Source organism: Aptenodytes patagonicus, chromosome 3 (genome assembly GCF_965638725.1).
Source record: "Aptenodytes patagonicus chromosome 3, bAptPat1.pri.cur, whole genome shotgun sequence".
NCBI lineage: Eukaryota > Metazoa > Chordata > Aves > Sphenisciformes > Spheniscidae > Aptenodytes > Aptenodytes patagonicus.
The window spans coordinates 32,430,834-32,502,922 of record NC_134951.1 but is presented as its reverse complement, the minus strand read 5'-3'; positions in this window follow the sequence as shown (position 1 = coordinate 32,502,922).

Below are 72,089 nucleotides of genomic sequence, written 5' to 3'. Positions count from 1 at the left end.
TTAGAAGAATATTGTGAAGATACATTGCTATATGCCTACTCTTTTTTTTTAATAATCATTCCTAGACATCTAATTCTGACCACTGCTAGAAATAGTACAGCATTTTTATATTCTTACAGTGATTAATAAAATGATTTGTTTTTCTGAAGGTTTTAAAAAGGTAGTCGTACATTAAAGTTTTTATTTTAACTGTATATCAAGCTTGTCTTATTGTTGTTAACTAAGTTATTTGCTGTCAGTACATTATCTTTTGGAATTTTTGGAACACTAAGGCATTTGTTATATAAATGTTTAAACAGTTGTTCATAATTCCTATATATTTAAGTATAAGCATTTTACTTTTTTAATAATGAAAAAGTATTCCATATAGACTGAGGTTAAAATTCTCAGACTCCATAATTAAAGAAAAGAACAGTTATTTTCTATGATGCACTGAAAATGCATTCACCAGTCACCAGAGTAGCTCTTCAGTTAGAATGGTCATAAATTAAAAGTTAATTTTTGGAGATTTGCCAAAACTCTAAGGGGTTTGGTTTTGTTTTAAAAAAAGAGATAATGCAGATTAGCCAGGAACATTTTATTAGAACAAAGAATAATGTCTGTAGTAACAAAGAAAGAAAATGTGCCTAGTATGACATGGAAACATTAAATACAAGCAGATTAATGTTGTATAGATCTTTATATTCACCAGTAGCATATTTCTGAACATTAATTTTCAAGGGACTTTTATATTACACAAAGGAAATAGGTATAATTATATTTATTTCCCATGTGTTTAACATTATGGTAAATATTTCTTTTGATAAATCTTTGACATTTTTGAGGCAATGAAATGTGACTTTTGGAGCAGGACTGGCCACTTTTAATACTGATTTCTGATAACTACATCTTTATCACAGCCTGTTGTTCTACCAATTTTGGAATTAGTATTCTTCATATTTTCTCATTCTCATTGAGATGATGTATGTTCATCAGACTATTATATGATGAATTGCTGGATTGTGTGAGGAGACAGCCTGTAGAGAGAATGTACAGACTGAAAAACCTACATCTTTAATATAAATAAAGTATTTGAAAAGCTGTTTTTGCTGCATAAAGTTATTATGACGCATACAGACTTTGGGACTTTCCCCTCAGCAAATGTCTCTTTTCCTTCAAGTCTGTATGTCTGCCTTCTAGGTGTATGCCTGTCCTTATTTCAGCTGGAATAGAGTTAATTTTCTTCCTAGCAGCTGGTGTAGTGCTGTGTTTTGGATTTAGGATGAGAATAATGTTGATAACACACCAATGTTTTAGTTGTTGCTGAGCAGTGCTTACCCTAGTCAAGGACTTTTCAGCCTCCTATACCCTGCCAGCAAGAAGCTGGGAGGGGGCACAGCCAGGACAACTGACCCAAACTGGCCCAAGGGATATTCCATACCATGTGACGTCATGCTCAGTATATAAACTGGGGGGAGTTGACCAAGGGTCGGTGATCACTTCTCAGGAACTGGCTGGGCATCGGTTGGCGAGCAATTGCATTGTGCATCACTTATTTTGTGTATTCTATTATTATTATTATTACTATTATTATTATTATTATCCCTTCTTTTTCTGTCCTATTAAACTGTCTTTATCTCAACCCACTAATTTTACTTTTTTTTTACCCAATTCTCTCTCCCATCCCACTGGAGTTGAAGGGGGGGGGAGTGAGTGAACAGCTGTGTGGTGTTTAGCTGCCTGCCGGGTTAAACCACAACAGCCACTTTCCAAATCCCAGGGACTATGGAAGCCTGTCTGTGTAAGGACCCTGACATCTGGTTTTGAAACAGTGCCTGTAGACTGAATGGTCATACCTAAGGGAAAAACTTTGTCCCAGGTATTGCTGATATTCTGACTTCAGCAGCAGAAGCTTGCTCTGACCATGATCCTCACTGAGCACTAAGCCTCACTAAGTCAGTGATGATGGTACCTACAGCTGATTTTTTTCTTCAGTGACAGAGAATTTAGCTCAAATCTGGGACTGTCATTATTTTTTAAAGGTAGAAATTTGCAAGAAAAAAACAAAGAACTACGGCCTCTTTCTATGAAGCCTGAGAAACTTGTCCTCCTGGAATATCTGAAATCATACTTCATTCCTACAAATTCTACAACTTTATGTGCTGTATCACTTAAAGACTTTTGCTTCAAAATTGCTTTCCTCTTTGTAGGAGTCTTATGTAATCTTAATTTTGGAACCATACTGGTTTACAGAAGTCCACAGGTACTGTATTAAAGTGATTGGTCATAAGTGAAATCTTCAGAGTCTTCTGGCTGTGTGTTCTGACTCCTTATGGCAGATGTAATTTCATGCATCCAGGCTTCAGACTTCTTCTATGAAAGTGTAAATGATGTTTTGCTCTTTAGAGATTCTTCTTTCATTGAACTATAAAATCACTGATTATCATGTCCATGCTATACATGATGTAAATGTTTAAGTAAATTAAGTACAACTAAATGTGTAGAAACCCTTAATTAATAATGCAAAGCTACTTCCCACTAAACTGAAGAATTTCAAGATGTGTTTTCAAAATGCACAATCTTTTTCTGCCCTCCTTCCCCCTTTTAGAGGTCTCTCTTAGCTATTAAGAGCACTGAGAGGAGCTGACAAGCAGAGAGACACACTACAACATCATAAGCACACAGTAGGGTACTAGCGTACTCTGCGGACATTCCTAATATCCTGATATCCTAATATCTGTAGCTTAGGTGCGTGCAAAGCATACTGTAGTATGATGTGTAAACAAACAAATCATTTCTAAAACCCACATAACTGACAAACATTCATTACTGTATGTTGATTGATAATTAATTATATTTTATTGTCCCAAACATTTGAGTATATAGAATTAGTTTTTGTCTTGACTAGATTACATCATTTTGGTAAGCAACTCTTTGATTTATAAATCAACAGTAAGGGAATATCCCCATCATATCAAAGCTTAATTAGATTAACTTAAAAAATATACACTGTATTACTCATGTTGCAATACGTAGACTTCCACTTGAAGTCTATTTTGTCCTGTATCCAATACCAAAAGCCTGTGACCTTTCTCCCTTTCTTCTAGTATCCCTGGATTCCTCAAAAATCTGTGTGTCTAGATCACTAACATTTATTTATTACTGACTTACAGTAAATAACTAATCTGAACTCTTACTTTGAAAAGAAACAAAAACATATTATCAAACACTGTTCAGTAGCTTAAGCTCATTTAATGATAAGCTTCGATTTTAGGTTTTTTCGTGGGCATTATTCTTAATCTTCCAATCTGGCCAATATTCTGCTCAGTGCCCCAGGCATACGGTTTTAGTAGAATTCCTTACACTGGACATACCCCAGCTTGCTGCAGCTGGAAGTCTACCCTTCACTGGGCCTTTCTGACTGAAGCATCTAGACCTTGCTTTTAATTTCAGCAATAGCAGCTGGCAGTTCTCTGTTAATCAGAGCTTGCAGATGCTTCGTCTAGCACCTCATTTTAAAAACTGGAGTATCTTCTTGTTGCTCTATATTCCTTATATTCTCTTTCCATCCAGTCTCATGCTTTAAACAAATTCTTTGTAACTCTAGTCACCGAGGGTTATGGTTTAAAATTGTCGGGATGAAGTGACAGGAGAAGCAAGCAGACACTAGAATCCTATGACTCAGATTCAGAAATGAATGGGTTTATATCTAGGGCTCCAACATGGATACAAGTAATTGAGTGCTGGTGGTTTAACAAGCTATTGCCCACCAGCTGAGTTTCTGCAAATGTACATATGCATTCTATTAGCGTGGCCCAATTAACTGAAACCCCTGCCACTGGAGTTAGTTTTGGTGAATAGTTAGTTCTGGGAAGTTTATAGGAAAGGTCTCATTATACTGTATTACTTGCAAAATGAATTTTTTGTTTATGGACTGGGCAGTGAATATAGAAAAATTATCATTAAATAAATAAAAACGTTAGGAGATTTATGTTGTTTTCTCCCTTTCTTCTGAAATTATCTCCAGTTACTCTGAGGTTATAATTGGGAGCTGACTTGCAAAATGGGTCCTAATCCTTATTACTGATGTTGTCAAGGTTGTGTAAAGAAAGCCCAAGTAACTTAGGGTGATATGTTACCTGAAGAACATAGAAGAAAGAAGGTTTTTCTTCTTAAACTCAGCCTCTACATTTCACTGTTCTTATTTCATTTTCATAACAATTTTTCCTTCCTAAACCAGAGAATATTTCCATACTGTTATGAGGACAAGGAAATAAAAATGGACAAAAAGTACTCATTGTCTTTTGAAATTTAATACTTGAATTTATCTTGTCTATAAAAGGACATATTTAGTATTTGACTTTAAATATATAATTAAACATGGCTTTAAATCTGTGTCTGGCTTTAAATAGAGTCATAGTTCTGTTGGACTACACTTCTTTAAGGCAAGTCATTGTTTAACGGTGTTATTGAACTGAAACCATCATGACTGGAAATAACTATCCATCTATTCTTTTAAATAGTACTACAATTTATTTTAATCATTTTTTCCACTAAACAAGCTTTGCTTGCCTTTTAGTAGCAGAACACAGAAAGGAGAAGGCACGTTCTCTCAAATCGGAGACACTGTCTTTTTTTTTGTTTCAAACTAACCATGAAGGAAAAATCACTGATGAGTGCAAACTGATAGTTTTAGAATCTAAGAGATTTATGTAGCCTCAGCAGCCATACAATAAACTTGTCTGGACTTCTTATATATACATTAGTATGCACATACCATACAATAAAAACACTGTCATAAGACTGCTAGGTCAATCACTGCAGGATTAGAAAATGACTGAATTCCAGTTCTTTAAAATCTTAATTCTGTTCCTTCATGTTCACCCTATCATATGTCCTTCAGTTGCACGATCACTTACTATTTTTCCACAGTGTAGACCTGGACATACTTATAGCACAGAATGTAACAAATCATTCTTTTGTTTTAATTTTGCTGTTGTGTGGACATGCAATTTATCACATGACAATCAAAATCCCACTCTACAGAAAAGGAGTAGTAATGGTATCATGTTGTTATGAGGAAGTAAAAAATAACTAATGGTTGTAGTGAACCAGTTTAATACAGATGACACAAAAATAGTACTGCATGATTTTGAAGACCTGAGTAAGGAAAATGGGATTAAAGGTAAAATTTTAGGCTATACTCTTCAGAACAGATCACATGAACTTTTGTTCTAAACTGAAAATTCATCATTAGAAACAACAAAAAATTATTAAGACCTGAGTCTGCTATCCAATTTAATGATGATTATTATGATTCACTAGTATGATATAACTTCACATAAAGTAAAATAACGTGATGATGTAGGAAATGAAGTGTTTCCTACTATTTGGAGGAAATTCAGATAAGGCCTTATATGATTTTATCATATCAGGAAGGGTAAATAAGGTTTCCTCCATTATCATATAATCTTTTATGTTTGAACTATGAACCTAAAAGAAAGATTCAACATTGTATATTTAGATGGTCAAGCACATAGCGACCACCATTTTATACAGCAGAGAAGACTGCATTTTGGGTTTGTTTGGTTTTTTTCCCTTGTAGTAATATAGCCATTGACTCTAATCATAACAAAGTAGGATACCTTCAAAAATCACTAGTAAAGTACATTAGAAAATAAGCTGGAAATATTCTAGGAAGAACAACAACAGTTCTTCAGTTTTTACTACTGTGTTAATTTGATAAATGTTTACTTATGGAAATGAGGATTTGATAAGCAAGAAAATCCAATTAGAGAAGAGAAACAATAAGTTCAGAAAATTTGGCCTCATATTATGCAACAATTGTCAGCATCACCTCACTTCTTCAGGAACAAGCTGGTTTACATGTATTTTCCTCTTGTAAGCTCTACCAATTAAAAACAGTTTTCAGGAAACACCTTGGTTTTTATTAAGAATTAGTAACAACTGAGGTATTTTATTCCGTTTTCTTTAAACTGGTGTTTTGCATGCCAGCAGGCATTTAATATTATCTTTTTATAGCTGGAATGTCAAGTGTTTTGGTTTTATCTACCTCTATGCTATTCAATACTGTTCTCATGAGGTACCTCATGTAGGAGCAAAAGTACAATTTCATAATGTTTAGAGGCACAGATCACGCTTCAGGAGGTTCAATTGTTCAATATCTATGTCATATTGCATGATGTTTTCAAAGGAAAGATAAACACTTTGATGTTTTAAATGATCTGTGAACAAAATGAGATAATAATTTAAAACCTCTTATATTCTAATTTGAAAAATGTACCATAAATTTAAAACAGTTTACTCTGCAACAGGAAGAAAATTATCTTAACATTTGCCAATGTATCCAAAATGAAAATGTCCAATGTATAACTATATGTAAAATACCTAAATTGGGAAATTATTTGTTCTTTCCATAATGTTTTAAAATAGTGCAAATCACAGTTTTGTTTTTATTGAAAATAAGTAGGTGAGCAGTCACTGTCATCCGTTATTATTCTCTGATACTGTTAACAGACAAGAAAAGAAACTGAATCTTTTTAAACACAATTAGTTAAACAAAACATTTTGAGCAGTTTATGTAGTACACAGCATGGCCAGAAGCTACATTCTGGAGTATAGAGGACCTCAAGTATCTGTGCAGAGTTCATGTTAGGTGGTCCAGTACACCTGTCTTTCACAAACAGCAGAATTCTGGTTGCCCCAGATTACAAGAATATATGAAGAGACCACTGTTGCCAACCAAAAGACACAAAAAATGAGACAGTTTTAATTAGCATAGCTTGCAGCATTCGTAATACAGCAGCTTGTCAAGTATTTTTAGATGACCCAGAAAAAATGGTTCTTCTTCGGAACAGGAAAGAAGATCACAATATAGAATATAATATATATTATCATTGCAGTTCCTTTTTTAAGGAATAAGTCAAGCTATTTTTCTCCAGAAACTTCCAGTTGTTAACCAACAGAAGTATCATTGTGGGTTACACTGTGCACCTGGATAAGTAACCTGTGAAAAGAATAAAACCACCAGATTAAGGATATATGATCTACCAAAGCTATGACAGGAGCTAATGATACCTTCCTTAATTCCTTGTCAAAGATAATGATACTTAATTATGTATAAATTCTTCCTAAGAAACATTCTTCTGGTGAGGTATTTATTCTACCAGAAATACAAGCTCAAACAATAATACAATTATTTATTATCAAAACATAAAAAATACTGATGGTTTGTTTTACAAAATAGATTCTTTTGCAATTACTGTAATATCCTAGTCTTATTTCTGTTGTTTTCCTGTGAAATATTGGGCAAAAGTGTGATGTGGGAAAAAAGAACTCAATTCCAAATATAAAAAGTTTTATAGCTTATTCTTTTGTATTTTAAAGGTAAAATAAACATACTTTCTAATAAGGTTTATAAATATTGCTATCATCCAAAATATGGTAGCTTGAAATGTTTCAGTCAGTCCATAAAAATAATGCATTTAAACATTTTCTTTATTCTCAAGGGGAGAATAAGGCAGAGAGATCTTCACATACAATATAAAGGAAAGTATGCATACATATTTAATAATAATTGTTACCCTTTTACTCATAAATTGCACTGTATTAAATAAGATACTCTAAGAAAGCTTTTGCTGAGATTTTCAAAGGAGGAAAGAATTTAGCATCCTATGTTTAGTTAATTCAGCAGTTATGACTTGTTCAGCATCTTCAAATATTTCAGCTTTTCTGTTCAGCTGGATATTATTTTCTTATTTTTCCTGGAGCTTTTTATTCATGCTTTGAAAGAATTTATAATTAAAAAAAACCCAAACAACCCAAACCCCACAAGAATTAACATGCACACTAGACTATCTTCAGTATTTTCATGTGCACTAGCTGTTTTCAGGGGTCTCTTGCTATGTATTAATTAATATTTACAGCCTTACTTTAACACCACAAATATCTGAGATCAGGAAATATTTACATTTCTGCTTTCATAGTACATTTCAAAATTCTTTATTACTCACCTGTATAGCCGGTAGGAATTCACCGGAAATTATAAAAGGATATTACTAATTTCTAAATAATTCTTTTTTTTGTGTAATTCTTTTTTCCAAAAGAAAATAGAACATAGGACTATGCATAGGAAAAAAAAAAAAAAAGAGCATATTTGTTTCAGAGCACAACCCTTTTCTCATCAAAATCTCATTTACTTCAATGTGACTAGAACTGCAACCATCTGCATATTATTTCATTGTTATTCATATATTTTATTCGCTTTTACATAATTGTAGCAAATTATTCCAGCTATATATAAATCAATAATAATTCCAGCACATTTCCATTATGAATCTGCTACTTGCTTTCTGCATCATCACTTCACAACTATATCACTTTACCTTTACCATGTCTTCCACCGTAAAGTATTGACACATATTTTTAGAATGTAAATCTTAACTTCAGCATAAATTGTGTAGACTACAAATGCTGGCCACCAGACAGCAAAGGCAGGTTTTTCAAACACGTTATTTTCCAGTACGTGAGACTGCATTGCAGCCTCTGACACGAAGAATAACTCCAGTTATTTACAGGTGCTACATTCATGTAACATGAATGAATGGCACAGAATTCCACCACCAAATGGGCACAAGGCAGGAATTACCTGCATGTGTCTCATGCTCAAAGCTTAATTAACACATGTACATAAATTGAAATGTGGGATAAATTTTTTGGGCCTCTCTCAATTCCTTGATGACTGTATCATGATTACAACTAATGTACTAGCTGAAATTTTTGTCCAAGCACACTTTCAGCTTACGTTGAATATTCATTGTTCATTCTTTGCATTCAGTACTGGAAACTGAAGAGTCTGTTGTTGGCTTTGATGTTTCGATGATCAGGATCCAAGTGACTGCATATTTTAAAGTAGGAGAAAATAAATTTATATTTTGGAATGGCCTATTCTATATTCCACTTATGTATTAAACTTCATAATTGCAAAATTGACAGCACTTTGTAATATTAAAGAAACAAAAATTTTGTAAAATCATTCATTTGCATTACCATAGTGTTCATTCTTTTTCCGTATTCCCAATGAATTAGAAAAGTGAGTAGGATTTTCTGGCTACTAAAAACCAAAAATTTACCCCAAATTGCCATGAAAACAAACTTTTTTGCATCACTTGCACCCCAGCAGTACAAATACCTGTGCTAAAGCCTCTTCCAAACTAGTTGGCAGCAAGGATGATGCATATTATATGTCCTTTAAAGTCACATGGAAACAAAAGATGTCTCAGGAAACTAGCCAAAAGATGGATTTCTTCTGTCTTGAAAAAATCTTATGTAATTATGGAAATACAAATTATAATTTTTACTTGAATTTTGATTTTGAGACTAACTTTTAAAATATAAGAAAAAAAATTGTGAGAAAAAACACAGCTGAAAAAAACATTTCTGAAATTGCTTTTTTTCCCCCCAACCCTGAATAATCCAGTCTTCCCAAGAAATTGGCATCATCATTTTCAAAACTAACTATAGTTGTGGACCTCTCAAAACTACCAGTTCAGTGAACGTTTGCCAGAACTTTCAAAACATTGCACATGCACCCACAAAGCCCTGAAAACCAATACTTCCTCTTGCAGTACACGACAAGAGTCCTGAAGACAGCGAAGCTTTTCCAGGTGTTTGGACTCAGCTCCACGGAAAAAAAAAAAGATGCCTTAGAAAATTACAGCTTTAATAGTTGGCTTTGGTGATTTAGTGTCATGTTCTGGGGTAAAGAAAATGGGACTTCTAAAATAGCAATGATATTTTAATTAATCAAACAAAAATATCTTTTTTTTAAAAAAAAGCATGAGAATATGCTATCACTAGGTGATACTTTAATGGGGGGAAAACACAAAAGAAGTGTATGACCATGGATTTTAGCAGCTTTGCCTACTAAAAGCCAAAGAAAAAAAAATGCACAAAACACCCCAAACAAACCCTTCAAAAATATATAGTTGGAATAACAGTAGTTTCTTGCAAAAGGGTTAACATATCAATGTCTAGAAACAGATTTTTAAAAAAAAACAAGATTGGGGTAGCCACAAACTTGCCTGGCTTAGTAAAGAACACAATATATTTTGCAATGGGAAGTCACTGATAAAATGAAAACAGCTGTTGCATTTAGACTTTTGTGCACAGCTGCCTGATAGATATCGGATGCAAAACCCATAAAGGATTTTGAGGAACAGAATGGAAAATGTCCTAGATCATTAATTATTAAGGTAGCAAGCAAAAGTCTGCTAATCCTTTAAGCAAGAAACTCTGCCTTGGCTAAATAATGGATTTAATCTCTGCCTAATAATGTTGCTGATATTTGCCCAAGAAAGACGTACTAAACACACAAATAACTAATAAAGCATCTCTAAATAAAGTAAGATATTAATTTTGGTAATGGTTTGGTTATAAATATTTAAAAATTACTTTGTATATTATCTCAGTTTTGGTCATGGTCAAGAAGGGCTGGAAGGAGGATCCAGGGAACTACATGCATGTCAGGCCGACCTCGGTGCTGGGGAAGATTATGGAGCGGTTCATCTTGAGGGTGCTCACAAGGCATGAGTGGGACAACCAGGGGATCAGGCCCAGCCAGCACGGGTTCATGAGAGGCAGGTCCTGCTTGACCAACCTGATCTCTCTCTATGACCAGGTGACCCACCTAGCAGACGAGGGAAAGGCTGTGGATGTGGTCTACCTGGACTTCAGCAAGGCCTTTGACACTGTCTCCCACAGCATTCTCCTAGAGAAGCTGGCGGCTCACGGCTTAGACAGGTGTACTCTGTGCTGGGTCAAAAACGGGCTGGACGGCCGGGCCCAGAGAGTTGTGGTGAATGGAGTTAAATCCAGTTGGCGGCCGGTCACGAGCGGTGTTCCCCAGGGCTCAGTACTGGGGCCAGTTCTGTTTAATATCTTGATCAATGATCTGGATGAGGGGATTGAGTGCACCCTCAGTAAGTTTGCAGATGACACCAAGTTGGGCGGGAGTGTTGATCTGCTCAAGGGTAGGAAGGCTCTGCAGAGGGACCTGGACAGGCTGGACCGATGGGCCCAGACCAATCGTATGAGGTTCAACAAGGCCAAGTGCCGGGTCCTGCACTTGGGCCACAACAACCCCATGCAGCGCTACAGGCTTGGGGAAGAGTGGCTGGAAAGCTGCCCAGCAGAGAAGGACCTGGGGGTGCTGGTCGACAGCCGGCTGAACATGAGCCGGCAGTGTTCCCAGGTGGCCAAGAAGGCCAATGGCCTCCTGGCCTGTATCAGAACTAGTGCGACCAGCAGGAGGAGGGAAGTGATCGTGCCCCTCTACTCGGCCCTGGTGAGGCCGCACCTGGAATACTGTGTTCAGTTTTGGGCCCCTCACTACAAGAAGGACGTTGAGGTGCTGGAGCATGTCCAGAGAAGGGCAACGAGGCTGGTGAGGGGTCTGGAGAACAAGTCTTCTGAGGAGCGGCTGAGGGAACTGGGGTTGTTTAGCCTGGAGAAAAGGAGGCTGAGGGGAGACCTCATCGCTCTCTACAACTACCTGAAAGGAGGTTGTAGCAAGGTGGGTGTCGGTCTCTTCTCCCAAGGAACTAGCGATAGGACGAGAGGAAATGGCCTCCAGTTGCGGCAGGGGAGGTTCAGATTGGATGTAAGGAAAAATGTCTTTACTGAAAGAGTGGTTAAACATTGGAAGAGGCTGCCCAGGGAAGTGGTTGAATCCCCATCCCTGGAAGTATTTAAAAGACGTGTAGATGAGGCGCTTAGGGACATGGTTTAGTGGGCATGGTGGGGTTGGGTTGACGGTTGGACTCGATGATCTTAGAGGTCTTTTCCAACCTTAATGATTCTATGATTCTATGATTCTATGGTAAGTAAAAATAAGTAATTCTAGTAAGAAAAGTTTGAATTTCACTGCCTCAAATGTACCCCTAACTACCAGTATATCAGCAGTCAGTAACTATACTTCTGCTGACACAGACTGAAACATTAAGGTCATAATTATTTTTGTTTTAAGAAACTACGTTTTATAACAGGCACACAAAATACTAATCAGTCATTATGTTCCATAGAATATAGTATCAGGGAAACCTGGTAAGTGTTGTCCTGAAGTAATTTTTTTTAATGGACTTTGATTACTTTGAGTTCAGTTTAAATTACAATATGAAAAAGAAAAAAACCAAAAACCTCGAAATTGTGGGAAAAGTTATTTCAGAAATGTTAGCTCACTCTTTCACCTAAAGGAGATCATCAGTGCAGTTGGTAAGTGACAGACTGAAATCCTAACAGGGTTGGATGCTCTGGGCTGCAGGTCCAAAAAGCACTTCAGCAAGTAAAACAGTCAATCTGTCTGGGCTACACTCTGTTGTGCCCCTTGAAGTATTACCTTCAAGTGACCAAAAAGTTATTAAATATAACATGTTTCCAACTTAATGTTTCAGAATCAAGCAATTAGCATTTTTAACAGCACACCGTTTTTCAGAAAATTTCTCATCAGCTCCATACATAGGCAGAGCTGGGTTCAAATATAATTTTTTACATATGTAACATGTGTGACTTTTACCATGGTTATGATAGCTTTTAAAGTACAAGACAATGAGTGCTCTTGAGTACTTGTAGTTTAGGTAATGCATAGGAAACATAAAACATCAGTTGTGCAGAATTAATTTGAAATGAGTGATTAAAAGGTTTTGTCTATATTTTATTCTTAATTTGAATTAATATTTCAGCTATTTGTTTAGATATCAACATAATAGATTTTTTCATTTCACAGATATTTTAGACCCATTTGTCTCTTGTGTGGTTTCTTCTATTCTATAGTCAAATTGTTTTTCATGTATTGAGAATCACATCATTCCAAAGTCCTTTTGTTCACTCTTGCATGCAAATAAGTGAGTTCCTATTTTACCTGTTCATATATTTAACTTAATCATTTTATCCTTTCATTGATTATTATAGTAAGAAACTGGTCAAGAAACCTGCAGATTTGGTCAACACTGAAATTACAGAAAGTAAATGGCTTATATTAATACATTTACACACTCTTTTGCTTTGAGATTTTTGAAGTTACATTTTAGGAATATTTAAATTATTCAGGTAATACTATTTTAATGTGGAGAATAAAATTAATCTAGTATGCTTGAAAGCTCTTCTGTTTTTCCAGTCATTTGGTAACATCTTCTAAAGGGTACTACCTCTTTCAACAAAGTTTGGCTTTCTTTAGTAATATTGTGTTGTTTTGCTGACAAATATAAATACAACAGCTAAACAAAATAGTGCTGATCAGGTAAAAAATGGCTATCCTAATGTTGTGTATTCCAGTGGATATGAGCTAAAGTTGCATGAGGAACTTTTGGTTTTTAACTTTCTAATAACCAATATTAGAGCATTGTCAGTTTCTAATATAGCTAGGTTTGGGTTTTGGGTTGGGGTTTGTTTTTTTTTTTTTCTTCCATCTAAAGCAAACTGAAACTGAAACCATAAAACCCACAACTTTTCTTAACTTCTGAGTCAAAGAGGATTGATATGAAACTAGTTAAATAAGATGAATCAGTTACAAGTTGTAATATGGGGACAATATTAGAGATGGTCAAAATGACCAGTGTTGTTTTTTTGTAAGACTTTGAATTTTGAGAAATTCAAATACAGAAAAAATAACTGATCCATGGACAACAGATGAAGCTCAATAGTCTTATTTCCTCTTGTGCAGCTATCTCATCTCTTTCTTCTGTAAAATGCTTATGCATAAGGATCACTTTCTTACTTGTGACTACAAGGTTAAAGTTATAGTTAAAAAATAATTTCTTAATAGGTACTTGGTATGAGTGACAATACTTGGTAATTAAGAAATGGCAATATATTACACTATTTAAGTCATAGCTCCAATTGTTTGCAAAAAAATAAACCTCTTGCTGCACTGTCTTATCAAACAGTCTGTGCACTAAGAATGTTGTCCCTTAAAGCAGCTGGAGATGTGTTGCATGGCTGTCATTAATAGAACTATTTCTTTCTTATATTGTCAACAATTACTATTCTTATTTTTTGTCTCCATATGTAGTTAAAGTGTAAAAGATTTCTACTAAGATGATTCAGAAATAATTTTCCATCATGCAATCAAAGTCTAAGAATAGCATTTCTAGTATAATTGGAAAATATTTTTTTTTCAAGCCAATAGAGGTCCTGACACAGCAAGATAGTGTTTTCAGCAAATATTTAGAAACACAGCTCTGAAAGGGAGCTCCTGGGTGTCAGAACTAAAGCCTGTGTGACTGCAGTGATCATAACTCAAAACCTCTCCATTTTAAAATAGTTGGATTTTCCTTTACATTGATTTAATTTTTATGCTTCTTTTTTGTGATTGCTAACCCTATATGTATTAGAGCACTGCTTAGGACACATTTAGTCACTATTAGATATTTTTCTAATTTCTGGTTCAAATGTTTCCACAGCCAATGTATACCTATCTACCACTGTGCCAGTATTGACTTGTGGATTAAACAGTATTTTTTTCTTTGCTGATGTTTATACCCTTGATGTGTTTGTAAAGAGGTATCATACTCCTTCTCTGTCTTTCTTTTGCTAGATTGCATCTGATACAGACAGACAATTTCACTGCCTAGCTTCTAGCAAATAATAGTTCCTTGGCTAATGTAAATATTTATGGCAAGGCCATGCATTTCACATCTATAGTAAGCTGCTTCTAACACTGCAATTCTAACTCCTGGCAGTATATGAGAAATACTATGCTAGACTGAACAAGCCATGTTTTTTCCATTTCCTCTTCTAAGATCAGCTCCCTACTCACTTTATCATTGTCATTGCTCTTGTCAGCATCTTTTGTAGTTTGATGCTATCAGTCTTGAACATGAGGAAAAAGAATATTATTCAGCATTTCAGAATATAATGAAAGCTGATTCCTGTTTTTTATGGAGAAAGTTTTAGCTGAAGTACCTTGGAATTTATTTTGCTTCCACTGATCCACACTGATAGCTCATTATCATTCCATGATCAGTTTGTATACTCAGGCTTTTCACCTCAGCTGCTTTCAGTCAATAAGCTTATGGAAAAGTTTCTACAGCAGCAATTGGCATGATCATTTTAGGCAAAAATGTGAATTGATTTTGTCATATAATACTGTTAAAAAAGGACCATGCAGATACAAAAGAAAGAAAAACAAAATTTTTGTTACAACTTTTTAAGAGAAATGCCAAAGCAATGATGTAATAAGGGAATGGCTGGATGTACAGGACAATGTAGTTCAAGGTTCACATCTCTCTTTTTTATGCAAAATATTACCTGAAACATTTCTGTTTTGTTTTGTTCTATTCTGTTTTACCCTATTTGATAGAGAATAGATAGTTTGACATGTAAACACTGTCACTTTCATTATTTCAAATTCCATTCTCCAAAACCAATTATTCAGGGAGACATATTGTTTTAATGATATGGACACACAGGGACTAAGACAAGCTCAAGAAATAAAAATTAATTTGTGAACTAATGAGGATTTGAATTTAAGCCTCCAGTGACAAAAGGGAGTATTTCTGGCATCCCATATTAATCTGTATGTTGGATCACAGTATCCCATAAGTAACACGTTATGTGATGTTGTGATCCATGTGGTATCTGCAGTGTTGACTATAATATATATCTAAAAACTGAAAAGATGAGAGTTCCAGTTTCAAGTTACTGGAAAATTATTAATGTGCCAAATGGATTTGGCAATCACAATTAAAATATAAATGCTACTACAGATCAATGATATATTTTTGAGGTTGTCACTATCATTAACTGCACCATCCTCTTCACCTACTAGATTCATCATTCCATTTTTTTTTCTGCAACGTCTCTCAACAATGACACCAACAGCATAATAGGATAACACTGTCATTCATAGATGCAAATGATTCAGGGTAGGAGGTTATAGTGATCAATAACACCAAACACTTAAGGCATCCTATTTTTAAATAACAAACTAAGTTAATAGGTCTCCTTATATAATGTTTACCCTTACTGAAAAGGTTTTTAAAAAACCTTCCAGTTTCTGGAAAGAAAATCTGAATTTTCAAGAACTAAAAGCCATACTACATATTTCTTCAGATTTTTTTTTTTTTTTTCCCTTGGGTATGCATCCTTGTTTATTTAATGCTGTAAAAGACTCAGTCAGATAGCACCTGTAAAAAAAGAAATGTGTTACAAGAAGCGAGAGACAGTAGATTGCAAGTCTGTTTCCTAGTCATGTGTTTCACATTTTGTCCTTTCTGTAATCCAGTGTCATTTATTCTGACTTTATTGCTTTTTGACAATACATGACATTCAAATAGCACGTTTTGGTGGTAGAATGAATGACTGCAAATTAAGATTATTCCCTACTAAAACCTGACTTTTTTGATTACTACAGTTTCAACCAAATACAAAATTCTTTATTTCTTGTCTTTGACCATTGTCTAACATTATCAGAGATTGCATAATCTTATGTCATGACTGAGTCAAATTATTTGTTCAAATTCAAGGCAAGACTGGCCCATTCATCGGAGCTTTTTCAAGAACACGTATATAAAATGTAAGATCGTCGGTTACTGGTTAGGTTCTTTTCATGTTAATCTATTTTATGCATCATGTTCACACATTGTCAATGAAACTTGTCTTCTGATACTTTGATATAACTGTTGCCTAAAATGCTGTAATTCCTTTCAATATTACACATATTTTAATATTATGCTTTCAAATCTGGCAACAATGTATCATCTGTTTTCTCTTGTCATCCATATTTTACTGTAAAAGTCAAAATGGTATAAGCATATGGAATGATAGAAAATTAAATTGCAACAATATAATTGTGGTTTTGACAAGTTCTTAATGGTCTTTGCATCCGTTACATATTACAAAGTGAGTGCAATTATTGCTTTTCTTCTGACTTTATGCAAAATTTAAAATAGTTGGAAAAAATCTTACCTGTCAACATTATATGCTTGACTGATAGATTTAATTTGGTAAATAGAGCTGTTATCTTTATCATAAAACATTACAGTTACGAAGAAATTTGAACTCATTGATAGATACAGACCAGAAGCAATTAGAGAATAATTTCAGGAGTACTTTTTAAAAATGAATGATATCCTTGAAAGACCATTTACTGCTTTAGTTTTTATGTATTTCTTTATCATATCAGTACAGATATCACACCATAGATTTTTATATTAGAAAAGTAATTAGAAGATCCAGCCTAATGATTTTGTCTCAAAAACTGTTTAACTATGTAATATTACATTCATATAAGGCCCACTACCTTTTTTTTAACTGAGGTAAACATATTTCCAGTACTGTCTCTCATTTTGATTACGACAAAAAGTGTATAGAATTCGTCTCTTTCTTTCTGAAGGATCAGTTATCCATTAGACATATATTTCCTTCAATAAATTTGTCTAAAACTAGTTCTAGTCATTGATTCTTATTGTGCCTTTCTCTACACTAGAAAGTGCTTTAGAAGTTGTTTGGTTTTATTTTGTTTTTCTAGTGAAAGGAATTAAAAACTATGATCAAGTTGGAAATTTTTCTTACTGAAATAGATTAATTCATTTAAGTCTTTTGATATATGTTTTCTTCAGTGCTTTTATATCAGTTTTGTGCTTTTATTTGCACTCTTTCCTGTATTTTGTTATCTAAAAAAAGTAGTCATAAAAATTCAATGAAAACGTTTACAAATGGAAAATCACTTCTTTCTCTGTCACACTATTTTGTATAAAATCATTCTGAATTGTTTCTTTATTCTGATTGAAGTATTTTCCAGAGTCATTACATTTTATGAATGCAATATTTGTAGATATGGCCTTCATTTCTTGCTCCAATGCCTATTTATTTGCTTTGCCTTTCTGTTTGATTGGCCCCAGCTAATAAAATGTTACGGACACTTCATGATTGATCTATCTTTCTAATTCTTCAACATCCCAATAGCCTTTGTATGATCTCTACATTTTATCCACAGTGATTAATTAAACACACTTAATTTGCATAGTATAGGCTCTCTGTTTATAGTGTTATTTACCTGTTATACCACCTTACTAGATGACCTTCTTAAATTATACAAGAATTATATTTTTTGAGGAAATAAAACATATTTTCTTGCTCTAAATGTAACTGAAATCCATCTGGGAGAAAAACAAAGGTAAAAAGTAGAAAAACCTTCAGTATCCGTAGGCAGAAATTTGTTGTTGCATGTATTTATTCAGGTTCTTCCGAGCAGTGGAGAATACAGTGGAATAAACTTGCATAAAGCACAGTAATAAGCTATTAAAAACTTTCTAAAAATCAGTATCTTAATTGCTGCATGATGTTATCTAGTTTAGCAGAAGCTTCATCTTCCACACTGTTAGCAGAATTCTCAATTGCATTTGAAGTCAATTTATGAAACTTTACCATTTAAAATATTTGTATGGATACAACTTTTTAGTTAATGGACTGTATGGAGAGTATACTAAATTTATTCCACAGAGACTAAAACCTTGCTTTGTCCTGAAACATGCACATATCAGCAGAAGTGGAAGCTTCCCCACGATGCTGTACAAATATAGGCTTAATCTCATCTGGAACACAGAGAAATTGGGTGTCAGTGCAATAACTCGTCAATAAAGCTGAGCAGGTAGACAGAAGCAGATAACACTTTTTCCCTTTTTATGAGCAAATAACACATTACCATAGTGGAAAGACAGTTTTAGTTTGGGCAGAAAATAATGTATACTGCTGCACTGATAGGTGTGTTGGTTTAAACGATTCATAGAATCATAGAATCATAGAATAGTTTGGGTTGGAAGGGACCTCTAAGGGTCATCTAGTCCAACGCCCCTGCCATGGGCAGGGACATCTTCAACTAGACCAGGTTGCTCAGAGCCCCGTCCAACCTGACCTTGAAGGTTTCCAGGGATGGGACATCCACCACCTCTCTGGGCAACCTGTGCCAGTGTTTCACCACCCTCAGCATAAAAAATGTCTTCCTTCTATCTAGTCTCAATCTACCCCCCTTTAGTTTGAAGCCATTCCCCCTTGTCCTGTCGCAACAGGCCGTGCTAAAATGTTTGCCACCATCGTTTTTATAAGCGCCCTTTAAGTACTGATAGGCTGCAATAAGGTCTCCCTGAAGCTGCCTCTTCTCCAGGCTGAACAACCCCAACTCTCTCAGCCTTTCTTCACAGGAGAGGCGTTCCATCCCCCTGATCATTTTCGTGGCCCTCTTCTGGACCCGCTCCAACAGGTCCGTGTCTTTCTTATGCTGAGGGCTCCAGTGCTGCACGCAGTACTCCAGGTGGGGTCTCACCAGAGCAGAGCCAAGGGGCAGAATCACCTCCCTCGACCTGCTGGCCACGCTTCTTTTGATGCAGCCCAGGATACGATTGGCCTTCTGGGCTGCGAGCGCACATTGCTGGCTCATGTCCAGCTTTTCATCCACCAGTACCCCCAAGTCCTTCTCGGCAGGGCTGCTCTCAATCCCTTCATCCCCCAGCCTGTGTTGATACCGGGGCTTGCCCCGACCCAGGTGCAGGACCTTGCACTTGGCCTTGTTAAACCTCATGAGGTTCACACGGGCCCACTTCTCGAGCTTGTCCAGGTCCCTCTGGATGGCATCCCGTCCCTCTGGTGTGTCGATCACACCACTCAGCTTGGCGTCATCTGCAAACTTGCTGAGGGTGCACTCGATCCCACTCTCTATGTCACTGATGAAGATATTAAACAGTACCGGTCCCAATACGGACCCCTGTGGGACACCACTCGTCACCAACCTCCATCTGGACATTGAGCCGTTGACCACTACCCTCTGGGTGCGACCATCTCACCAATTCCTCACCCACCAGACAGTCCACTCATCAAATCCATATCTCTCCAGTTTAGAGAGAAGGATGTTGTGGGGGACCGTGTCAAAGGCCTTACAGAGGTCCATATAGATGACATCTGTAGCCCTTCCCATGTCCACTGATGTAGTCACTCCATCATAGAAGGCCACTAGGTCAGCCAGGCAGGACTTGCCCTTGGTGAAGCCATGCTGGTCGTCACAAATCACCTCCCTGTCCTCCATGTGCCTTAGCATAGCTTCCCGGAGGATCTGTTCCATGATCTTCCCAGGCACAGACGTGACACTGACTGGCCTGTAGTTCCCCGGGTCTTCCTTTTTTCCCTTTTTAAAAATGGGGGTTATGTTTCCCCTTTTCCAGTCAGTGGGAACTTCACCGGACTGCCACGACTTCTCAAATACGATGGATAGTGGCTTAGCAACTTCATCCGCCAGTTCCTTCAGGACCCACGGATGGATCTCGTTGGGTCCCATGGACTTGTTCACCTTCAGGTGCCTTAGATGGTCTCAAACCTGATGTTCTCCCACAGTGGGTGGCTCTTCATTCATTTTAAAGTTTTATTTTGTCCTGTAAGTTAATTATGGATGTTCTGTTCTCAGTTCTATCATACATATTTTATGCTTGAAAAATCATTTTGCGCTAAGTATTAGTATTCTATGTCAGGTTGTACTAGCACCCAACTGTAGTTGGCAGTATTGCTGTCACTCAGCAAGGGTAAACACATGTATAGCCATCTTGGAGACTTTGTTGTCAATGTTTTACAACAGATTTTTCAGATGCACTATTAAAACTCAAAGGTTGCCCAATAAATAGGAAGTATTATAAAGTAAATGTGTGACTATATTTATCAGGTGATAAAAATGTCAAAATTATTCTTTGGCCATTCCACTAATATGGCAAATAAAGGTCACTGATCACCAAACTGAAACACAAAAACTTCCAAGTGGTGTCAGAGTTTAACCCTGGTGGGCAGCTAAGCCTCACGCAGCCACTCGCTCACTGTCCCGCAGGGTGATAAGGGAGAGACTCAGAAGGGTAAAAGTGAAAAAACTTGTGGCTTGACAGTTTAATAGGTAAAGCTAAAACTGTCCACACAAACAAAACAAAACAAGGAATTGATTCACCACTTCCCTTTCGGCAGGCAGGTGTTCATCCATCTCCAGGAAAGCAGGGCTCCATCATGTGTAACGGTTACTTGGGAAGACAACACATAACTCCAAACGCCTCCCCTTCCTCCCTGTTCCCCTCAGCTTTTATTGCTGAGCACAATGTCATATGGTATGAGGTATTCCTTTGGTCAGTTAGGGTCAGCTGTCCTAGTTGTGTCCCCTCACAACTTCTTGTACACCCCCAGACTACTCGCTAGTGGGGTGGGGTGAGAAGCAGAAAAGGCCTTGACTCTGTGCAAGTACTGCTTGCAAAAATAAAGATGTCAAATACCTTTAGGTTTTACTTTACTAAGGTGAATTTAATTCTGACTGAATTCTACATAAGCATTGACTTACAGATAAACACATAAAGGATTGAAGGCTTGATTAAAAATTTTATCGTCGATAAAATAGCAAAGGTAGTGGAATTTGATAAAATGTTCTTTATTCAGATCAAATAGGCAACTTTTTGAAAAAACAGTAGAATTTTTACGTTTTAATATTAGCTTCTATAATTGTGATGACTACTTACAATGAATTGTGACAAAACATGTGAAAAGAAATAGATAACAAGTATCAAATTTACAAATAAATAAATGAAACTCTTAACAGTCTTTCAGAAAATTTATCTCTAACATGTTAGACTTGAAAATATCTGTCTATTCAGTTATAATACTCAAATACTCAAATATTAACAACATAATATTTAGTTTGGAGATTAATTTTATTTGAACTTTTTTTAATGACATAATGTGTATTCACAATTTATGGCAACTAAGTACTGTTTCATTTCATTATAAACAAGAAAATAAAATAAGAGAATGTCATTGCCAAAGAAATTTCCAGGAATGCCGTTTTTATGAAAACTTCAGTTTTACTGCAATCAGAAGCATTTTGGAGAACATCAAGCTTTTACCCCATCATTGGAAGGGATATAAACATATTAAAATTTTTTGTACTGGTTTGACAAGATGGTATTATCTCCATACATTTGCTTAGGTCACTAGTATTTTTTTCAGTATTTTGACGTTGATTAGTCTGTGTGTACAATTAACTAAGAATGCAAACATCTTCTATAACATAACATATCGATAGAAAAAAATATTTATTACTAGCACAAACTGCTTGCAATGAAATAAAATAAGACACTATATCCTTAATTGTTCAAAACCATATCAACTGAGTTTCTGAACAAATCAAATGTAGATATGTTACAGAGCAGAGAATTTTTAATTCATCTCAAAGCCTCAGATAATTCCTTGGGTATTTGCTGCCTTAATTTTATTTCCATTTATTTCCCATTACAAAATGACAGTTCTGATGTTTCAGGTGCCACAACATACCTTTCGTACTTACAATGAGAACACAATAGTTTAAAAAAGTACTAATAAAATCACACAAACACAAACCTCAGCCAGGCAGCCCTATACAAGAACAACAATATCAGCCTCTGTTCACATCAGTGACCTATACATGTCTCCTTAAACATTTGAGAAAATAGATAGAATTTGTACAATGCAAAATCAATACACTATTAGTTCCTTATCCTGACCCACTGTTACACCATCGGGACTGATATACCTTGGCCATGAAGAGAAAATCCTAGCCTCTGGACTCTATTTCCAAAACAAAATAGCTTTTTTTCAACTTTTCTGAAACCCATTAGAGTTGGATACAACAATCGATCGAGTGCACCCTCAGCAAGTTTGCAGATGACGCCAAGCTGAGTGGTGTGATCGACACACCAGAGGGACGGGATGCCATCCAGAGGGACCTGGACAAGCTCGAGAAGTGGGCCCGTGTGAACCTCATGAGGTTTAACAAGGCCAAGTGCAAGGTCCTGCACCTGGGTCGGGGCAAGCCCCGGTATCAACACAGGCTGGGGGATGAAGGGATTGAGAGCAGCCCTGCCGAGAAGGACTTGGGGGTACTGGTGGATGAAAAGCTGGACATGAGCCAGCAATGTGCGCTCGCAGCCCAGAAGGCCAATCGTATCCTGGGCTGCATCAAAAGAAGCGTGGCCAGCAGGTCGAGGGAGGTGATTCTGCCCCTTGGCTCTGCTCTGGTGAGACCCCACCTGGAGTACTGCGTGCAGCACTGGAGCCCTCAGCATAAGAAAGACACGGACCTGTTGGAGCGGGTCCAGAAGAGGGCCACGAAAATGATCAGGGGGATGGAACGCCTCTCCTGTGAAGAAAGGCTGAGAGAGTTGGGGTTGTTCAGCCTGGAGAAGAGGCAGCTTCAGGGAGACCTTATTGCAGCCTATCAGTACTTAAAGGGCGCTTATAAAAACGATGGTGGCAAACATTTTAGCACGGCCTGTTGCGACAGGACAAGGGGGAATGGCTTCAAACTAAAGGGGGGTAGATTGAGACTAGATAGAAGGAAGACATTTTTTATGCTGAGGGTGGTGAAACACTGGCACAGGTTGCCCAGAGAGGTGGTGGATGTCCCATCCCTGGAAACCTTCAAGGTCAGGTTGGACGGGGCTCTGAGCAACCTGGTCTAGTTGAAGATGTCCCTGCCCATGGCAGGGGCGTTGGACTAGATGACCCTTAGAGGTCCCTTCCAACCCAAACTATTCTATGATTTTATGATTCTAAAATATTATTTGTTGATAATTTTCCTATCTTTGTTTTTTTTTTTTTAATATATTTCATTTTTCTCTATTCTCCTTCCATCATTCCAAGCTTTTGAAATACTTCAATATTAAAGAAAATCAGTTACCTCTATAGTTTAGCTACTGAGACCCCTAGTGGCAAAGGGTGAATCACCATCACAGGCTTTGTCAAAAAAAAATCTAAATTGCATCTTTAGTTGGAATACAGAAACTGCTTCAGGGATAAGGACAATGGGAAGGAGGGAATCTGGGAATGCCTTGGTCCCAACCTATGTTCTAGTCTTGATAAAAATGTTGGAAGTGGAATAATGGTTCACAGAAATCAAAATTAATCCCTTTAAATATAGAAACCAAGGCTTAAAAGTGTGAAGATATGGACTGTGAAACTAAAAATTGAGGTCACTAAGCCACAAACCTAAGCAAAATACACAGTTCATCAACACAAAAACCTGAATAAAACCTCCACAATTAGAAGGCACTAACAGCCTTCAGGATTATGAATTTTCCAACAAATATTTCAGATAGTGGATTATCCTGTTTGCCCATAACTTAACTAGCTTTTTCTCAGACATTGGTCCTCTTTTTGTCTCTATACCTACAATTTCTAACATTACATATGTAATCTTTAGGATAAAGCAAGTTTTTCACCCTTGGATCACTAATGAATGTATTGACCTGGCTACATTAAGGAATAATGAGAAGTATTGGGTCAGGGAATCTTTCTGCACTTGAGATAAGCTGGAAATATAGTTAGCACTGCTATTGGAGGCCTGATATACTGCAGATCACTCTGTGTAAATACAGGGAAAAATTGACTTGACTTTGAGACTTGACTTACTCTGGCATAAGAAAGCTTAATCTGGTTCCTGGTGGGTTTTATTTTAACTTTTTATTCAGGAGTCTCATTAACTCATCTGAATGATGTTGTTGCTTAACTTCACTGACATTTTATTTCCCTTAGCATTAGCATTAGAATCACTGACAGTGATGACTTGTGTAACTCATTTGTTCTGTCAGTTTCTTCTCTTGGACTCTTGTCCTGGTTTTGGCTGGGATAGAGTTAATTTCTTTCCTCGTAGCTGGTATAGTGCTGTGGTTTGGATTTATCATGAGAATAATGTTGATAACACACTGATGTTTTAGTTGTTGCTAAGTAGTGCTTACACTAATCAAGGACTTTTCATCTTCCCATGGCCTGCCAGCAAGAAACTGGGAAGGGGCACTGCCAGGACAGCTGACCCAAACTGGCCAAAGGGATGTTCCGTACCATATGACGTCATACTCAGTATATAAACTGGGGCACGTTAGCCAGGGGACAGTGCCCACTGCTTGGGAACTGGCTGGGCATCGGTTGATGGGTGGTGAGCAATTGCATTGTTCATCATTTATTTTATATATTCTTTTATCATCATTATCATCAACTTTATTATTATTATTATTATTATTATTATTATTATTATTATTATTATCCTTTCCTTTTCTGTCCTATTAAACTCTCTTTATCTCAACCCATGAATTTTACTTTTTTTTTTTCCGATTCTCTCCCCCATCCCACTGGAGTTGAGGGGGGCAGTGAGTGAACGGCTGTGTGGAGTTTAGCTGCCTGCCAGGTTAAACCACAACAGTCCTTTTGGTGCCCAACATGGGGCATGAAGGTTTGAGATAATGACAGATCTGACTAGAGCATGTTAAGGCAAATTTGTTATAAACATTCATCATATTGGTTTAACAGTCGCTGGTCACACTGTTGATTAATTTACTCTCAAAGTTGTCGTGCTTGCTCTCAAAGTTGTGTTATCTAACACCTTACTTGCTGTATATGTTCCCTGTTGTGCTGTCCATCACCTCTGGGAGCTGGATCAAGGATATAATTTTGCTGCACTGTGTAACACTACTGGTTTATGATATAATAAAATTATTGGTCGTGAGACTAATTTTTATATCAGTATTTCTGTATTTTTACTCGGCATTGCCATCATCTCTGTACCTTGGGAGACACTTTTCAGAAACTGTTAATAATTACACATTTTACCTTTTCTCCTCGGGAAACCATTCTATGGGGGAGACAGGGGGGACACAGTTTCCCCCGCTCCTTCACCTTCCCTTTCTCCTTCAGGTGAGTTACAACAGCTCTTGCAAATTTTGAATATCCTTGGGATGTTCAAACCAGCATGGTCCTATTACTATGTCTCCTGAATGTGGCTCAGGTCTTGTTTAAGTTTAAACAATGATTTAAGAATACCATCCAGGGATCTACCCCCCATGACAGGCACTGTGGCTACTCAAACCCCATTGACAGGCACTGTGGTTACTCAAACCCCGGCATCAGTCACTGCGGCTACTCCAACCCCCGCAACAGGCACTGCAGCTACTCAAACCCTGGTGACAGGCACTGCAACTACTCCAGCCCCCATGACAGGCACTGCAGCTACTCATATCTCGGCAACAGGCACTGCGGCTGAACGAGAGAACCAACCCGTGCCAGTATCCGTTGCCCCTATACACAAGAAGAAATACACAAGAAAATCAACTCATTTAGTAAGGGATGAAGATGAACCAGGGCCATCACGAGAACAGGAGCTGGAAGATGCAGAACCCATAAATGAGATGGTAACCACCTGATCCCTATCCCTGAGTGAGCTGTGAGATATGCAAAACGATTTCAGTTGTTGTCCAGGCGAGCACATTGTCACCTGGCTGCTCTGATGCTGGGATAATGGGGCCAGTAGCCTAGAATTAGAGGGTAGGGAAGCCAAGCAGCTGGGATCCCTTTCCAGGGAAGGGGGCATTGACAAAGTGATTGGAAAAGGGGCACAAGACCTCAGCCTCTGGAGGTGACTCTTGTCACACGTGAAGGAAAGGTATCCCTTCAAAGAAGATGTTACATGTCACCCAGGCAAGTGGACCACCATGGAGAGAGGTATCCAGTACCTGAGGGAATTAGCTGTGCTGGAGGTGATTTCTGATGACATGAACAACGAGCAGTTATCCAACGATCCAGATGAAGTCAAGTGCACACGACCCATGTGGCGGAAGTTTGTACGGAGCGCACCATCGTCATATGCCAATTCATTGGCAGTAATGACCTGGAAAGACAGAGAGGGACAAACAGTGCATGAATTGGCAGGCCAACTCTGGCAGTATGAAGAATGTCTCTCTTCCGCCCTACGGGCCTGCATCTTGGCTGTGGAGAAACTGTCCTGGGAGGTCCAGCAACTCAAAGAGGATATGTCCTCCTCCCCACCTGTACAGACCAGTATCTCAGCCATTAGGAGTAAGCATCCCTCTGCTCAGGAGAGAGGATATAGAGGGTACACACCATGGGCCACCCTGTGGTTTTACCTGCGTGACCAAAGAGAGGACATGAGGAAGTGGGATGGAAAACCTACCTCGACCCTCGAGGCACGAGTACATGATTTGCAAGGGAAAACAATGACATAAGGAAGTTCTTCCAGGAAAACTGCTGTTCCAGTTTCCAGTGAGCAGTTCCCCAGACAGAGTAGAAGGGCTGATTTTACTTCTGATCTTTAAGAAAAGGACTTTTGATTCACATTTACAAGAAGTGAGTAATGGATACTATGACCAGGACTAGAGGGGTCCTGCCTCCAGCCAGGGGGAGGAAAGGGACAACCGGGTTTACTGGACTGTGTGGATTCGATGGCCTGGCACATCAGACCCACAGGAGTATAAGGCTCTAGTGGACACCAGTGCACAGTGTACCCTAATGCCATCAAGCCAGAAAGGGGCAGAACCCATCTGTATTTATGGGGTGACGGGGGGATCCCAACAGCTAACTGTATTGGAGGCTGAAGTGAGTCTAACTGGGAATGAGTGGCAGAAGCACCCCATTGTGACTGGCCCAGACGCTCCGTGCATCCTTGTCATAGACTACCTCAGGAGAGGGTATTTCAAGGACCCAAAAGGGTACCGGTGGGCTTTTGGTATAGCTGCCTTGGAGATGGAGGAAATTAAACAGCTGTCCACCTTGCCTGGACTCTCACAGGACCCTTCTACTGTGAGGTTGCTGAGGGTCAAAAACAACAGTTGCCAATCACCACCACAACGGTGCACATGCAGCAATATCGCACCAACCGAGACTCCCTGATTCCCATCCATGAGCTGATTCATCAAGTGGAGATCCAAGGAGTGATCAGCAAGACTTGTTCATCCTTTACCAGTCCCATATGGCCAGTGTGAAAGTCTAATGGAGGGTGGAGACTGACAGTAGACTATCGTGGCCTGAACAAAGTCACACCACCTCTAAGTGCTGCTGTGCCAGACATGCTAGAACTTCAATACAAACTGGAGTCAAAGGCAGCCAAGCGGTATGCCACAGTTGATATTGCTAATGCGTTTTTCTCAATCCCTTTGGGAGCAGAGTGCAGGCCACAGTTTGCTTTCACTTGGAGGGGCGTCCAGTACACCTGAAACCGAATGCCCCAGGGGTGGAAACACAGCCCCAACATTTGCCATGGACTGATCCAGACTGCACTGGAACAGGGTGAAGATCCAGAACACCTGCAATACATTGATGACATCACTGTGTGGGGCAACACAGCAGCAGAAGTTTTTGAGAAAGGGAAGGAAATAGTCCAAATCCTGCTGAAGGCCGGGTTTGCCATAAAACAAAGTAAGGTCAAGGGACCTGCACAGGAGATCCAGTTTTTAGGAATCAAATGGCAAGATGGACGTCGTCAGATCCCAATGGATGCGATCAACAAAATAACAGCCATGTCTCCACCAACTAGCAAAAAGGAAACACAAGCTTTCTTAGGCGTCGTGGGTTTTTGGAGAATGCACATTCCAAATTACAGTCTGATTGTAAACCCTCTCTATCAAGTGACCCGGAAGAAGAACGATTTCAAATGGGGCCCTGAGCAACGACAAGCTTTTGAACAAATTAAAGAGGAGATAGTTCATGCAGTAGCCCTGGGGCCAGTCCGGGCAGGGCAAGATGTACAAAATGTGCTCTATACCGTAGCTGGGGAGAACGGCCCTACCTGGAACCTCTGGCAGGAAGCACCAGGGCAGACTCGAGGTCGACCCCTAGGGTTTTGGAGTTGGGGATACAGAGGATCCGAGGCCCGCTATACTCCAACTGAAAAAGAGATATTAGCAGCATATGAAGGGGTTCGAGCTGCTTCAGAAGTGATCGGCACTGAAGCACAGGTCCTCCTGGCACCCCGACTGCCGGTGCTAGGCTGGATGTTCAGAGGGAGGGTCCCCTGTACACATCATGCAACTGATGCTACGTGGAGTAAGTGGGTCGCACTGATCACACAACGGGCTTGAATAGGAAACCCCAGTCGCCCAGGAATCCTGGAAGTGATCATGGATTGGCCAGAAGGCAAAGATTTCAGAATATGGCCAGAGGAGGAGGTGACGCGTGCTGAAGAGGCCCCAATGTATAATAAACTACCAGAAAATGAGAAGCAATATGCCCTGTTCACTGATGGGTCCTGTCGTCTTGTGGGAAAGCATCAGAGGTGGAAGGCTGCTGTATGGAGTCCTATGTGACAAGTGGCAGAAAGTGCTGAAGGAGAAGGTGAATCGAGTCAGTTTGCAGAGGTGAAAGCCATCCAGCTGGCTTTAGACATTGCTTACCGAGAAAAGTGGCCAGTGCTCTATCTCTGTACTGACTCATGGATGGTGGCAAATGCCCTGTGGGGGTGGTTGCAGCAATGGAAGCAGAGCAACTGGCAGCGCAGAGGCAAACCCACCTGGGCTGACGCATTGTGGCAAGATATTGCTGCCCGGGTGGAGAACCTGGCTGTAAAAGTCCGTCACGTAGATGGCTCACGTACCCAAGAGTCGGGCCACTGAAGAACATCAAAACAACCAGCAGGTGGATCAGGCTGCTAAGATTGAAGTGGCTCAGGTGGATCTGGACTGGCAACATAAGGGTGAATTATTTATAGCTCAGTGGGCCCAGGACACCTCAGGAAGAGATGCAACATATAGATGGGCTCGTGATCGAGGGGTGGACTTGACCATGGACACTATTGCGCAGGTTATCCCTAAATGTGAAACATGCACTGTGATCAAGCAAGCCAAGTGGTTAAAGCCCCTCTGGTATGGGGGGCTGGTTGAAATATAAATATGGGGAGGCCTGGCAGATCGATTATATCACACTCCCACAAACCCGACAAAGCAAGCACTATGTGCTCACCATGGTGGAAGCAACCACTGGATGTCTGGAAACATATCCTGTGCCCCATGCCACTGCCCGGAACACTATCCTGGGCCTTGAAAAGCAAGTCCTATGGCGACATGGCACCCCAGAAAGAATTGAGTCACACAACGGGACTCATTTCCAAAACAACCTCATAGACACCTGGGCCAAAGAGCACGGCATTGAGTGGGTGTATCACATCCCCTATCATGCACCAGCCTCTGGGAAATTTGAACGATACAATGGACTGTTAAAGACTACACTGAGAGCAATGGGTGGCGGGACATTCAAACATTGGGATACACATTTAGCAAAAGCTACCTGGTTAGTCAACACGAGGGGATCTGCCAATCGAGCAGGCCCTGCCCAGTCAGAACTTTTACGTACTGTAGATGGGAATAAAGTCCCTGTACTGCACATAAAAACTATGCTGGGGAAGACAGTCTGGGTTATTGCTGCCTCGGGCAGAGGCAAACCCATCCGTGGGATTGCTTTTGCTCAAGGACCTGGGTGCACTTGGTGGGTGATGCAGAAGGATGGGGAAGTCCGATGTGTACCTCAAGGGGATTTGATTTTGGGTGAGAATAGCCAATGAATTAAATTGTATGACGTTAATTGCTATGTAATACTGTATATCATCATTTCTGTGGTGGCTATATGCCATACCAACAGTATTACAGTAAGAATCACCTACATTAATGAAGAACGAACTTTGATGAAACCGAGCAAAGTGCAGTGATGATAGAACCGGACAAGTGCAGCCGTGATGGAACCAAAACTGGCTTCATCATGCGACAATGCAACACCACACACCATCTCTCCTGCCCTGAAGGACTGTTATGAGAGACGGAGCTGAAAGTCATGGACTAAATGAACTCAACCAAAATTTTATAGGGATGGCCCATAGACTAAGGGAATGATATCTGTGTATATATATCAAAAGACAGGAAAAGGGGTGGTGATAAATTGGAATGTATTGGAAGGTGTGGGACCTGGGCATGACGGAGATGGTATAGAATAAGGGGTGGATACTGTCCTGGTTTCAGCTGGGATAGAGTTAATTTTCTTCCCAGCAGCTGGTACAGTGCTGTGTTTTGGATTTAGGATGAGAACAATGTTGATAACACACCGATGTTTTAGTTGTTGCTGAGCAGTGCTTACACTAGTCAAGGACTTTTCAGCTTCTCATGCCCTGCCAGCAAGAAGGTGGAAGGGCGCACAGTCAGGACAGCTGACCCAAACTAGCCAAAGGGATATTCCATACCATATGACGTCATTCTCAGTATATAAACTGAGGGCAGTTAGCTAGGGGGTGGTGACTGCTGCTCTGAAACTGGCTGGGCATCTGTCGGCGTGTGGTGAGCAATTGCATTGTTCATCACTTATTTTTTATATTTTTTTGTGTATTCTTTTATTGTTGTTTTTATTATTATTATTATTATTATTATTATTATTATTATTATTACCCCTTCCTTTTCTGTCCTATTAAACTGTCTTTATCTCAACCCACAGGTTTTTTTTTTTCTGATTGTCTCCCCCATCCCACTTGGGGGTGGGGGGACAGTGAGCGAATGTCTGTGTGGTGTTTAGCTGTTTGCTGGGTTAAACCACAACAACTCTACTTTACAAGCTGCCGCCTTTTCTTATTTGCACTTCTGTCCACATTTTAAGTAGAGGTTAGTAAAAAGCTTGTTATATGAACTTAAATAAAATATGTAGAAACACAGCACTTAGGACAGGGGTTTTTTTCATTCCCTAGTGGCTGTCCTACAAGGAAAGGAGAAATTTTATGAAGTTCAGAGGACAAAGCTGTCAGGTTTTTTTAAGATGAAAAGATGAAGTTTTGGATTTCCATTTCAGGAACTGTTACTATTGTCTACAACCTACACATTTAATACAGTATCTTTTGGGAAGTAAGAACTTTAGGCTTTTCTGGCATCAGACACTTGAGTTGCTATACATCCTTTGCAATTCAGTATTACCTGTGCTGAAGTAACATCTCATTTCCCTCATTAAAATCATACAATATGGAATCACCTTAAAATATCTGAGCAGGAGTTGAAAAACAGAGTGCAAGGAGGCTCTACAGGAATCCCCCTTATACCTATCCAACCATATCTGCTTAGCTGAAGTCTCCCATTATGCTTCTACCCTTTATGCCTCTCCTTTTCTCCTGCCTCTAATTTCCTCTGTTTTTTCATCCAGGAAATATAATGATTTAGCTGTAGCTTGTCAAGACTACATAAGCTGTTATAACTAAAGATGAGGAAGCTGTTGCCACATGCTCAGCTACCCTCCTAATTTCACCTCCAGGACAGTAAAGGAAGTAGGGAAGCAATTGGTGGGTGATTGTTAAAAATAATGCCCAGTATTTTAAAATATGGCATCTATCAAGCTAACAGTGCATAACTGTGGCTGATTGCCACGGTGCAATACAATGTTTAATAAACATATAAAAATATGTAAAAATTATTTTACATCTAAACAATATATTAATGCACATAACATTCTACAGAGTTGGAGATGGTGAGCCTTACAAGTAGACGCAGGCAAAGAAAGAAGGAAAGGGGGGAGGAGGAGTTATTTTATTGTTATGAAGATTTCATCTGTCTTTTTCCTTAGTCTTCCTATAGTTTAAGTGTAAAGAATTAATATGCCATAAATATAAGAGGGAACATGTTTCAGAAGAAGCCTCATACTTTCAGACTCTTTTTGCCCAACTCTTCTCTGTTGCTTTTATGTTTCTAGGCCACTCTTTTTTCCTCAGCTAGAGAACATTTCATAGAAACATTTAATAGAAGCTGGAAGCATGTCAGAAACCAGAAGCATGTGAGAATGCAAAGATATCTATGTCAATACAGATTTCCTTCCTTTTGAAGCTACAATCTTCCACCATCACCCAAAAGCCTGATTTGCTTTTATTCATCAATCTCATATAAAAAAGAATAGAAAATAATCATATGATATTTTCTACCAGCAATGATGGCAGAATGGCTAATACCATTTTGTGTGTAACAACAAGACACTTAAGCACTCCAGCTAAATGCAGAAGAAGAAATTAGTCAGTGTTCTGAGTTTCCAAGATTTTACTTAACTATTGTCATTTTGTGTCTCTGAACAACAGCACTGCCTCTACCACTTACCTATTTTTTGCATTGTACATTCAAATGCACAATGCACATTTCATAGGAAATAGCTTTTGAAGTTTCATAAATAATTCTCTTTGCAGTGATATTCTGCATCTCTCTCACCAAGAACTAGATAAGCTCAGCGTGTTGTAAAACAGCTTAAGATAAGATAAGATAAGATAAGATAAGATAAGATAAGATAAGATAAGATAAAGGTTGTAAAGCTGAAAGGCTGAATTTTGGTAAGGTTACAGTCATAATATAATCTTATTACACTGTAATTAAAAATAGTCATTAAAAATGAATAAATCTCAAGCACTCCACATTTCATGTCCAAAAGAAAAAATAAACAGACAATCTTATTGAAATCAAGTATTCTTAAATAACAAAGCTTAAATTTTCCATATTTAAATACTGATTGAGATGGAGGTTATGTTACATCTCTTTTAAACTGCTTCACAAGTAAAGCTGAGCCTCAAAATGATACTCCCTTTAAAGGTATGAATCACTGTCTACATAGAAGCCATCTAAGAGGTTCATGTCAGCCTTCTTGCTGAAGAAGGTGTTGATGTCAGGCTCAGAATAAAAGATTCACAGGAGTCTAATTATCGGTTCCCAAACTGGTCAGCAATAAGCAACCATGTTATTTCCCACCTTCCCCATAAAATCATATAAAATCTAAAATGTAGCAACTAATTGGTGTTGAAAGGTTAGCTAGGAACTATAAAAATGTGGAGTGTTGACAGTGACTTATCGATTCAAAACATTCAACCGCAGCCAAAGCCATTATAAAGCATCTCCTTTGGTGTAACTGAAGCTTGTTCTAATTTGCATGTCTCCAATGGGATGAATCAATTAGAAATAAAAGTTGTTATGTATGACTATATTCAGGAATTTAACCGCTCTCATAATTACCTACATAATGTGTATGGACTGAAATAATACAGTAAAATTTAAGACATAGTAATAAAATCATGATAACTAATTGTCGTGGTTTAACCCCAGTCAGCAACTAAGTACCACACAGCTACTTGCTCACCCTCCCACCCCCCTGATGGGATAGGGGACAGAATTGGGAAAAAAAAAGTAAAACCCATGGGTTAAGATAAAGGCAGTTTAATAGGAGAGCAAAGGAAGAGAAAATAATAATAATAATAATAATAATAATAATAATAATAATAATAAGAAGAAGAAGAAGAAGAAGAAGAAGAAGAAGAAGAAGAAGAAGACGATGACTATACAAAACAAGTGATGCACAATGCAATTGCTCACCACCCGCTGACCAATGCCCAGCCCGTCCCTGAGCAGCAACCGCTGCCCCCCAGCCAACTCCCCCCAGTTTATACACTGAGCATGACATCACATGATATGGACTATCCCTTTAGCCAGTTTGGGTCAGCTGTCCTGGCTATGCTTCCTCCCAGCTTCTTGTGCACCTGGCAGAGCATGGGAAGCTGAAAAGTCCTTGACTTAGTATAAACACTGCTCAGCAACAAGTAAAACATCTGATGTTTTACATCAGAATAACAACATTATTCTCATACTAAATCCAAAACACAGCAGTATACCAGCTACTAGGAAGAAAATTAACTCTATCTCAGCTGAAATCAGGACACTAATAAACTGCTGTATCTTCTAGCATGGTAAAAAGATTTAAAATATATAAAGAGGTATGCAGGGAATAGTTATTATATATGATTCAAATAAAAAAGAAGACAAGACTAAAAGACACCATAAAATAACAAAAGGAAAAGCAAGGTAGGATGGCTGTAGAAATGCTTCTTTTTGATCTAGGAATAATTTTTGTAGAAACAGTAAGTCACAGCACTAACCTGAAGTAGATTGCAAAATTTTTAAAGGAAAGATAACAGTGATTTTTAGCACAGTAGGTGGTGAAATTATTCACCAGATTCAGTTCCATTATGGACACAAATCAAGAGATTCCCATGTATGCATTTTTTCTAAAAATACAATAAGGGGAATGATATGATCTAAGAATGTGAGTGAAAATTAGACCCTGTCACTTCTTTCCCTTCATCTTTCTAACAGTGAGCTTTTTCTTGGGTAGACAATCTGTGACTAATAAGAATTAGACTTCCTTTGGAGAATTTTTGGATAGCCACAGGGCTTTAAACTGTCGTGTTATTCGAAGTGAAAATCCCCAAACTAACTTAAGTGACTTGTGTCTTTCTTGGATTCCAAAGTTTGGCAAATTCAGTTAAAATTTTCATAATAAAATGAACTATAAATCTTGGAATGAAAGATGGATTCAGGAAATTTAAATATTCTTGAGTGGTCATTTTTGTACAACAATTTGACTCCTGCTTTTGGTGCTATAAAAGGGATGAAATTCAAAGCTGAAGTTGGGACAATGGTAATTGTTAAAGGATGTAATGCTCCTTTGAAGCAAAATCTGTCACTGTTCTTTATGTTAGGAAAAGAATTACCTCTCAGCTGTAATGGGACTATTTGTAAATAACACTGGACAGTAAAGTCAAGAACAATTTCTGTGCTTATTTTTGCATCATTTCCTAGCCAATAATATATCTGAAATACTTCTATTTGCTTTCCTGATATTTGCATTGAGTAAGGTTCATTTACGTCATAGCATCAAGTATAGGTCAGTGCCTTCATGAATAAGATTTTTTTTAATCCTAAAAAATAGATAAAATATTCTCTATCAAATGTTTCCAGAACCTTGTAAAAGAACAGTAATTACAAATTCGCATAACTTCTGCACAAGTCTCACTAATCTGTTGGTCAGTCTACCAGGTTCACTCTCTGGAAGGGACAGGTTTGTTCCACTGACTGTAGAGTGTAGTTCAGAAATTGAGGATCGTGATTTAGACACTTCAGGCAAGTGATTTAGACTACCTGGGCTGAAACAAGGTTTTAATAACCAATTACAAAATTCCTTTGAATGCTGAAAATGAGGAAAAATAAACAAACAAGCTGACTACAGTGTACTTCTAGTATAACAGAAGCACTGAATTTTTTTTTTTTCTGCCATAGAATATTTGAAGATGCGAGATTCAGTGAAGATCTTACAATTTGGTATTCAAACAGTGGCATGCAGATTACCTTACTGAAGCAAGCCAGGACCTTTCTGTAGATGATATGATTATACCATGTATTACATACTGTAGGATTGGGCAGTAAGAGTAAAGCAAGGATAATTTCTCCGACATTCTCCATCTAGTGGCAGGATTAATAATGATATCCAGTTTCAGAAAAGGTATATGGTGGGTGCAACAAGAAGGCACACAGAACAACTCAATGGTAGTTTGACAAATATCTGCAAATGCAGCACTGAGAAGTGATCTCAAGAAAGATTATTTGTTTCAATAAAATAAACTTTACTGGATGTGAAAAAAAAACCACACCATAAACTTTTGAAATGCTGCAGAACAAGGTGTCATATTGCCTCTCAGCCATAACAAATACCTACCTTGATAAAGTATAGCTACCCTATCTATTTAGATAGAGATCATGCAATCCTGATGTAATCCTCCTTTTTCAGCTAACCAGAAGGAATGTTCATCAGTGCAACTTAGTTACTTGGAACTGTTTTTCACTATGCTCCTTTGGTTTCTCTTTGGTCACCTAATCCAAATTCTATCAAAATGGATTAACTTTTAGAACCATGGAAGAAGGATACACTTTTTTTTTTTTTAAAGAAAAGTTAAAACAAATTCATTACTTTGTCAGACTCCAGTTTTTGTAACCTCTACACTCCTAGTCTTTAGGCATAAATAAAAAGTTAGACTAAGCAGCACAGATTAACAGTAAATACATGAAAATACTACCCACTTCTTTAGCCTTAACTACCACGTCTGCTGTAAAAGAAAGAAAATTTATTATGCTAAGTAGGTGGTCAATTACATCCAGACAGAGATTCAAAGTACAAAGCAGTAATGTGTAAATGACATTTGCATCAAAGGTCTGTGGGTTTTGTTTCATGCATCTAAGGAAAAAAAACCTAAAATATAGAAAAAGTCTCTAAGATCTTAGCAATATACATCCTTTTTAACTATTCTAAAATGAAAAATATTTTAACGGATTAGGTTTCTAATAAGAGTCTTTTTACCTTAAAATATATATAACCTTATTGACTTACAGTACAATTGATCCCTTTGCTCCAAAAAAAAATCAGACAACATGAAAATAGATACTTCTTTTTGCTCATTTTTGTTTCTTTCACAACATATATTTCACAATTAAAGGAGTTCAAATATGATGCAAATCCTGGAGATGCAGATGTCTAAAGTACACTGTCAATAAGGAAGCTGAAAGAGGAAAATTTAAGCTTTTGCATATATGTCATAGTTAATGAAAAGTCAAAAGATACTTTATTTGTCATGACATCAACAAATGGCTGATTTAACTTGATTATTTATACTGCTAAGCTGGTAAAATGGTAGGACTTTGTAAGATAGTAATGGTTCTGCCTACCTAATAGTTTCTTTACTGAACCATCCTTTCTAAAATGGTGAATTGATTGGATTACTCTTAAGTATGCAGCAGGAGTTAAATTGATCATGTAAGAAGTATGAGCATTTTTAAATGTGCTGATAAAGTGTCTGAAGCTGGAATCAATTATTTCACAGCACACATAGACACAGTTAAAAACTTATAATACTAATAGTATATTTTAAATATGCCAACCAAAAAGGAAACTTTGACACCACTGTAAACTCTGAGGAAAGAAACTAATTTATGAAGATATTCTACAGATATTTCTTTGAATTAAATAAACATTGAAATAAGCTACACTCACCAAAAAATAGTTTCAACATATGTGCAATTCTTACTATTCTAAACATTGTATCACCACTTGTGTATTGCCAGCAGAACAAATGTAATATATCTCAAAATTTGTAAGTACTTTTAAAAATGTTTTGTCAGGACCTTTTTCTCCCGGTTACCTAAATGGTCCTTTCCTTTTTCCCAGTCTCCCAATTTGTAAACGTAACATACCTACGTATCTTGCATGTGTGTAATACATGCATACATGCATGCATACATGCAAGGGAGATAGACAGGCAATGCTATGCATGCAATTTTTCATTTGCTTTAACTACATGAAAAGGTTTGGATAAAGTTTCCTCCCAAAATTCACGTTTTTCTTTCCCTTTCCAGCAGACATATGACATTCCCATAAATGACCCCCACACCAAAAAAACCCAAACAACCCAAACAAACCATGCTTCCCTCTAATATGTGGGAAGAGAAACTCAATGGTCTTTCTAGCACAAAGCCTGTGACTGTCTGGCAAGAAACTGAAGAAGAATGAGAAGTGAGTGGCAAGGCATCCTTGCATGACAGTAAGACACATTACCACTAGGCAAACTTGAAACACTTACTATGCAACATTATGTCATATTATTATGAGAAACAGGCAAGTTTATGTTTATGTCTAGAGAGTTCAGGTATGACCTCTTTCTAAGTGCATGGGGATAGCTTCTAGGACAGCAGGTGCAAAAAATTCATTAAACTATAAAATGGAGGCAGTACAAGACAATTGTTGCTAGCTTTTGAGACTGTATCACAGTTTTGGTGGTGGGTTGGGTTTTTTTTTTCACCTTAAAGACTTCCGCTACAAGAAACAAGTTATTTCAGAGAATCCCTTCTTTCTAAGTATGTGTTTTGGTCCATTTGTTCACAGAGAAAAAAACAGAATTGTTAATATTAAAAAAAAATATCAAAACCTGTCATTGTATTTATTTTTCTCAGTCTTCTTTCTAATGTTTCAATTTGGTAGGACATTACAAACAGTGTCTTATGTAATATTTTGTAATAATTAACATTTTATTAATTCACTATTAATTAATTTTTAATTTTATATTAATTAATCTAATTCTTGTAAGTGTACTATGCAGACTTCATGTAACTATTTTTACAATTTAATTTCACTGTTAGTCTGATCACTCTTGACTGGCCTGCATTTGTTTACTTACTTTTTATCGTATCTGAATTTCAGTCTTTATTATACAACATGGCCTGTGTGAGTAAACTCAATACACAAAAGAAATACAAATTTCTAAGTATTTGCATCTCTGTGAAAATCCAGCCCTTCTAATTCAAATCATAAAACTGTGGTCTTAGTCAATTTTTCCAGTTGGTGGAAGTTGGACAGTGCTTTGAACAGTGAACCCTTGATCTTAACAGGAATTTCTGAGTTTACCATGCTGAAAATTGTTATAAAACAACCTTTTAAATCATATTGCTATATTGAAGCCCCTGATAAATTTTGTAGTTTATTTGGTTGGTTGCTTTTTTTCTGAAGCTTATTCATTTTCATATTTCACTTTGTATGTTTCTGATTTGTGTATAGGCTTTGGGGGTTTATTTTTCTGTAATTTATATAGTTTTTCTCTGAGTAAACCAACAGTCACAGAAAGCATGGATAATATAGTTACAGACTTTTTTTAGGTTTATATGACTATTTGGTTAGGTTTTGTTTAAATTTTAAAAAGTCAGATATTTGCAGTACGAATCCTGCACTATCATGAACAAAACAGAAAATATTCAAGAAAAACTATACATATTGGCACCAAAATATGCGTAATAATACTTCAGTCTGTAACTCGAAGTCATATCTCTAAAGAGTTTAAGAAACCCCTGCTCATACAGTAAATAATTTAGGTCAGGATTTCTGAAATTTTATTTATTACTGCAGGTTAGAGATTGTTTCAGGATTCCTGGCCTCATGAAATAGAGATGTAGCTAAATCACTGTGACAGCAAAAGGGCAAAATCTTTGGATATGAATTCAATAAAAGCTTTACTAATGGTAGACATAACTGAACTCTGCAGCTCTTCTCAAAAGATCCTGGGTCAATGCCATGTACCTTTAAAACTGCTGTGCTTCAGTAAAGTTAATTACAATTTTCACATAGGAAAAAATGCTTGCAAGCTTATTTAGAAAAAAATAATCAAGTGTAATTATAACGGCAGCTATCAAACAGATGTACTTGATAGGAGGGAGCAGCAGACTTCCTCAAAAAGAAAGTGCTTGGGAAGATATCCAGATCAAAGGATTTTCAATACGTACACTATAGATACATCTTATAATTGAGCAGCATATATCAGCATTATCTACTTCCACTATTTCTCCAAGAAAAACTATGTTTTCTACTTGTATTGAGTCCCAGATTTTATTTGTTTTCATTATAAATGTGCTGTTCCATAATTCACAATCCAAGGATGAGAACGAAGGAGTAGTTATCTATGATTTATGTAGGTATGCAATGTTGTAAAAAAATATATTTCATGTTTGAATTCTATATTAAAATTTAAAAAAGAAGAGCAAAAATCTGTCAGAAAAGGTAAAACTAACAACAAAACAACAACAGAAATTTCTGGTATGAGAGGGCTTGTATTAACTTCAGCATGATAAAGATCCCAGTACAGATTAACCTTATAGTTCTACTTTCATTCTGTTCAAATAGAAAAGAAAGACAAGTTGCAAAGTTCTAAGTTTATTGAGAAAAAATGGCTTTTGTTACTGAATGAACTGAGCTTTACACTTTATACAGGGATTATATCCAGACAAGAAGAATTTCCCAGGTTCTTTGCAGATAATTAGTTTTCTTGTTATAGTTGATTTTTCTGAAGCAAAAGACTGAGGTTTTCATTTTCACGAAACAAAATATGAAATTAAAAAATTTAATTAAGATTAAAAGTTTTCACTTTAAAAGCCACATTTTTACAGCACTACAATACACTATAGAGTGGGGGCATAAAAAGAGAGAGCAGATAACTTCCAGCTAATACGCTTCTCAAAATCTTTGACTCAGTAAACCAGTTATTTGAAATCTTTTCTGATTTACAGTAGATAAGAATCTGGCCCTCAGACAGGATGGAATGGAATGGAACAAATAAAGACAAAATATGCCCCAAAAGCCAAGCTTTATATTCTTTTTTCTCTCCTTATGATGTTAAAGGCCATAAATTTGGATTCTAAAACAAGATACTAAATAAAAATACAATGTACAAGGCTAGAAACTGATCTTTCATTTTGCAAAATTGTAATGTAATATTTACACTTCAGTGTTTGAAGTCATTGCAAAGACATTTTCATTTAAATTATTTAAACAAACAGAGCAGGAATAAAGAAACTGAAGCAACTGCAACTGTTGGCAAGTTCTCTGAGTAGCTGAGAAAGATTCTGACATCTGTTACAGATGCTGGTAGAGTGGTTTGATTCAGGAGTGTTAATAACTCTGCTTTGATATCTTTGCACAATTTGAATTGTGCAAACACAAATTGAATTTTTAAAATACTGAATGTAGAGTTCAAGCTGTGTGTCTTCAGTCAAAGACAATTGAAGTTATATGACTGAAACCTAAACCGTGCTTCAAAAATATAAATGATAAAATCTTGCTTTTGCTTTATTAGTTACCTAGAAGCACCAATATTTAAAATCCAGCAAATATAACCTGATTTTTTTTTTAGTTTTTGATCATAGAAAAGCAGCACTTGTTCTTTCTTCCTTATTTCCTTTTTTAAAACTATATTTTAAAGTGAAAGTTTTCAAGTTTTCATCCTATGTCCAATGCTAGAAGCCAAAAAATGTACAACATTTAACACTCTTGTGACTCACTTATCACTGAAATCTTTTGAACAGAGGCTTTCTGAAATCTCTGTCCTGTGTGGGTGGTTCATTCAGGATCCACTCATGCAAAATATGGCTGTAATTGTATTAAGTTTGATGGGGCATCAATGATCTGCATCATCCTCAAACCACCCACTGCTGCTTTAATTGCTTTGGCAGCATTGTTAAGCCAATTAACATCAAGTCTCTACAAAATTAAAGTCTTCTGACTCTACTCCATGCAGTTTACTGTTATATCCACATCACAATTTATGTTTTACTGTTACCAAAGGAAAAAAATTGAAAATTATTTTAAAGATGAAGAATAAAATTTGCATATTTTCTCCTTTCGATGTTCTCCTGCCTTAGTTCCATTCAGCTAATTAATCATATAATTTTAATGTGAATTATTTATGCACTTTTAATGTGCATTCTATTAGTAGGCATCTTTAGAAAACTAAGATTAACTGTATATTTTAAAAAAAGAGTGAGGGCTATCAAACATCCTACAGAGAATGCCGAGAGAAAATTGTACCCCTAGCTATTAATTAGTATTGTTGACAAATGTGGGGGAAAGCCAGCTGAAAACTTTCATGTTCACATGAACTAATGAAAATACTACACGCTTTTATCTAAATGCCTCCTTCAGATGTTTGGCTGACATTGTTTGGAATGTTTTTTGTGAAAGCCTGTCTCTTAAGTTCTTTGGGTGATGCATGCATAGGTCAGCACGTGCTTGGCCACATACAGAGTAGAAGCTGCTGGTACTTTTTGAAGAAACTTTGACTTTTGACTTTTAAGACATTTTCCTTTCCTGAAAAGTGATTTTAGAGGACATAACAAATGCACCGAGAGTTAGAACTACATTGTTACCAAACATTTTGTATTTTTAGAATCATTTATATTGTTAGGGTAAAAAGCTGTTCCCTAATACTAACATTAAATTCAACAGAATTCACTGGATGAAAAAAATTAAAAGGCTTTTGTTCCTTATTTTTTTCCACATTATTTTTGACCACACTTATGGCCACTTGTCATTTTTATTGCATCATTTACTTCATGCTCCAGCTATGCTTTCTGTCTCTGATAATTCCTTGTAGAAACAGTAATGTTTTATAGGCAATATTTTGCATTTGTTTTCAGTAATTGTTGGTGCTTTTCCCTTTTCACATTACATCTCCCTCAGCATGCTCAGGCAAATAATAGAGATTAATACTCCAAAACGTAAGCAAATTAATCCATCCCAGATTGCAACATCCAGTAAAAATGAAACAAAGCCCCTTCAGGTTCACTACAGAGGAATCATTTTACATCTTCAACATCTTATCCCTGAGATTGCTAGGGTGCATAAGATACTGTCTTCTTCCTTCTCATAGTAACAAAAGCATAGTATACTCTATAATAGGATAGGTGAGGAAAAAGGTTTGTCTAGATCTTCAATTCATAGAATATTTGCATAGTACAAGTAAGATCTTCAGCCTTATTGTCTTTCTTCACTGAACATCACTTGCCATCTGCTGGCTGAATCATAATTCAAGTGCTTTTGAATACAATTTCGTTATTCTTGTTTATCTTCCTAACTTTACTGTAATTTAATTTGAAAGAAATCAGCATATCTTGCCATTATCTATTTCTGAATTTTGACTTTATTTATATCCTGAGCAACCATCAGGAGTCTGACTACTAATTTCAATAGTCACTAAAGAGACAAACAACATTTCACCCATTACAGATATTATCAAGCTGAGTGGTGCTTCACTGTCTTCTGATATGAAGGAAGAAATTGTCATAAATTTAGCAGGCTTTAAACTAACAGTCTTCAGGGAAAAAAAAAAAAAAACCACACAACAAAAAACAAAAGAAAGCTGAAATGAGAAAATGGGTTGAAAATAAATAGTATCTGTGTAAACTGCGGAGGAAAATAGAAAGTTTATAAAGGTGTAGTGGATGCAATTAGTGTAATAATTTGATTACAACAAAATAAAAAGTTGGAAAGTAAATTCAAACTTTTGTGAAAAAGTAGACATCTATTAAAGAGCATGTAAGGAAATTGAAAACTAAATTGTCGGGGAAAAGAAAATTTAAATGGGAACCATTAAATAAGTAACAGTAGCCTGCGGTTATTTCATATATTTATGAAATGGTGGGTTCCACCATTGTTCTTTGTCTAACCTCTGCCTTATCATAGTATGCCGGTACTTCACCATCTAAAATGGATTTGTTAACACAACTCCCATTAAAAACTGGAGCTTATTTTGCAGAAGAACAGAGAAGTGATTCTCTGGTCATTTAGAACAGAGCAGGAGACGAAACAGCAATCTCCTTGTCCACATGTATTTTCCTAAACTCCTTCTTACTGAAGTCAACACGCTAAATTCAATTGAAATCAAGGTCACTCAAGAGGATGCAAATTAACATAGACTCAGTCTATAAGAGAGATCCAGATATGTTTTAAACTGGAGAGCAGGAAGAAAAGGTAATGAATTAAAAGCCAGCTGAATTGACCAGTGAGAGATATTAAGTCCAAAATACTGGTAAATATAAAACTTTGTCCAACATAAACATTAGAAAAATAGGTTACAACACTCTGTAGGTTGTGTACAGATTGGTAATCTTTGGCATAGGATCATTAACAGCATGTTATTGATGAATGAATATGCCCAGTAACAGTGTAATCAATCTAATGAAGAGTACTCATTCTTCCTTAACTGAATGTTATAGTTTTAAAAATTGTACATATCACTTGAAAGTCAAGACTTTGACAAATGGTAATAGGACAGGCCAAAATGGTATACTTACAAATGCAGAATACAGATGTTAAGGTTAAATTCACACCTTTTAAGAAATAACATTGGGGCGAAGTAGTACATTTAGTCATAATAATCAATATGACTGCTGCTTCCATTAGGGTACATAAAAAGCTCCCAACAACAACAACAAAATTGACTTGTTTGTGTGCTTCTTACTCATATAATCTTAGACATACCCAATCCCTTACTCTCCTGAAGGAACTACAAACAAAGAAGGAATGGAAACCAAGTAAAGGTCGAAGATGCAAATGCAATTGATCCTTTCGAATCAAACCAGATTAAGCAGAAACAGTATTTGTTTTTTTGTTTTTTGTTGTTTGCTTTTTGCTTTTTGTTTTTTGTTTTTTTTTTAAATAGAAATGAAAGTGTTAAAAACATCTTTTGTTTTAAAGGATATATTCCACTCAATCTGCTAAGAAATTTTGTCTTGCACAAGAAAAGCAAAGGAAAATTGAGACTAGATTCAGAAATCTATTGGTGGTTGCTCTGCCACTCAGTTACATATATCTAAGTATTCACCCAGAAAGTAGGACATCTAATTTTATTTTATTTTTTTTTTAATCTGAGATTTTTTAATCACCTTCCTTTCCAAGAATACTTTATGCACCCATTTTGGATTACCTGGGGGATAAAGCCTGGTGGGCTTAATTGCATATAAACATTTAAACATTTACTGGACCAGATAAAATAGAGTCATTCAAACCCTTGCTTTACCTTCTAGTTCAGTGGTTATTTAAGACTTACCTGTATAGCAGAATAGCTGCTCAAGGTCAGCACGCCCAACAAACACATGAACACATGCACACAAAATAACTATAAGTTTAGTAGCATATAAGCTATATATAAGCTTAATAGTCAAATAATATTGAACTACTGAGCTTCACACGGTTCTCAAGCAGTTCAAGCACAACTCCTGTGCTGGGGCAACATGTAATCAGCAGTGAAGCTTGTTTTGGCAGGGGGTTGTTAGACTGTCTGAGTACTTAGTTGTGGAAAACAGCAAATTAACAGGGACTGCTGAGGCTGATACAGCTTTGTTGCAGTAGGACTGAGCTGTATATCTAGTCTAGCTGATGTTTTAGTGTTGGAAAACTATTCTCACTTTTCTTTTTTCGTAATTCTCCAAGATGCATCATTTTCAACTATGTAAAGTTTTATACCTAACTTACAGAGAAAGGTTAGGCATGTCAGATAGCATCAAAAACTATGTTCTTCTTTCCTAGAAATTTCTTATGTTGCACCCTTCAACTATCATGACTGCAGTAATACTAATACTGGTATAGTATACCTAATGCCTAGTTAATAGTAACACATGACTTTGATGAATGTTGATAATATGGGGAAACACAGTGACAATGGTATTTTACATTTTTATTTTATGTATTTTGTAATTTTTAAATTATGCATAATTACACCATTATAACATAAGATCTGTACCTTGTCAGTCTTTCTTTTCGCTTTGATTTCTTCTAGACTCTCCTAAGCGCACATTCCCTAGAGTAGTCCACGTAGAAGAAATCTTTTTCTTTAAAAGTATACCTTCAGTGCTTTCTTCTGAGTAGCTGAAGTTTGCAGCCTTTGCTGCAGAGCTATGTTCAAACTTTCAAAACAACAAAACGATTATCAGGTACAAACTGTATTTGTCATAACACCTTAAAAGAACAGAAGAAGCTATTCTCAGAATGAGAAAATGAGTGACTTATGATGTCATAAGAACATTGAGATGACATGTCAAGTTGTGGGGCCCTTTTTTTTTTTCATATATATCTGTGTTTTGACTGAAAGAATGAGGTTACTTCTGTCAACAGGTAGTAGTGATTGACTCCCCATAGCTGTAAATGTAAATTAAAAGTATTTAGTAACTATATTTTGACATGAAGATTCTCCTGATTACTGTTTGAAGTAAGAGGACCAAGTGATCCAAATTCTTAACACTGTTTTTACACGTCTGAACCACTTATTAGCTGAAAGGAAGTACTTCCATTTCACCTCCTTGGAATGACAAAGGGTATCATGGAAGTTTATATATATCACTAGGAAAGAAAAATCAGCCTTGTGCAAATTGATTTATCTTGAAATTCTGGAAATGGGAAATCATAAGAAGCATATTAGCTAAAACACTTTCATGAACTTACAAAAGAGAATTCCCCTCAATTCTTAATAAAATAAAAGTGAAAACCATTCTGAGTCTTACAGTTTAAGTCTGCCTTATTCTGGAAGGACCTGAATGTTTCTACATGTCACTGAACCCAGTCCCCTGATAATGTAAGCAACCATATTGTAAATTGATTCACCTTTCTAATAAAATTAGCAAGATATTTTTACTCCACTTATTCTACTGACCTACTACTCCAGAACATTGGTAGTTTGAAGGTTAGAAATATCTGAGTTTTCTCCTAAATTTATTTCTGGTGCATTTATATCAATTTGTTCTTGTGCCAACATTGCACTTTACCTCTGTGATGTTTATGAGAAATTATAACTCTATATAGCCTTCATTTCACTAGGATAAGTAAATCAACCTGGTTTAGTATTTTTGTCTAAATTAGGCTAATTTCATTATCGCTCCTTTTCTGCACCTGAATAAATCTATTAAAAACAATGATCCATACTGTATACAGCAAAGAATTGCCCATATTACTTGTCTGAGGAATCTAATATAGTTTCCTCATATGATAAAACTGTAAAGCAGGCCATTCAGAATGATAATTCAGAATATTGTTCACATACTCTGAAGCTTATTTTTTTCCATTAATTGCATAGGCAGACTTTTCTCATAATTAAGATGTTTCAATTAGAAACATAAAATTAGGTCATAGCAATTCTTCCCAATGTTCCAGATGACGTCTCCCCTGTGTTTTGCATATTGGCCCAACTCCTTACCTATTGCAAGTACATGGCCCGATCAGCCCTACAATACTCAATGACTTTTTCATGTTTCCATTACACTGCTAGTTGATGAATTAATACAGACAGGATTTTGTCCTCCTTTGCCCTTTCCAGCTCAGAATCTCCATGCATACTGACTTTTATTATCAGCAATCACGCACTTTATACTAATATAGTTAATTTCCATTTCTGTTCCCACAGACTTCAGTTCTTCCTGTTCTGAATCTCTTTATCAGTGAATCTTTCTGTATCTTTGGGTTAGGCAAATGTTATTAACACTTTGTTACCTTTTTGTTCTTATTAGTGAGATCCCTAGGAAAAGAATTTTCTTTTCAGCCTGGTGGTTTCCCTTTGAATACTATTATTCTCAATCTGCAGTAAAACACCTTACAACTGCAGCCCTCATTCTCCAACTTCAGAATAATTCCCTGTGTGACTCTGCACTAAATATTTTGCATCACATCTCTATAGTTTAAGAAAAAAATAACCAGTGCATTACAGCTTTTCTCAGAAAAGCAACATTAGAGAAATTAACACTACATTCAGAAGCAGGGTGAGCACTTAATTGTTGAGAATGTTATAGGTCATGTATGCAAATTAGCTCCAAAAGTGACTTCTGATACGTATGTGCATGTTTATTCTTTGAATTGGGCGTTTTTTTGTGAACATTAATTGAAATATCATGTCCCATACAGTACTTTCTTTCTTAATCTCAATTTCACATGAATAGAATTAGTTAAATATAATTCTTGATTAAATATGATTTGTTGAAAAATGAGTGTAGACACAAAGAAGTTTTCAGGTTTCACTACAGAATATCTCCCAAATATACAGTAACTAAATTATGCTAGGTACTCTTTTTGCATTTGAGATAGATTATCCATGAAAATATTCACACAAATATTACACTAGACCCCATTCGTCACTTTTATGACCTGATCCACACTAATCTCACTGCAAGAACAGTTAATCCAGTTACTTGCCTTTTGAGGATTTTAAAATGCAAGAGCTTGTTACTTATTACTTAATTTAGGACATGATAAAAGTTCTCCTCCATATGAGAGAAGCTGCTGCTTTTATATTATTGACTCTGAGGATATTATATAATTGAAAGAGGTTTAAAAATATAACCTCTCAGTTATGGAGCAGTGCCAATTTCACTGAGCTGCGTATAGTGTTCAACATGACAGTCTGTTAACTGGAACAATCTGTGAGTGACAGTTCTTCAGGAAGTGTAGGTCGAATTACTTTTCCAAAGGAAAAAAGAAAAAAAAAAAAGAAAAAAAAAGATTTTGACATTTTTCTGTTTTCCTGCTATTTCTGACTCCTTTAATAAATTGTTCTATCATATCTTATTTTTACATATTTAGTTTGAATATGTTTTATTTAAAGTATTTTTGTATTTTATTTCTATCTTTTATAATAGTAAAAAGATACATTAAAATTAGAATAATTATAAACATTTATTTTAATTTTTACCCCCAAACGTCCCATTCCCAACCCCTGCTCTGTTGTCCTATTATCAGAAAACTTAGGCTATTTTTTTTCATAAATGTACAGTAAGTATACTTTTTGGTATGACATCTAACAATATGATGTAATTTAGCAGGGGCAGAAAAACTGTCTCTGAGAACAGGTTTTACATGCTCTTTTCCATAGAGACCCCTTTTTTGTTTCAGTAGATACAGATATTTTTCTTGGAGAGAGAGAGCAGAACATGAAACCACTAGCTAGAATGTTCCTTTCATGCAAACATTAAGTGAATAATATGAATCCCAATGACAAAGCAACAAGGAAGAAACAAAGTGTTTTAAAGATTTGAAGATCAGACTTCTAAAGATTTGAGAATGTGTTTGTTCTACTCTTGCTCATAGTAAATCTCAGATTTATTTTGTAATGTTCCTAACATCTTCTGTCAGAATATCCTGGGCAATAATTTGTAAAATAGTTCTGTAGACATTTTGACATTGCTTGTTAGTACATTTGGAATCCTGCACAAACCACAGACTTTATTTTTGAGGTTACAGTTACTAACTTATTATGATATAAATGTTTAGTATAGAAACATAAGTAATCCCCTTAGAGATGTTTTTGGATTAGTAACACTGGGTACTTTTTTTCCTATGCCTATTAAATATCTGGCATGTCTTTGACATTTCTATGGAACACATACATCTGATTTTATTTGCTTCCAGAAAACAAATATACCCTTTCTGAATAGTATGTTTACATATCATTCTTGGCTTGAACTGTGATTTAGCTTGGCAAATCTCTTGTCCTGTTTTTTTTTGTGTGCAAATTGGTATCATTACATTCAGTTTCACCGTCTTCAAGGGCAAGATGAAGCCCACTCAATTCATGGGTAGGAACTGTCCCTCAAGCATGCCCTGAGTAAATGTGAGATTTTGGAAAAGGATTACACTATGTAAGTAATCCTATATAATCCTAAATAAATCTGCTCCAAAATCTTCATTCTAGTGCAGAACCTACCTCAACAGGCTGGGCCATGCCTTAAACCTTAGTTGTTAGTAACATCCAGCTGAGATAGTGACTAACTGGGATTGGATTCTGGGTGTCATGATGTCCTTTACGACCTCTAAGCATATAGCAACAAGCTTCTGAATGCTAAGATCGATACATGGGAAAAAGGTGACACTTCAAATAGTGAAATACTCAAATCTGTGGGTGAAATGGATTAAATACAAGTCTGAAAATAAATTTCCTCTTACCCAATCTGACCTTCCAACCTTTCCTTAAGTCTTGCTTTCCAGACAGTAACTTTCAGCGGTTTAGAGGCTTTACATATTAAAAAAATGAGTGGTCCCGATCCCCATGAAAGCTGCCTTTTTTCCCACCATTTCTGAGGCTTAGCTTTAAATTTGTTTCCTGTTGTAAATGTGTCCTTATCTTTTCTACTGCAGGCTCTCTCCTTAACCCCATTGTCCTGTTTTTAGGTTTTCCAAAACCGAGCACACTCCAATGAGCTCAGTCTAACCTACTCTCTGGAAGGTTTTCATGCAGGAAGTGAAGGCCAGGGCCAGACAAGCGGACAGCCTTCTTTCCTGTCTTCAGTCACATTTTCTTTAGCTGAAGACTATACCCGGTAATGGCATATGACATTGATCAAATAAACAGTTAAGCTACTGTCAACAGCTCCCAGTTAATTTTGATGTGAAGTCAGTCAAGTCTAAAATGCAGCAGCTCTTACGTATTTGATTTTGAACTGAGACAGTCTAACTGTACTTGTGAACCTAATTAAAGGGGAGAAACTTAGCTGTTTGATTGGTGTATGGACTGTGTATGCACCAAGATTACTCTGCAGCCTAGTTGTCAGGACATTCTCCTTTGAAATGGAAGAGATGGGATTTGTATCCTGAATAATTAAGGTGGAAACTAAAGTTATGCCTTTAATTTTCTGACCGAGTACCTGAAATAGGTAGTTTCCTGAGCAAAATATTATCTCTACCAAAGGCATGATATGGTCCACATGTATAATCTCAAAAAAGGGACAAATTATGTGTTTAAAATCATACAAGAATGGAGAACTGTTAACTACTACATTTTACAATTCATAACTGACAGAGTTAAAACAAACAAAAGAAAGTACTATTTAACAGTTGTGGGATACTTTGCCATAGCATATTTCTGGAAATAGAAAAAGAATGAGATTAATCTAATGACAGGTAAATCGGTAACCACTACTGTAATTAATAATCAGTACTGAATAGCATGACCAAATGCAATTTACTCACACTTGCTTACCCTCTTTTCCTAAGTGTCTATTACTGGCTACTGTTAGAGACAGAATATTGGAAAATGCAGCTGCTCCTGTTGAAACATAAGCTGGTGAAGCTTTTGTTTATGAGTCATCATGTGAACACAGGCACATTAGCAGATGCTTAAGTATAGTAGATGGTAGAGTTTCTGATACAGAACTTTCCCTGGTATTTTGTATTAGTAAGTTAACAACCTTCTCACCTACTTTCTCATTTTGTCTGTTGTGCATCCCATTTTTAGTTTTAAATTTAGAATTCATTTCTTATGCAGTACAGAAACTTACATGCTTAGTTATTTGAATGAAGTGTTTAAAATGCAGTGTATAAAGCCTGTAGATGGTATAAAAGAAAATGAAACATTTTGTCATTTCTTCAGGAAATGCTCTATCTTTAGTTCAGGCTTATGAATTTCGTAACTGGAACTGGGCATCTAAAAGGTGTGGAGTTTCTGAGTGTGTTTGTGTCTTTCTGCCTTGGTAAAGACAGAATATTTACTTTATTTTATTATTTATTATTACATGAAATTGTTCTGAACCCCAAAAAACACTATTTGATTTACACATTGATACACTTCTTTCTGATGTTCTCCTGAGATGTTTAGTATAGAAACAGTCATATTTGAATCTGCAAAAAAATAACAGAGGAGTATTAGTAAAAATATTAATTCATGTATATCCAAACCTGCCTATCTTTTTAAGGACTTGAAGAGGATAAAAATTATTTTCATGAATCAAGAAATTCATTGAAAGCTGTGAAATACAAAATTTATCACCATTGGCTCAGGCAGTTCCTTGGCTGCATGTCTCTGAAATCTGGGGTAACAAAAAGAGCCCTATTTCTGGGATCTTTCCTAAGTACTTACAATTGGCCACTGCAAAAGACAAGAAACAAGCTATACAGGTCTTTCTTCTACCCAAGGGCAGCTCATTGTTACACTCTTAAGTGAAGATAATAATCATATAGCTGATGTGGTGTGGTAAAAATGAAGTTATTATTGATGATCCACCAGTGTTTTTCTTTGTTTATCACAATTGGCTTGTGATTGGTATCATCTTTGTTCATCTTTGCTTATCCCAAGATGTAAATCATCAGGCTGGCATTCTTAGCATATACTCAAATATTCATCATCATATCCAGTCCACTACCCACACAAAAGCCAGAACACCTTGCTGACAAGATGACAGGAGATATTTAAGATGACATAAACCAAAGCTCTCATTTCCATGATAACTTTAGCAGGAGTCAGTTTATAGTTGAAAAGTAATGTGAAAAGTACGATAGTCATAGCCCAATTATCAACTATGAGTAAATTTTATTTTGTCAGTACAAAGACTGATAGTAGATGCCTTAGAGAAATGATTATAATCCACTTCATCAACTCTTTTATGTACACTGTGGAAAAAGGAGAGTGACCTGAACATTTAGTGGACTTTCCCATCCACAACCTCCAGTGAGTATGGAGTAAATACATCTGGCTGCTATGGCATTATATCCTAAACCTCATCAAACCCTAAGACAGAAGGATCATGGTCAACAAACACTGAACAACTTCCCAGCACTTGCTTGCTGGATCACTTTTATGAATTAACATAGAATAGTTCTATAGTTCTGAAAAGTCAAGTTCAGAATCCAGAAAACAGCTGGAGTGTTTTCAAGGAAAAAGTTCAAATCAACAGATGTGTTTCATGAAGGAAATCAAATAAAATTAAACTTCAAACATATTGTATGCCTCAAAGCAGATCTAGTTAAATACTGTTCACTTCTATTGTGTAGGTATGACATTCAGTCCATGGAGTATATTTAAGACAATTTTTTTCTGATTAAAAATATGCATATTTAAACTCTTATTAGGGCAGCCTTAAATTTGAGTTGCCACTGTTGCAGGGAGATTAATAGTCTTAACAAAACACACTGAATGGCATTGTCATTTCAGCAACACCGATCAAATGTTGTAAGCTAGGCTTTCCACAGAAATCCAGATAATAGTAAGTTTGATTTGTTTCTCCTAACACTTGAATGAATATAAATCCTTGGTGTAAACAGATGTATATTTATTTTACAGTGAAATGCTCCATCTGGACAAGGGAAAGAGGTGATATTTCACTTTAAATATTGTCATTAAGGAAGCAATGTACAGTATAAAGTTACATAACAATGCTCAGAATTTCGTGTTCATTTTTTGCAGGCTTTGTTGATCACACTTCAGTGAATGTTTTGGTTATATAGGGTCATATGTCTTTCCTTAATCAAATTTCTCCTAGGGAAACTATTGTCCTTGAGCAGCTGCTCTACCTGCCAGACTGAGCAGAGAAAATCTATTTTGAGGTGCAGAAGCAGCTGGGTTTCCTTAGTAGGTGCTAAAGGGAATCTCAGTCAGAGCCTAATGTGTTTACACCAAGTTCCGGTCCCTTGTGTCATTATTATTTAATCAATTCCTTTTTCAATCATAGTCTTTGTCAAAATGAGCACTATTAACATGTTAAATTTCAAATATTTCATCTGTTTTAGCTATCTGTGTGGAAAAGGTGTGACATTAATTTTCACTGCTGGCCTTGGGGATTGTTTTATAAGGACTTTTGTTTTCATTTACATTGAGCTACAAAAAAATAGATCAGCAACACTTCCTCTAAAATGAAAAAAAGGAAGGGAAAAAAAAAATACAAAGTAAAACCAATATCCTTACCAGCAAAGCAGTAGCAAGGCAAATTATCCTAACATTAAAATGCACAAATTTATATTATTTATCTTTGTTGTTGAAAAAATTTAATACCATTTTCCATTTCTATGTGATAGATATCAATTGACAATTAATGATTCTGGAAAAAAAAGAAATATAAATTTTAATAATATTTAATAAATATTTTAAAATAGAATCATAGAATCGTAGAATTGTAGAATGATAGAATCATTTGGGTTGGAAAAGACCTTTAAGATCGTCGAGTCTAACTGTTAACCTAGCACTGCCAAGTCCACCACGAATCCATGTCCCTAAGCATCACATCTATACGTCTTCCAAATACCTCCAGGGATGGTGACTCAACCACTTCCCTGGGCAGCCTGTTCCAATGCTTGACAACCCTTTCGGTGAAGAAATTTTTCCTAATATCCAATCTAAACCTCCCCTGGCGCAACTGGAAGCCGTTTCCTCTCATCCTATCGCTTGTTACTTGGGAAAAGAGACTGACAAACACAGTGTAATCAACATCAATTAACTGATGATCGTATGTTCCACAGCAGATATGGAAGTGACAAAATTGGAAATTCTCTATGCTATATAAAACAGATTTTCTGATCTCCCTCACAGTCCCCTTCTTCCCAAGTCACAGTGAAGCTGAGTTGCATAACCTACACACCCTTTTGACTGGAGAGCATTTATATTACAAAGATCACCATGCAACCTATTTTCACTGTCAGTCTCTATTCAAAAGAGGTTCAGAATTTGAGGTTGAAGCCTTTTTTTAGGGGTCAGTAGGACTGTAGAAAATTCAGTAGGAATATTCTCTTAATTTTTTTCTTCATTTGCTGCATACATAAAAGGACTTGATTTCTGCAAAGACTATTAGTATCTTATTTCAGTGAGTACTCAATTATCTTCCACTTTCAAAAGAAAAAAAGTTCTACCCTAAAATAAGTATTTATATCTAAGGTGAAAACAGGAGACAGTAGTGAAAATACTTGGTTTTCTTTGACATTTGTGGTGGGTGCTAGCAGCCAAGCACCCAAACAGCTAATGAGGGGGAAGCCTCGATGGGATAGAGGAAAAAGGAGAAGGAAAAGGAATGAGGGAACTCATCAGCTGAAATAAAGACAGAGAAATCACTCGCCGCTTACAGTCACAGGCAAAACAGACTTTACTTGGGGAATTTAACTTAATTTATTGCCAATTAACTTAACCTAGACATTTAATTAGTGATTGAAATATAGGGAAACAAAGAAGGTGAACATCTAAACACTTAGGAAAATATCCTTCCTTTCCCTTTCCCAGACTCAACTTCACTCCAGACACCTCTCCTTCCCCCCTCCTGGTGTTCACTCACCTTGTTATTGCCACAGGTTACATACAGTCCTTTTGTTGAGGGTGGCGCAGGAGCAGGGCATAACAGTTTCTGTCTGTTGCCTTTTCCTTCTCACTTGTCTTTTCTGCTCCAGCATAGGTCTGCCATGGGCTAGTCATTTCAGCGTGTCCCTGTGCCAGCATAAGCTTTTCCATGGCCCTCGATCCCTTCAGGCATGTTACCAGCTCTGCTCTGGAGCACCTTCTGCTACCCTGACCTTGTTCCCTTGTTCACTATGTTCTTCCCCTGTCCCCCTGTTCCATTTTTCTTTCCTTCTGAATGTTTTCTCATTTTTCTTAAATGTGTTTTTACTGAGGAGCCACCAGCTTGGCAGATGGGCTCAGCTGTATCCTGTGGTGGGTCTGTTGTGGAGGCAACTGGAACAGGCTGTGTCCAGCATGGAGGCAGCCTTGACATCCTTCTACAAAGACCACCCCTGCAGCCCCCCTACTCTGCCCTTGCTACCAAAACCTTGCCATTTATGCAAATTAGCACTTACATTGATGGTTTTTTTGTAGGACATTGTCGGTAGTCTAACCCAGTATCTTGTGTGAAAATCACAAATTTTATCTTGACTGTCTGGTTCTTCATCATAGTTTATTTCAGCCAAGTTAGAAAGAGTGATGTGGCTGCTGGGTGTCTATCTTTAGATCAATCAAATAAAACAAGCAGCTGAGTATGATTTGATACAGGCATATCAATATAAGACACAAGCATTTTTTTACTCTTCTTTCAGTGACTGAGAGGCAGCTAATAGGAGATAACTAGCCCTCTGCAAATCAGATGCTTAATTTATTTCTGAAGACAGAAATACAGAACTTAATAGACTAGAACAGGAAAATAAGATAGCTTTTGTTATAAATTGATTCATTACTCTATGCCTTTAAACTGTGCACCCTCCCGCAAGGTACTGTAAAAACATGAGGAAGTAGATGCTACCTCAGGAGGCTTCAGCAGGTGCTCTTGGAATGGGATCCATGAACCACCTAACATCTGTTATGTACCATTACCTGATAATGACTTCTTATTCTTACCTTTGGCTAGAATTCAGTACAGGCAAATTAAGATAACAAGATTATAAAATATTTAATACATAAGCTATTCTGATGGTGCTGCAGTTGTATGTCAACATGGACAGGAAGTCCAGTCAAATAGTTCTATGAGAAAATCTCTTTTTAAATTAAAATTATATTTTAAAAAATGAGAATCCCAAAATGACAGTATGTGTCAGGTCTGTACATATGAGGCTTACCTGTCAAATACTTTATAGGACAATATGAGGATGTGAAAATGAATTTTCAAACCTTGGTACTTAGATCCAATCACTAAACCAAATCTGTTTCAGGCTTGCAAAAATATCTAACTAAAATTTTCATCTCATTATTCAAAGCAGAGTCTCTGATTGTAGGCTTATTTTCAAATGCATAATATTTGTTTAAATTGTGCCAAATGCTTATTGAACAGCATGCTTTCTTTTAAATTCTGTGGTTTTCCTTATCAAGCTTATAAGGAGAATAAAATTAGTATTGAAAAGCATTAGCAAATCAGATAAACAATATTACTATTAATAAAATAACATTATATCCTATTCCATTCCAGTTCAAGTAGGTAAAAGTTGTGAAAAAGAAAAAAAATACTTATGTTCCTCATACATTTTTCCCCATTACTTATTTAATTAGATATTTTTTCATAACAGTATTATTTATGAAAAACACATATAAAAACTTTTAGATCCTGTCATTTATTTACTTTTGTTTCATAGCAAAGTTTATCCTTGCTCAGCCACGTGTAAAGAGTTCCCATCTTCAGTTCTAAGATTTCCACCCTTGACTGCCTGTTTGTCAGTTTCTCACAGAATCACCCTGTGCCTTCACTCACATGGCTCCTTATGCGTTGCATCTGATCCTGCCGCTTGTATGCAAGGTCCCTACTCTGATCACATTTCAGGCCCTCTAAGGACCCGTTTCTTTGATCTCTTGAAGCTTGTAGGCATTCAATCTAGTAAGCTTATATTTCTTTTTAATCCCATTCTTTTTTTTCTTTTTTTTTTTGGTAATTTTTCCCTTCATTTCTCCTTCTCTGTCCTTAGAAGGTAAATGCCTTCATGACAGGGACCATCTTACAAGTGCAAAGATGTCTTGCACACTGAAAGTGCAACCATAAGAAATGCTATTGATATGTAATAGAATACGTGTTTGAACAGAATATGCAACATTTTGAGGATGCTGCAGCTTCTCATTTTGGAGCAAACTATGATTACATTAGGCAACCTGCCATCCTCTAAAAGTGAGAAATTTAGAAATAGGGAAAGAATTGAAACATTTTCTGGACAAGATATAACTTAATTGAAAGAAATCCTATGCTAGCCAGGCACTCCAGCTCAGTATAATAGGAAAAGAAAGGGGGATTCGGCCAGAAAAGCAGGAAATCAATACCTCTGGATTCTAGATAACATGGAAAAAAAGGTACAGCATCTCTCAAGCTCCTTTGAGCTTCTTTGTATGTTAAGCAAGCCTTGGATAGGATTTTTAGTTGCCATGCTGCTTGGACTAACTGAGCCATTTTCCTTTTCCTACATGGACTTAAAGAACTTTTCTTTGGCAGACAATCTCTTCAGCATCTGCACGCAGCTGCCTTGCTCCTTATCTCAGTGTTACTTTGTCAAGTAAACTCTCGAGCACATCCTCAGGTTTTGGCTTTGCTTTTGCAGCAGTTTGCCAATTAAACTCTCCAAGGCAGCCATGTAGGAGGTGATGGTAGATAGTTGCTTTGCTGTCATTTTTCTACTATAGGTATTTTCTTTCATGGCTGAGCCACAACTTCAGAGAAGACATCCTAGGAGAGACAGGGGTGTAGGCCTCTACAGGATGTGAGGTGGCGGAGGCTTCTCTGTGAAGAGCTACATTTTGTTTTACAGGAATGATGCTGATATGCATTTGAAGTATGACATTTCTGCTATAAATAGAAAAGGCTTTGTAGTGCTGCCCATCTATTAGTTGTTTGATAACACAAGGTTTTTTCCATACTCTTTAATTTTATTATTAATATCTTAAATAATTGGTGACAAAACAATTCCTGAAATTGCTGAGAATACATTCCTGTTTCAAATTTGCACCGTCGTTGATGAAATTAAGATTATATTTTTTACTTTTCATACACTTTTAATTAGTGTGTTGGTTTTTTTTTTTTTTCTCCTTGCAAGCCTCATTCTTCTTTGCATGTTAAACAGAAATTATTTTAAAACATTCAGACTATGTGGATCTTAGATTATGATAACACCATCTGCATCAGAACCGGATACTAGCTCTTATTTCCCAAGCTGAATATAGCTTGCTGAAGTTAAAACTTGTAACTGTATGGATCAAATGCAACAAATTATATGCATGCTTTGTAACGGACTTACTCCAGTGAAGTTTTCTATGTATTTTGGTTTTTGGGTTTGGGTGGGGCAGGTGGTATGCAGGAAAGCTGCAGAACAATTTGTTTTACAGTTGTCAGATCTTCCACCCCTATTTTCAACATTAGACTTTCATCAGCTGCATAGTTACAGAGGTCAAGAAGCTTGTGACTTAAGAACAATAAAATGTTTGTTGAAGAACCTCTTTAGTCAGTTTAACTCCATAAACGCACACTACAGATGAACCGAGTTATTTTACATCTGAACTAACTGCGAGTAAATAAAAGGATGTGAGAATGTGTTGAAGTACTCTCAGGTGATTTCAGAATGAAGGTCTTCCCTGTTCATGAAGCATTGCTCTCTTCTAACCAGCATATATACACCTCTCAGCTGCATTATTAAAAAACAAAAATTATTTTAGACACAAACACTTTCCAAAAGAGTTTTGGAAGTGATGTTGCCAAATAACATGTGAATCATTTGATTTCAGGTTTGGGACACTGCATTCGCTTTTGTCAGGTTACTATATTTGTGGCTAACTATCCTTTTATAACAAATGAAATAATTTTAAACTCTTTTTATGCAAGTGCAATAGCTTTATCCTTTTCAAGTATATCATACAAAATTTGTAGATAAAAGATAATTGAGATGAAAGGCTCTATAACACATATAAAACTGAAATATTTGTGGATCAGGGTGCTGGCTCTTACCAATGATAGTGTTTTTAACACTTCCCAATTTTCTCATTCTCTGAAAATCCAAAGAACATCAGGTTCAGTGGATTTTTATTTTTCACCCAGTGTTGTCTACTGTACTTATGCTACTTCCTGCATGACACAGATGATGTTGTAAACTGACTAAAATGTTGGGTATTGCATTTTATGGTTTACCTGGGCTGTTACTTTTAACAATGCATTTAGTTGTGCAACTGACATTACATAGATTATGTTTCTGGAGTATGTTTTTTTTTATTTTTTAAAATGAGAATTTGATGCCTAACAGGATTCTGATGAACAGCTATTTTGAATCCTGTTAAAATTTGTGAAATTTTTGGATGGCCACAAAAGTCTTCACAATGAGTCTGGATTACCTGAGAATTCAGCATTGTTCCTGAAATCACAGTACTTTGAAATCCATGTTCTATTAAGAGAAAAAATTAACTTCCTGCAATGATTGTTTGCTTGGATGGGAAAGGATGAGATATGTATTATTTTTTAGACTAGAAAAACTAAAACCTACATGGTGGGGTTTTTTTGCTTTTTTAAATTTAAGTAATAGATTTTTTTATTTATAATACAGCAACATATAGTAACACTTTGGATAATTAGTTTAATTGACTCTCCTTTTGCTATGTCTTATCACAATTGCTTCTGCAAATATGTATCGTTACCTCCCAGCCACTTGGAGATTGTCTCAGGAGAGTTAACATCTTTTTTCAAGTTCATTAACTGTTCTCATGATCATCACCTGAAATGCTTGAATGATCAAATCTCATTTTCCTAAAGCCTATAACTGTAAACTCATCTTTTACAGTGATCTCCTGTAGGTATGAGACATCTTCATACATTCATGGCAAAGTGACTGCTACCATAAAGATCATGCTTTCTACCACAGGAGAAGTTCACTCGGTTAAAGGCCAGAAGAGAGAGTTTTGAAACAGAGCATAAATCTTTCTCTCTCTCACTCTCTCTTTTTCCAGTTATGTGCTCTGGACTTAAGTAATACCAAGATGATGACAGACATACACTGGTGGTACTAGATTTGTAAGTTACTAACCATAACTTACAAAAAATTATTGGACTTTTTTCTCTAAGAAGTCTACTTATTTATATTTCGTTCTAGAGACTGTCAGTTTGCTGCTCTAAGTATTCTATCTGCAGTCAACCTATGACAAATAACTTGAGGTGGCTCTGCAGTACATGATCAGGTGGTTTCTCTTGCCTCTCCTTTCCTGTGTTTATCTGCATAATTTCACTATAAATTTGAAAGAATTGAATTTAATGCACTTCTACGGCTTAAAGGATTATAATAATTTCCTATTTGAAATACAAGTATGATCATGGAAAAAGGAATCAGTTAAGAGGCTTACTTGTGGGACTGGATTTATACTAAGAGGCCAATGTCAGGCCAGAGTTCCGGCTTTAATTCTGACAGAACTTGGTTTCATGGCTTAAAAGTCAAATCTTCAACAATTTTAAATGTATCCTTTTGTAATAGTACAGTATATCCACAAAAGAAATTTGAAGGATGCATTCACAAGGCAAGGCCTGGGAACAGACTAATAGAAAATGTACAACTCAAAAAAATCCGACTCTCAGAAAGGCTATTATAGCTATAAATGGGGGAAATGAGTAAGATATAGTAAGGAAAATAAAAGAGGCTTTCAGCCACTATATGGTGAGAATACAAAAAAACTTTTGAGAAGTAAGATGTGCCAAATGGAAAAGTATAAAGGAATAAAATGGGGGGGGGGGGGGGGAGAAGGGAAGGACTGAAGTTCTGCAGATAAATGCATTTCTAGTGACTTTCTAGAAAGTCAGTACCTTTCTGACCCTGATATAAATTTTTCCTCTAACATTTGGTAATTTGCAGACTAAGTCTGTGAAGATACAAGGGAGTAGGTCTTTTTATTCTACGTTTGTGCAAGCCAACGTGCTAAAATCTTGTTATATGATTAGCTATAGGAATAATATTCATCACAATTAGTAAGTAATGATTAATAGTGGTAATAGAATCATAGAATCATACAATCATTGAGGTTGGAAAAGACCTCTAAGATCATCGAGTCCAACCGTCAACCCAACACCACCATGCCCACTAAACCGTGTCCCTAAGTGCCTCATCTACTCGTCTTTTAAATACTTCCAGGGATGGGGACTCCACCACTTCCCTGGGCAGCCTGGTCCAATGTTTCACCACTCTTTCAGTAAAGACATTTTCCCTTACATCCAATCTGAACCTCCCCTGCCGCAACTGGAGGCCATTTCCACTTGTCCTATCGCTTGTTACTTGGGAGAAGAGACCGACACCCACCTCGCTACAACCTCCTTTCAGGTAGTTGTAGAGAGCAATGAGGTCTCCCCTCAGCCTCCTTTTCTCCAGGCTGAACAGTCCCAGTTCCCTCAGCCGCTCCTCATAAGACTTGTTCTCCAGACCCCTCACCAGCCTCGTTGCCCTTCTCTGGACACGCTCCAGCACCTCAACGTCCTTCTTGGAGTGAGGGGCCCAAAACTGAACACAGTATTCGAGGTGCGGCCTCACCAGGGCCGAGTAGAGGGGCACGATCACTTCCCTCCTCCTGCTGGCCGCACTAGTTCTGATACAGGCCAGGAGGCCATTGGCCTTCTTGGCCGCCTGGGCACACTGCCGGCTCATGTTCAGCCGGCTGTCGACCAGCACCCCCAGGTCCGTTTCCGACAGGCAGCTTTCCAGCCACTCTTCCCCAAGCCTGTAGCGCTGCATGGGGTTGTTGTGGCCCAAGTGCAGGACCCGGCACTTGGCCTTGTTGACCCTCATACAATTGGCCTCGGCCCATCGATCCAGCCTGTCCAGGTCCCTCTGCAGAGCCTTCCTACCCTCGAGCAGATCAACGCTCCCGCCCAACTTGGTGTCGCCTGCACACTTACTGAGGGTGCACTCAATCCCCTCATCCAGATCATCGATAAAGATATTAAACAAGACCGGCCCCAAAACTGAGCCCTGGGGAATACCGCTCGTGACCGGCCGCCAACTGGATTGAACTCCATTCACCACCACTCTCTGGGCCCGGCCGTCCAGCCAGTTTTTGACCCAGCGCAGAGTCCACCTGTCTAAGCCATGAGCCAACAGCTTCTCGAGGAGAATGCTGTGGGAGATGGTGTCAAAGGCCTTGCTGAAGTCCAGGTAGACCACATCCACAGCCTTTCCCTCATCCACTAGGCAGGTCACCTGGTCATAGAAGGAGATCAGGTTGGTCAAGCAGGACCTGCCTCTCATGAATCCGTGCTGGCTAGGCCGGATCCCCTGGTTGTCCCGCTCATGCCTTGTGAGCGCCCTCAAGATGAACCGCTCCATAATCTTCCCTGGCACCGAGGTCAGGCTGACAGGCCTGTAGTTCCCCGGATCCTCCTTCCGGCCCTTCTTGTAGATGGGCATCACATTGGCAAGCCTCCAGTCATCCGGGACCTCCCCCGTTAACCAGGACTGCTGATAAATGATGGAGAGTGGCTTGGCAAGCTCCTCCGCCAGCTCCCTCAGCACTCTCGGGTGGATCCCATCCGGCCCCATAGACTTGTGAGTGTCCAGGTGGCGTAGCAGGTCATTGACTGCTTCCTCTTGGATTATGGGGGGTTCATCCTGCTCACTGTCCCTGTCTTCCAGCTCAGGGGGCCGAGTACCCTGAGGATGAGTGGTCTGACTATTAAAGACTGAGGCAAAGAAGGCATTGAGTACCTCAGCCTTTTCCTCATCCTCAGTGACAATGTTCCCCCCTTAATCCAATAAGGGATGGAGATTTTCCTTGGCTCTCTTCTTGTCATTAATATATTTGTAAAAACATTTTTTGTTGTCTTTAACGACAGCGGCCAGATTGCGTTCTAGCTGGGCTTTTGCCTTTCTCATGTCCTCTCTGCACGACCTAACGAGATCCCTGTACTCTTCTTGAGTCGCCTGCCCCTTCTTCCACAAGCGGTAAACTCTCCTTTTTTTCCTGAGTCCCAGCAAGAGCTCCCCGTTCAGCCAGGCCGGTCGTCTTCCCCACAGAGAAGATACATACTAAATTAGAATAAAATAAAGGAAAAAATAAAGGAAAAAATGTAAGAATGAAAAGACAACACTGTATGATAGTTACATCACAAATGTTTTGCTGTCCTAAATTAAAATCTTAATTTAGTTATTTTTAAGCATTTAGTGAAATCCATAGCATGCTTTTAAAAAGACAGAGCAAAATGAGAAGTCTGCATTTAAATCATATTGAATGATATGGTTGAGTAGTTCTTCAGGTAAGCCACTGTCAGAGTCCAATACTCTCTGACCAGGTTCTTTTAGATAGTCCACACATGGGAAGTATAATGTTTGATATCAAATTTACTTATTTAAAGATAGTTGATGTTACATGGGATTCTTGATTTAGCAGAGTTATACAAAGTATACTGCATAACACAATACAAATGTAAGTTAAACTTAGCAAAATATAACAAAAATTGCAATATGCCCTTCAATCACATTACCAATATGATCCCCATTACTGGTCTCTCTAATATGCTCACTGTCACAATGCTGGGTGTCTCCAGTCACCACAAAGGAAAACGGGTTGAAACCGGATCAAGCCCCTTGCTCTCTTCAAAATTCTTTTGCTAGTTATCTGGTTTTTACACTCTCTATTGGTTTTAGCCATGTATTCACACCCCCCATGCTGGTCTGGCTAACTCAGGGAGACATTCATACTTTTAATTTACACCACCAGTTGATCCACTCAACTGTTGATAGCTGTTTGTCTAAAACAAAGGCCACCCTCTGGTCCCCTTTGCATTGAGATAAAGTCGGCTTCTTTGCAACAGCTGTGGTCAGTCACACTCTACATTATTCCCTGACCTTCGTGGGCACATTACCTTTGCCCATCTCCTCTGAGCCTTCTTCCATTATAGAGATTTATTGGTCAGTCACAGCCACCCTCACATGAAAACATTTCCTATTATTAGTATTGTCTGCTTTTTAGATTTTTTTGGGGGTGTTGGATATAAATCCAGTAATCATGAAATGTACAGTGTATGAGAAAAAATACTATGAACAAATTACCATACCTTTTTCAGGTTTTTTCCAATTATTCATAAATACTAAGAATTGATATAAATATTAACATACTATTACTCTTTCTTAAGGCTGTTAAGTAGCTTGCTTACATCCATGACTGATAATTATCTATGACCTTTTTTATAGGTGTTCATTTAACATTTGACAACACTCACTGAAACTTGAAAATTTCTATGTAACTTATTAAGATTTGTATAAGCTATTTATAAACTGGAAAGAGTTGTTTATAACTTTTCTGGGCAAATATTTGCAACCCTGCATTCTCTTAGCCTTCTGTCTAGACTTCAGAAATCAGATTTGAGGAACTGAACTTTCTCTCTTTATGGCCTAGGCTGGCCAGTCATAAACCACTTCCTACCTGAAAGCTATATAAACAAGTTTGACAGAGCCACCAGCTTTAGCACATGAGTGAAACCATGGCAGCTAAGACAGTGTATGGTTTGTGTCCACTGCTTTTGAATATTTTAAATGTTGTAACCCTAGCTGTAAGGAGTTTCATCTTCAAATCTTAACAAGAATATAATCAGAGCAGCAGCAAGACTAGTTTATGATTTATTAAGTATAGTTGGACAGTCTTTATAATCTGAAATGAACATCAGGGACCAGCAGACTGCTGCTTTAACAGTTAAGCTTTAAATGTGAGCAGTGTCTGTTCACATACCTGTTCACCACTCTACTCTTATTGAAATGAAATGAAGCTGCATTGGGGGAAGTTCAGACTGGACATTAGGAAAAGGTTCTTCACTGAGAGAGTGGTCGGCCATTAGAACAGGCTCCCCAGGGAAGTGGACACAGCACCAAGCCTGTCAGAGTTCAAGGAGCATCTGGATGATGCTCTTAGTCATATGTTTTAGTTTTAGGTAGTCCTGGAAGAGGCAGGGAGTTGGACTCGATGATCCTTATGGGTCCCTTCCAACTCGAGATATTCTATGATTCTAAACCCATGAAGAAAGTGAATTTAAAAAGATCACAGAGATCCAGAGGATCATTATGACAAACCAATCTCCTCTTACCCATTTTTCCAACTGGGATTAAAAATAGATTTTGTCAAGCAATAATTTTTAGTGAAAGCACGATAGGAATTCTGAAATGTTAGCCGTACAACTAACCTCCCCTTTCTTCACTCCCTTCCCAACTCCTTCAAAGAACTTGATGACTGAGGTGGGTTAACTTTGGCTGGACGCCAGGTGCCCATCAAAGCCGCTCTATCAATCCCGCTCCTCAGCTGGACAGGGGAGAGAAAATATGATGAAAGGCTTGTGGGTTGAGATAAGGACAGGGAGATGACTCACCAGTTACCGTCACAGACAAAACAGACTCGACTTGGGGAAATTAATTTAATTTATTGCCAATCAAAGGTCAGAGTAGGATAATGAGAAATAACAACTAAATCTTAAAACACCTTCCCCCCACCCCTCCCTTCTTCCTGGGCTCAACTTCATTCCCAATTTTCTCTACCTCCTCCCCCCAAGCAGCACAGGGGGACGGGGAGTGGGTGTTGTGGTCAGTTCATCACGTTATCTCTGTCGCTCCTTCCTCCTCACACTCTTCCCCTGCTCCAGCATGAGGTCCCACTCATGGGAGATAGTCCTCCACAAACTTCTCCAAAGTGGGTCCTTCCCATGGGCTGCAGTTCTTCAAGAACTGCTCTAGCAGGGTCCCTTTCACATGTCCTTTCCATGAGGTGCAGTCCTTCAAGAATAGACTGCTCCAGCGTGGGCTCCTCTCCACAGGGTCACAGGTCCTGCCAGGAGCCTGCTCCAGTGAGGGCTCTCCACAGGGTCACAGACTCCTTCAGGCCCATTCACCTCCACCATGGACCTCCATGGGCTGCAGGGGGACAATCTGCTTCACCATGGTCTTCACCACGGGCTGCAGGGGAATCTCTGCTCCTGCGCCTGGAGTACCTCCTCCCCCTCCTTCTTCACTGACCTTGGTGTCTGCAGAGTCGTTTCTCTCACATATTCTCACTCCTCTCTTCCAGCTGCTGTTGCACAGCATTTTTTTCCCCTTCTTAAATATGTTATCACAGAGGTGCTACCACCATCGCTGATTGGCTCAGCTGTGGCCAGCGGCGGGTCCATCTTGGAGCCAACTGGCACTGACTCTATCGGACATGGTGGAAGCTTCTGGCATCTTCTCACAGAAGTCATACCTATAGCCCCCCTGCTACCAAAACTTTGCCATGTAAATCCAAAACTAAAAGAAGTCTCATCTACAGAAAACTCACCCCTGGAATACTGGCTGTTCATTTAAGGCATACCATATTTATAAATTACTTTCCCCAAGGTAGGCTCAGATAATATTAACAATGTCAGTGAGGCTTGATTTAATGTGTTTCAGTTTGTGCCTGATTCCTCTTGTCCTGTCAGTGGGGACTACTGAGAAGTGTCTGGCTCCCTCTTCTTCATTCCCTCCCATCAGGTATTTATACACATAGATAAGATCACTGCTGAGCCTTCTTGCTTCCAGGTTAAACAGCCCCAACTCTCTCATCTTATCCTCATATGAAAGATGCTCCAGTCCCTTAATCATCCTAGTGGCCCCTCCCTGGACTCAGTCCAGTATGTCCATACCCTTCATGTACTGGGGAGCCCAGAACTTGACACAGAACTCCAGTTGTGGTCTCACCAGTCCTGACTGGAAACTCCATCTGAACACAAGAAAACACTTTTACTGTGAGGGTGGTCAAACAATTGAGCAGGTTGCCCAGGGAAGTTGTGAAGTCCCCATCTGTGTATGTATTCAAAACCTGACTGGACACAGTCCTGGGCAACCAGCTCTAGGTGATCCTGCTTGAGCAGGAGGTTTGGACAAGATGACCTCCAGAGGCTCCTTCCAACTATTCTGTGATTTGTGAAAGCCAAATATAGACCTCTAAATTCAAATGACACTTCTATATGTGGAACTGGGTATTCTATTGCCAACAACCTACAACTGTAGGTTGACATTAGTATGACATCCTTGACTGTAATATTTCAATTTTGATTCCCTATCTCAGGTATCATTTTTATAGCTGGTCTTTTCCACAGGAGCCAAGCCCAGGTGTTACAGATCTCGATTTGAAATGAAATAATTTATCTATTCTAACATTCCAATCTTCCAGGTGACTTAAAAGCCAACAAAAATTCAGCTATCATTCCATGAAAGAAAATTATCTGAATATTATTAGAAATGATGTCATAATTAGAAATCTAAATTTACTTCAGAATTTTTCTATCTGTATTTCTACATGACTATGCAAAGAATGATTAGTGAAAATAATAGGCAACTTCTAGACTAGGAGTACTGAAATATCACATTTTATAGATTTTAGAAATGTATCTGTTTGCATTATTTTTATAATGCAGAAATACAGCTTTATTTTACACAAAATTACTTGCAAAATTGGTGCTTTTTCCAGAGAACAGATTAGAAACATTGTTTAGACGTGCAGATTTTAAGAGCCAGTGATGCTTAGTTCTGATAAAGGACCCTAAGAAGTGAAAACAATTTATGACAATTGAATTTCACAGATGGAAAAGTAGAGTAATACTATTGCAAAATGTAAGATCATGAATTAAATCATACATCAAATAAAGGTAATTGCAAATGTCTCAAATGGATATTGAAATCTCCAAGTATAGCTCATGTATTGCAATGTGTTATGGAAGTCAACAGATGAAATGTTTTAAACAGATACTGCTTTTTGAATAAGAATGCTTATGCACAAAACAAGCTGACAAAGTGCTAGAAAACTTACAAGACCAAAAAGTAAGAATAAAACATAATTACATTGTAAATCTCAATTATGTGAGGTGAATTCCCTGATAAGTTAGTCAATATATCTGAAACCAATTCCTTTTTAATTTAATATTTGTAGGGAAAAAAACAAAACAACAAAAAAATCCCATGAACAGCTAAATAGGATTTTCTAAAATTAAATGTCTGCATTTTTATCAACATATGTACATTCCTTCAGAAAATAAATTGCTATGAATTAAAAATATTTTATAGCTTCTAGAATGTTGATACAACTTTCTGAAAAGCTTCAGAAGCCATTTTACCAACAGTAAGTTGAATTAATTTTCAGATTTTTTTTAAATAATAGTTAATATAACATTGCAAATTTACTATATGTTAAATATTGTCTTCTTAATGTTGAAGAATTTTTTATGTTAAAAATAACACTGTGATTAAATAATCACTTAAATAATAAGTCACCACTGTGACTGATGTTATTTGTAACCCAGGCTAAAAAAATCTAGAATTTAGGTAAAAATTTCCAGAGTCTTCATTTCAAATTTTGCATAACATTTCTAATGCAAAAAAAAAGAATAATAAAACTTGGAAACCCAGAAACTCTTTCCTTAGTTATTGAATTATCAAGTTTTTGTGTTTCGGTTCACATTAAACATTTGCTTTTAATCACTCTTATCAAGAGGTGGACAATATAACCTCTGGTTTGCTTTTAGAACTTCTTATGTAGTTCTCAGCTTGACCAATTAATTTTATATGTTTCTCTCTAAGATACATCCGTCTCCCTCTACTTGTGATAGATGGTATCAATTTTATTTGTTTGCTTGCATTTTGCTGTGTCTTACATAATATGTTAACATAAGCGTGGTTGGCAGCAGAGAAGAAAGTCGTATATGTTCCTTGTCCTAACTGATGCATATGCATACCTCTATGGAAAGAGTGAAAGATCGTGCTTTGTCTGATTGCAGCTCAATACGAGCTTTTGAAGAAGCTCTTGCAATGCAGGTGGTGAGCAAGAACCTCAGTAAGCAAGGATTGGCAAGCATGAACCAAGCCAGGGAGATCTTGGAAAGAACAGGGAGGAGGCTTCAGAGACTACAGGAAATACAGACAGGATTTTTTACTTTCCTAGAGAAAACAGTGTAGTTTTTTCAATCCAAAAGATCTCTGAAAATTGCTGGACTACAGAGTATACCGTTCAATTACACAATGGGTATTAGTAACGCTGTTTAAAAAATCCTTCTCTTCTTGTCTGATCAACTCTAACTTATTAGTATCTTGTTCTAATAATCCTAGAAATCCAAAACCACCTGGGTCCTGAAAAATATGAAAAGGGTGTATCTATTTCAAAGCTGTAGGTGACTTGGGGTCATCAGCCATCAATCAGTTTCTACGTTTAGAAGTTCTGGAGAGATTTCACTATTTTTTTCATCTTTGTCAGATGTTCTAAGGGTTTGGTTTTGTTTTGGTCTTTGTTTGGTTTTTGGTTTTGTTGTTGTTTGGGGTTTTTTGTTGTTTTGGTTTTTTTTTTCAGTGCACTCTACTGAGTTTTACCAAAGCTTACTGGGAAAAATGAAGTGCTCTCAGCAGGAAGCATTGAACCAGTTTCTGCTTTGCTCTGACAATTACAGTCTGCATGGTTTTCTCAGAGCTGAAAGCTCTTCTGGCACATGCACCTCCTTTGTGAATGATCAGGAGAACAGCAAGGAATCTCTCACAGTTATGTGAGAAATTACTTTTCTGAGATCATGATGAAAGTCTGAGTAAAATATATGCATTTTACCCATCTAAAATCTACCCTTGGAGCAATGTTGTTTTAAGAAAAGAAAACCAAAGTTCAGATACCAATGTAAATTAATTTTGATGCATCAGTAACCTTTTTCCTCTGAGCCAGGAAGTGTTGCTGCTTTGACTAGTAACACAAGTATAGTTGAATAAAATCACCACTTGAATAAAAGCAGCATGAGGTCCAAACCAGATCTTTTCAGGAAATTAAATTCAAGCACAATCTCATCAGAGTTTTATAAAACTTTCTGTCCTCTGGCGTGTTTCTGCAATTGAAACAGGTGATGAGATACCTGCTTCCTCACAAGTAGAGAGTTTGAATACTGTTCCAGGAGCACCAAGACATTTATGTCAGCAAAAGATGACTCATCGTGATCATTATTTGTGATGAGAATCTGGAGAATAATGTTGATACACTTTTTTTTTTTGCTATCCAGAGGGGTTTTTTTCCCACCATCAGCTGAAATCTGCTTCTGAGGATTATTTGTAGAGTCTTGATTACTCCCTGAGTGTCCATTTCAGCTGAGGTTTTAGGACAACTGCAAGTTCCTTTCTAACATTATACCTGTTAGCTCTTCATATCATTTTGACATCAAGACTGAAATTCTCCTATGCAATCCACATGATACCTTCTTCGAAATTTAGATTAAAATTCTATTCATCTCATCCTGACTAGTGGAAGGGTTGGCTTTGAAAACTATCTTATTTTTCTGTGCTGTATGTGAAAAAGATTTTCCCTGTGCACCTGCTGTAGCTTAACTCAGATAAATAGAACTCAGGTTATTGACAGTGACTTGTAAAGGCTTGGCTGATAGTCAGAGTGTTAATAGTGACTTCTAAAGACCTAGGAGAATTTAACCATCTGCCTGTTTACTCAAGTTTTTCAAAATAAATATGGTCAGAATTGTGAGCTTTCTGATTTTTCATTGTTATCCCTAAAACATAGATACCCCATATTCTTTATTTTGTGAATTCATACAAGAATTATGATGGAAGCAACTAAAAACACAGAAAATGGTACATAACTGTCATAGGCAGCATTAATTACCTTTTTTTTTTATTCTTTCAAGAATACAGCCAACAAGTTGGATAAAAAGCTTAAACTAAATTCCCCATCATTAGAAATAAGCCCTTCAAGTCAGTCTAGATGGGAATGTAGTTGAAGGAGCAGTGGGAAGGTGGTTTAATTCTTGTCCTTGTAAAGTAGTAATTTGCAAAATCCTAGCAAAGATAAACCAATTATTCAATTTCTCCTGTTGTCTAGATATACCGTTGTACACTTGGTATCAAATATATTACATCTTAATATTTTAAGTGAAATTACTTTGTTAATTCTATCATTAAACAGAAGCTTCTGTCACCTCTATTAAGAATTTTCAAAAAAGACCTATTAGGAATTTACATTATAAACATTGTTACTTATAGCGAGTATCCGTTCCCTGTGTGTACGCACTTCCCTCCCAGGGAAGTGGTTGAGTCACCATCCCTGGAGGTATTTAGGAGATGTGTAGATGTGGTGCTTAGGAACATGGTTTAGTGGTGGACTTGGCAGTGTTAGGTTTACGGTTGGGCTCGATGATCTTAAAGGCCTTTTCCAACCTAAACGATTCTATGATTCTATGATTCTATTTACACATTGTGTAAAGAATAAGATTTCATCACTATGTTAACCTAAATACTTATCTGTGATTATATATTACATGTGCTGTTAGTGCATGTTTGGCAGCTATGGAATATTTACAAGAAAAATGTAGTTGTTGAATCTGAATTCATCTCTAGGATTAAGTAAAACACAACACTACGGAACTGATAATTATCATTCAGGCCCTTTAATATTGTGAGTCATACAGTTTAATTTATTGTCATTATTCACAGGTCCAGTTATTTTGCTTTTCTATATAATATATTTCAAAATACTATTAAAACAGCAGTTATATATTCTGGACATGTATTCTGGGTCATATATTCTGGGCAATTATTTTTTTCAGGAAGACATAGACATTTTCTTTTGTCTTGTGCTTCCCAAGTCCCTGAAATAGTATAATCATATCCCACATTAAAGGGCTAAAGACATTTTTCTAGTAACTGAATATTTCCAGACCCTGTCATCTAGTCTTGAGGCTTAATGGGATTGTCTGACCTATCCAAACTATCACTTTTTCTTAGCCTCCAGAACATGTCTGCACTCTGACTCCCTATTGGGAATGATCCTTGGCCTGACATCTCACAAATTGTGCTTGAGGACTGACTGTTAAAGTACGAGTTGGTACTGATCACAATCGTTCCAAGAACCAACCTACCAGCTTAACAGTATAGAAGATCAATGTCTTTTTCCC